Source organism: Miscanthus floridulus, chromosome 3 (genome assembly GCF_019320115.1).
Source record: "Miscanthus floridulus cultivar M001 chromosome 3, ASM1932011v1, whole genome shotgun sequence".
NCBI lineage: Eukaryota > Viridiplantae > Streptophyta > Magnoliopsida > Poales > Poaceae > Miscanthus > Miscanthus floridulus.
The window spans coordinates 56828504-56900592 of NC_089582.1; the positions used below are offsets into that span (position 1 = coordinate 56828504).

The 72089-nt window shown below is 43.1% G+C and overlaps 1 pseudogene; it reads right to left on the reverse strand.

Annotated features, from left to right (window-relative positions):
- Nucleotides 1-6199: 6199 nt before the first annotated feature.
- Nucleotides 6200-37172, reverse strand: LOC136541685 (myosin-6-like; annotated as a pseudogene).
- Nucleotides 37173-72089: the final 34917 nt, after the last annotated feature.

The window sequence follows — 72089 nt, forward strand, 5'->3', positions numbered from 1 at the left end:
TATGTCATCCAAACTTAAAGAGCTCAAATCTTCTAAGAAAGAGCTTAAAGATAAACATGATAAACTTGAGAGGATGCATAAAGAGCTCATCACTAGCCATAATATGCTAAAAGATGAATACACTATTCTTAAGATTAATCATGATAATCTAGTTATTGCTCAAGAATATTTATTCAATGAGCCACATGATGCTACTAACAATGTTGTTAAGATTGATATAGCTACATCATGTGATGATTTGATCATTGAGAGCATTGAGCAAAGTTCTAGTAGCAAGGGCAAGCAAGTGGTTGAGGCCAATGATTATGATGAGTTTGTCAAGCTCAAGAATGACAATGAAAAGCTCAAGAAAGATCTTGAAGAACTCAAAACCACCAAGTCCGTTGTGCTAGAAACTCTTGATCATGATGGTGAGTTGATGCTTGAGAATGAGAAGCTTAAAGAAGAAAATAAGAAGCTCAAGGAAGAGAAAAACAATGATGCTCTTAAGGAAGAAAATAAGAAGCTCAAGTTGGAGAAAGAGCATATCAAGATTGGATTGAGCAAGTTCACTAGAGGCAAGTACCTTCAAAGTGAGTTACTAATGAACACCGTTATGAAGATGGATAGAAGTGGCATTGGGTACATGGCAAACAAAGAGAAGAAGGCTCAAGCTAAACAACAACAAAAGCCAAAGCCAAAGAAGTGTTTTGAGTGTGGACAAGAAGGCCACTTTGCTCATGAGTGCCAAACTCCACCACCACAACCCTTGCCCAAGCATGCTAGACCTTTTGCCTTCAATGCTCACTACATGCTTAGAAATGACTCTAGTGGAAAGATGAAAGTCATATTCTTAGGACCTCCCAACAAGAATAGGCCTAAGAAAATTTGGGTTGCTAAGTCACTTGTTGAGAAGGTGAAGGGCCCTCAACAAGTTTGGGTTCCTAAAGCTTGATCTCTTGTGTGTAGGTGAACTACAAGACCGGTGGAAGTCATTGGGTTATTGATAGTGATTGCACACAACATATGACCGGTGATCCTCGTATGTTCACCTCACTAGATGAAGAAGTAGATGGACAAGAAAGAATCACATTTGGAGATAACTCAAAGGGTAAGGTTAAAGGATTGGGCAAAGTGGCAATATCAAATGATCATTCTATCTCAAATGTGCTATATGTTGCTTCATTGAGCTTCAACTTGCTATCCGTTGAACAATTGTGTGATCTTGATTTCCAATGCTTGTTCACCGAGAAGGAAGTTGTTGTATCTAAGAAGGATGATGATCAAGTGATATTTAAAGGATTTAGATACAACAACCTATATCTAGTGGACTTCACCTCCAAAGATACAAATTTAAAGACTTGCCTATTCACCAAAACAACACTTGGGTGGCTATGGCAAAGAAGACTTGCTCATGTTGGGATGAGCTCACTCAAGAAGGTAATGAAGAATGATTTGGTAAGAGGGTTGAAGGATGTGAAGTTTGAGAAGGACAAGCTTTGTAGTGCGTGTCAATCCGGCAAGCAAGTTGCAAATACTCATCCAACCAAAGCTTTCATGTCAACCACAAGAGTGTTAGAACTCCTTCATATGGACTTATTTGGGCCAACAACATACAAGAGTTTGGGAGGAAATCTTTATTGTCTTGTGATTGTTGATGACTATTTAAGATATACATGGGTATTCTTCCTTCATGACAAATCCGAAGTTGCATCTTGCTTTAAGAAGTTTGCCAAGAGAGCATAAAATAAGTTTGAAGTGAAGCTCAAGAAGATAAGAAGTGACAATGGGAAGAAATTTGACAACACAAACATAGAAGCATATTGTGATGAAGTTGGGATCAAGCATGAGGTCTCCGCAACATATACTCCTCAACAAAATGGTGTAGTTGAGAGAAAGAACCGGACATTGATCACTCTTGCAAGAACAATGCTTGATGAGTACAACACCCCCAAAGCTCTATGGGTGGAAGCTATCAACACCGCATGCTATGCATCCAACCACCTATTCCTTCAAAAGTTCCTTGGCAAGACACCTTATGAGTTGCTCAATGGGAAAAAGCCGGACGTCTCCTTCTTTACGGTGTTTGGTTGCAAATGCAACATCTACAAGAAGCGGCAACACCTAGGGAAATTTCAAAGACGTTGTGATATTGGTTTTCTTGAAGTACAAAGCATTTAGAGTATTTAATCATGCCACCGGCTTGGTTAATGAAACATATGATGTGGAATTTAATGAATCTAATGGCTCCCAAGGAGCACATGAGAATCTTGATGATGTAGGTGATGAACCATTGAGAGAGCCTATGAAGAACATTCCGGTTGGAGACATCAAGCCTAAAGATGATGAAGATGATGTACAAGTGATTAATCCACCTTCTTCATCAAGTGTGACACAAGATGATGATAAAGATGGGAGAGTAGAAAATGAAGACACCCATGTCTCCCATGATCAAATGGTGGCACAAGCACAAGATGTTGATGCTCCACAACATCCTCCTCAAGTGGTCAATAGAAGAAACACACCTCTACTACAAGATCATCCACAAGATCTCAACATAGGGAGTCCATCAAAAGGAGTAATGACTCGCTCACAAAAACTTGCTTCATTTATTGCTTATCACTCTTTTGTCTCTTGCTATGAGCCTACCAAGGTAGAAGAAGCTCTTCAAGATCCGGATTGGATAAATGCCATGCATGAAGAGTTGAACAATTTCACCCGCAATGAAGTTTGGACTCTTGAAGAGCGACCAAAAGGAGCAAGAGTTATTGGAACAAAGTGGGTATTCTGCAACAAGTAAGATGATCAAGGCGTAGTTGTGAGGAACAAGGTAAGACTAGTTGCAAAGGGGTTCTCTCAAGTTGAAGGATTGGATTTTGGAGAGACCTTTGCACTGGTTGCAAGACTAGAAGCCACTCGTATCCTCCTTACATATGCATCACATCATGAAATGAAACTACATCAAATGGATGTGAAAAGTGCATTTTTAAATGGCTTTATTGATGAACTAGTCTATGTTGATCAACCTACTAGGTTTAAAGACCCTAGATATCCTAATCATGTTTATAGGTTGTCCAAGCCATTATATGGGCTTAAGCAAGCCCCAAGGGCTTGGTATGAGCGTCTTCGGGACTTCCTCAATGAGAAGGGCTTCACCATCGGGAAGGTCGACACCACACTATTCACCAAGAAGCTTGATGGACATATCTTCATTTGTCAAGTGTATGTTGATGATATCATCTTTGAATCATCAAATGAAGATTCTTACAAAGAGCTTGGTGAATTGATGTCAAAGGAGTTTGAGATGTCAATGATTGGAGAGCTTACATTCTTTTTTAGTTTTTAAATCAAACAAATGAGAGAAGGGATTTTCCTCTCTCAAGAGAAATATACAAATAATCTTCTCAAGAGATTCAAGATGGACAAATGTAAGCCAATCAAGACACCAATGCCAACTAATAGACATCTCAATCTAGATGAAGGAGGTAACACGGTTGATCAAACTATCTATCGCTCTATGATTGGTAGCTTGTTATATTTAACCGCATCTAGGCCCGACATCATGTTTAGTGTGCGTATATGTGCAAGATTTCAAGCTAATCCTAAGGAAACTCATTTAATTACCGTAAAAAGAATCCTTAGGTATCTTAAGCACTAACCAAGCATTGGCCTTTGGTATCCTAAAGGAGCTATATTTGAGTTAGTTGGCTATTCCGATTCGGATTATGCCGGTTGCAAAGTTGATAGAAAAAGCACATCCGAAGGGTGCCATTTGCTTGGTAGATCACTTGTGTCTTGGTCCTCCAAAAAGCAAAATAGTGTGGCTTTGTCTACCGCCGAAGCGGAATACATTATCGCGGGTGCTTGTTGTGCACAAATACTTTACATGAAACAAACTTTGCTAGACTATGATGTAGTTCTAGATAAAGTACCTCTTTTGTGCGACAATGAAAGTGCGGTAAAACTTGCAAATAATCCAGTTCATCACTCTCGCGCCAAGCACATAGATATCTACCATCACTTTCTTAGAGATCATGTTGCTAAAAATGATATATCATTAGAAGGTGTAAGGACCGAGGATCAATTGGCGGATATCTTCACTAAACCGCTAGATGAGGCAACATTTTATAGATTGCGGAATGAGCTCAATGTTCTTGATTTTAGCACCTTTACAAAAAAATGAGCTTGCGTTGTCCCTTGCATTGCATTGTAATATACAACATGTTTAATTTTTGCTAATGCATATAGAGCTTGTCTAACATAGTTAAGATAACTGTCGTAAAACGTGTGAAGAAGCTTAACCTTGGATCAAACTTGACAAGCAACTAAATTTATCTTCAAGTATTGCATTGCATATGTATGAATGTTGTTTTATCGTTTATCTTCAATTGCTCTCTTATTGCCTATTTTCATAAAAAGAATAATAGCCTAAGGCAAAATATTTTTGAAAAACATGAGGGTTTGAGAGAGGTCACTCACATCAGTCTCAATTAGTGTTTATTTGGATCTTATTGGAGTTGGGACTTAATTGGGAACAGGCAGCATGAAACATTTTGAAGATTCGCTGAAAAAGGAGTGACCGGACGCTGCACCGGACTCTGATGTCCAGCGTCCAGTCAGTTCATAGGAGGTGAACTTGCTGTGAAGGAGTGACCGGACGCTAGAACAGTGTTCTCCCAGCATCCGGTCAGATGGTGGCTCTACGTCCGGTCGATCGAAGACGATGAAGACAGCTTGCACCGGACTCTGGCTGCGTCCGGTCGGTGTTCACCGGACGTGTCCGGTCGTGATTCCAGGGGTTTTGGACCATACTGGAATCGATCGGACGCTGGGTGGCAGCGTCCGGTTGCTGCCACTAGAGCGTCCGGTCAGTAGAAAACATGCGGGATTCAATCTCTTATCTCTGTTTACTTCTCTATCTCACGGGGGACCCCCATATAAGCCAGGTGCCGCTTGCCCTATTCCACTACCACGCACCGCCATCTCACCGCCGTATCTTGCTCCAGCGCCGCCGCTCGCGCTCGCCACTGCCGCCGCACGCCGTCGCGCCTCTGCACGCCACCGCCCGCACCGCTCGTGCCACCGTGCTCGCGTGGCCGACGCTTTCGCGCCGCACCTCCATGCGCCGCTGCCACCACCATGCACCGACACCGCTGAGCTGCCTAGCTCCACCGCCGAGCTCTTGTGGCTGAGCCGCCACGCTCTAGCGCCAGTGCCCCACGCCTCTGCTTCACAGTCGTTTTCTCACCGCATTGCAACCCAAATCCTAGCTGACCCGGTGGTTCCCCGCGTGTCGCTTCTTTTCTCTTCGGATCTCTAGTTCGTCAGGTAGCAAGCCCTTGATTCAATTTCGTACCTAATTGCTTGCTTTCTTAGGGTTTCGTATCTCTAGATGAATAATTAAGATTATCTATATATCCTCTTTTCTATCGTGCAGCGAGTCGGTGCCGTTGAGGTCCTATTTACAATTGTCAGTCAACTCGGGGCCAAGCTCGCGAGTACGGATCGAGGCAAAGCCTCGGAAGTGACAGTTGGCAGTTGTTTCTTGTCAGCGACAGTTGTTCTTTTTAGATCCAACCGATGGTTCGCGTCAAGAATGTTGGAGGTGGTCCCGGTGATGAGGATCCAAGGCGTCCGCCTCGCTTGCCTGTAGATCCAAAAGGCAAGGTGACAAAGAAGCTGACAATAAAAAAGCGCAAGTATCCAGATGCATATACAGCTAGAGCAGCTGCACTTGCAGAGGCTACAGAGCGTGCCAAGAGAGGAGGTGCTCGCAGTGGAGTCCGGATCATAGATCAGCTTTCACCAGAAGCGAGGGCTACACTTGAGCAGGTTGAGCACCTTCATGGTGGTCCACCTGGGACTCTCATGATTGGAGGACGGCGTGTTGCCATTGATGAGAGTCAGAGGAGCCACAGACAGCAGAGCACACTCAGGAGGGACAGCAGGCCCAGGAGACAGAGCAGGCACCTCAGCCATAGCTTTGCCGCTCTGGTCGTACCCGTGTTCTAGTCACACCAAGGGCAGACACACAGCGGAGGGGTTCTCATTTACCGCCCAGACCACAGGGTCCGCCTCCAGTGACTCATCTAGATCACAGGTTTCACAAATTAAAAAGGGGAAACCAAAAGGAAAGGACATGTAAAGAGGGCGAAGTAAAACAACACTCAAATGAAAAAAAAACTTTTTTTTTGAAAAACACAGAACAGACAATTCCAGAACACACATTTCCATATAATAATTTAACTATACAAGTTATTCACATTTCTCTGCAGAACCAAATCCAATCAAATTTGGATAAAAGAATGATTTTCAACGGATTTCTTGCTGCTACCGTTATACAACGAAAATACGAGGATTTCAGTCTAAGCGTGCTGCACACACGCGTCTCAGGAGGCAGAACAAAAAACCTATCCCAACCTCAACTAACAACTTACAACTTGCCTATTCCCAACCGAGCAAACTGAAACTTGAGACAACAAACCAACCTATAAGGACAAAAAATAATTACATAGCACAAGGAGAAGGGAAACCCGGTTGAATTTTACATCTGATGGAAGAATCTAGATGTATCTGCGTATGCCCGTGCAGCAACGTAGGCCTAGCCCTTCCAGGGCTCAGCTCTTCAAGAATTGAAAGGCAGGAATTGCAGTAAGCTCTTGTGGTGGGGCAACATTCTGAAATTCTTTGGCATCCATAGAATCTGCTATCCCTTCAAGTGATATGGGCATGCTACAGAAAGTAACATGTCAAGGATTAAGCACATCCTCGGAATCATGCAAGCAACATAATAATAAAAAAAGGCAGACCCAGTGCAGAGAGCTTCCGCTCCGTGTGGGGTCTGGGGAAGGGTGTTAGTGGCAAGCCTTACCCTCGCTTGTGCAATGCGAGGAGACCGCGACTCGAACCTGGGACCTTCCGGTCACAGGCGGTAAGACTCTACCGCTTGCACCAAGCCCGCCCTTCGCAAGCAACATAATAATGGCGCATTAAATCCTCTACACACCTAATTTCATCATCCAGTAGAAAGGTGTTCTCCAGAGTGTCCTGGCTTGATTCCTTGGTCATCAATGTTCGCATCTCCTCAAGGACCTACAGTCAAGTAGCAAATCAATCAGCACCCACTAGGCTGCTATTAGTTGGCTGCTCTATATGCTATGAATAGGAAAAATGTCAAATTCAAAGAGCAGAAACAAGGGTACAAGAGAAACGGTGAAATTTGGACGAAATAACATTTAACTGAACATAAGTGGTATGACTTATATTCGAAACTGTACTATTCCATATTACATGAACTTAGAATCCAAATAAATTTCCCATAAAACTGCTTGCAGAAATTGTGCTTATGGCATTCCATTTGCTTCCAGGGTGGAATGAAACTGACTATAACTATTAACTTTTAGCATAAGAAAATGATTTTCCCTTGTTACCTCTTCTGACACGCTCTCTGAATTATATTTGTCATCCCAGTACTGAGTGCATATTTTGTAAAGCTGCTGCACGCTTAGTACCTGCAAAATACCAGAATAGATTTAGTGTGAGTGAATAAGAACATGGGTTGTGTGTGTGACAGAGAGCACTTACTGGGCAGAGATCATTGACAATCTCATCATATGAAATCCTGAACTTTTTGAATATGACCTAGACAACATAAATATATCAGTATTGTTGTATTGAGAATTCATATATCAGTATTGCCATAATGAGAATTCAAATTGCCTATTCTTTAAGGAGACACAAAATATAACCATCAGCTGCAATAAATGCCTGTGTCAAATTTACCAAGCGGAAAATATTAATTAGGGACCGTCTTCTTTTTCTTGAACATGCGGGAGAAGTGCAGGCCATTATATGTTAGGGACTGACTTAAGGTTACTGTCAAGGGCAACATCCCAAAAGTGGTCTATGCTGCCCAATAGGAAGTGGTATGAGTTTGGTATGTACAGGTTCAAACTATTCGAGTAGCAATATAGATTTGGAAAGAACATGCTCTATTTACTGTAAATCAGCTCGCAGAGGAGCCTACCATTCCCCGCCCCCCCCTGCCCAAGAGGCAAGAGCAGATGATCAAGCATTGTTAGTAGGACTGCGAGAGCAGCTGGAGACCGCCCGTGCCGAGGCTTTCACAGCTACATGCCAGTGGATCCTAGCAAACAACCGTGCAGCTATGGCTGTAGGATGTCTCCGAGTGGGAAATCTGTCACCACGGTGATTTTGTGGCTTTCAAAATAGTGGTGGAGCTTGCGTGAAGTGATCAGGAGGGCGTAGAGTAGTGTTCTTTTTCCTGTTCCTCAAATGCCACCGTCTTTCCTCTTCCTTCTTGTCGTGAGCGTTCCTAAGAGCCGCGGTGGTTTTTAGGAAAGAAAGGGGGAGAGAGCGAGGGAGAAGAAGAACTCACCGATCCATCTGCGATTCCGGAGCGAAATGTCGGACTGGAAGTCGTCCACCATGAGGATGTCTCGCCTCCCGATACATGGTTCTGCTTGGGAAACCCGCCCCACTAGGAGTCGTGGGGGCATCACGAGGGTGTGTGGCTACAACTTCCCCCACCGTGGGAGTTGGACAGCCGCCCGAGAATTTGCGGCTAAAGCGTCTTTTTTCTTCACCTTTTTTGTACCCTTCTTATTCCTCTTTTCCCCATGGAGGCTTCATCCCCACCGTAAAGGTCATTGTTCTTGTATCGGCTGGCCCCACACCGGGGACATTTATCCAGTGACTTGAACGTGAGCGTGGTGCTCGGGTATATGGGGTCCTTCAGATGTGATGGTGCTCCATAGTTGGAGGGTAGGCGACAGGTGGTGACAGCTCTATAGGTCCCTTGTAATCCCCTCGAAACGGACCGAAACAAGCTTCTACTTGAGCCTCATCACCTAGGAGTACCATCGTGTGCGTCCAAAATGATTTCTGAGCCTATGGTATGTCTAACGCAAACCATGCACCTATCTTGCGCCCCAAGCGAGGGTTCGTTCGCCGTCACTGTCTTGCGACCTTCTTGCCACGCTCCTCCGGCGTAGCTGACCTTCGAGCGCGCCACCTGAACGCACAGATGAAATAAACCGATCAAGGACCAGTCTGCCTTAAACTGGTCACCCAAGACGCATCCGGACTCCGTTTTCGATGATCCACATATAGATGGAAAGATAATTTGATTAGGAAGCCAATCCAAGTGGTTTCACGTCAAAAGCTCTTCGGAATCAACGGGAATCGTCGAACGGCCTTTTTCTTTTATGTTGGTCCACTTTGGGAGCATTAGCGACCGAATCCAAGGACCTTTTCTATGACTGCGAGGATGTCCTTGATCTTGTTTTGGGCTGAGGTGGAGGAGAAGGATGACGACGAGAATTCTGTTTTCCCGACGATAAATCTTTGTTTTAGTTGCAGCTATAACTAACCCATTACAGCGACAGTGAATTAGCTGGGAAGAGTAGTGATGCTGAAGCAAGCAATGCAAGTTATATGAGCAACAACTGAATCGACCAGTACTTTGTACTTAGTCTTGTTGATGTAGTGAACATGTGGTTTGTTTGCGGTTTTGATGTGAAATTTTGGCAGCTTGATATGTGAACTCTATTAGTGGTTTGCTGCTGAGCTGAACTGCTGTTATTTGATTCAGGTTTAATATAATTATACATGTAGTCATGCATGCATGAGCCTGAGCCCTCTCCAGCCCTTTCTTTTTCCCTCTCTTTTTGTTAATATATGTATATATGCACTTGCTGCTAAAATGCTATGCCCGTGGGCTTGTGATCGCCAGCCTTTTAACAAATTCTCCAAGTGGATAGAGTACATGCCCCTGGTCAAGGCATCTTCAGAAAAGGCTGTCGCGTTCATCGACCAGGTCATCCACCGCTTCGGCATACCCAACAGCATCATCACTGATCTGGGTACTCAGTTCACCGGGAACGTTTTTTGGGACTTCTGCGATGAAAGGAGCATAGTAGTAAAATACGTCTCGGTGGCACACCCTAGAGCTAATGGACAGGTCGAGCGGGCAAACGGTATGATCCTGGACACACTCAAGAAGAGGATGTACAGGCACACCGAGCCACGTACCGCTCTACATCTCGCCTCATCCTTGGCCAAAAGAAGTGTGTGGACCCTCCCCCCCCCCCCAAAAAAAAGAAGCTGGTTACTCTTTTGTCATGTGGGGCCGACAGTACAGCCGCCGACCTCGGACAGGAGGTGCAGCCAGGGCAGCCCCCAAGGGTGCGCATGGCCTGGAAGAACCCAAGGAGGCTTAGGCGGCTGCAGTCTTTAAGGCAATTAAGTAGAAGTTGAGGAGATTAAGGAATTAATTAGCCAGCTAGCAGTTAATGGCTGGCGCAAGTAGCAGTGGAGCTGAGCTCCTATATGTACCCCCAGTACTCGTTGAATGAAGGGAAGAAAAGAAGTTATTCCCAAATCTCCCTCTCTATTATTCTTAATCTCACCCCCTGCTGTGATAGTCAGACAAAAACCCTGGCACCTCTATTACCTGGTTCGAGTTATGAACTAAGAAGCCAAGGGCCTCCAACTCTAGGCGCCCAGGTCCTTGACAACTTGGTATCGGCTAGTCGGTGCTCTTCTTTCACCTCCGCCCCGCACTCCAACCCTGCAGCCACCACGCCATCAGCTCCTGCTTCATCCACTGCCTCAGCAGCCTCCACTTCCTTGCCAATGGCTGAGCCGTCCACCGCCGACCTGGCCAAGACGATCTAGGCCTTCACCACCACCATGAACGCCTCCATCAGCGACCTTCAACAGCAGGTCGCTGCTCTTCAGTAGGCGCAGCCACCGGCATTCTCCAGCTCAGGATCGCGAGGCTCGGGCCACGGTGACCACCACGGGGACCGCCCACCTCGGTTCCAGAAGCTGGACTTCCCCAAGTTCGACGGGAAATCCAATCCGCTGGCCTTCCTTAACCGATGTGAGTCGTATTTTCATCAACAGCGTATTGCAGCCGAGGAGCAAGTTTGGATGGCGTCATACAACTTTGAAGACGGCGCCTAGATGTGGTTCCTCCAAGTGCAGCAGGACGAGGGTACGCCGTCTTGGCGCCGCTTCTCCGAGCTCCTCAACCTACGCTTTGGGCCGCCGATCCGCTCCAACCCCCTTGGTGAGCTGATGGCGTGCAAGCGGACAAGCTCGGTAGCGGAGTACCAGAACCGCTTCGAGGCGCTGCGTCGCGTCGGCACGCTCATGGAGGCGCAGCGCGTACAAGCGTTCACAGCAGGACTGCAGCCGCCGCTCAGCCTCAACGTGGAAGCCCACAACCCGCAGTCCCTCGTCATCGCCATGAGCCTTATGCACAAGCTGGAGCTGCGTGAGCAGTACTACCCCGCCGCTGTTCCAGCTCCGCCTGCGCCACGGCAGGCCACGCGCGGCCTCTTGACGGGGCCACCACCACAGCTGGCCCTGCCAGCCCCCACCTCGTGTAGCCGCCCCTTCTCTCACCGTCGAGGGCCGCCAGGTGAAGTGGCTGTCCCAATCAGAGATGGAGGAGCGGCGCCGCTTGGGCCTCTGTTTCAACTGCAACGAGAAATTTGGCACGGGTCACAACCGCGTCTGCCAGCACATCTTCCTCCTCGATCTGGCCGAGGCCGCCGACGCCGTCGATCCTGAGCAGACCGACGCTGCGATTGACAACCCGCTCATCTCACTACTCGCCATGGCAGGCGTCTGCTCCAGCGAGACCATGCAGGTCCGCATCCAGCTGGGCGGGGCGTCCTTACTGGCCCTGCTGGACTCGGGCTCCACCCACAACTTCGTGTCTAAGGCAGCAGCGGCACACACCTCCCTCAAGCTCCGACTTCGCGGCAACATGAAGGTCACGGTGGCGAATGGGGAACGGGTGCCGTGCCTCGGCGTCTACCGTGCTGTTTCCTTCTCCATCGCCGGCGAATCATTCTCCACCGACTTTTTCGCACTACCTCTAGCCGATTACGACGTCGTCCTCGGCACCGAGTGGCTGGCCTCCCTTGGGTCGATCCTCTAGGATTTTGGTGCACTCACCATGTCCTTCTGGCACCGAGATCACAAGGTGTGCTGGACAGGCATCGCCGGGGGCACCGGCCCTTCTCTACAGGCGTGCAGCGCGACTGATCTCCTGCCAGCCATGCTGGACGAGTTCGCCACGGTCTTCACCGAGCCAACCGGCATGCCTCCGCCTCGATCCCGGGATCACTGCATCAACCTTATCCCGGGGTCCTCACCGGTGGTGGTCCGGCCCTACCGCTACCCCGCTTCCCACAAAGACGAGCTGGAGCGCCAGTGCACCACTATGCTGGAACAGGGGATTATCCAGCGCAGCACATCGGTGTTCTCCTCCCCGGTCTTGCTGGTCAAGAAGGCCGATGGGACGTGGCGCTTCTGCGTCGACTACCGGGCCCTCAACGCTATTATAGTCAAGGACGCCTACCCCATTCCGGTGGTCGACGAGCTCTTGGATGAGCTGTACGGCGCCCGGTTCTTCACCAAGTTAGACCTCCGCTCTGGCTATCATCAGGTTCGCATGAACCCAGCCGACGTGGAGAAGATGGCGTTCAGAACCCACGATGGGCTCTATGAGTTCCTCGTCATGCCGTTTGGGCTATGCAACGCCCCAGCAACATTCCAAGCACTGATGAACGACGTTCTCCACCCCTTCCTGCACCGCTTCGTCCTCGTCTTCTTCGACGACATACTGATCTACAGCGCCTCCTTGGCTGAACACCTTCGCCATGTGCGCGCTGCCCTCACCGTGTTGCATCAACACCGGTTGTTCATCAAAAGGTCCAAGTGTGCCTTCGGCGTTGACTCCATCGCGTATCTAGGGCACATCATTTCAGCACAGGGGGTGGCCATGGACCCTGATAAAGTCTAGGTCGTCGCTGACTGGACACAGCCCCGCTCGGCGCGCGCGGTCCGAGGTTTCCTTGGGCTTGCGGGGTACTACCGCAAGTTCGTCAAGGATTTTGGCACCATCGCAGCCCCCCTGACGGCCCTACTAAGGAAGGAGGGGTTCACCTGGAATGAGGCAGCAGGCCCAGCCTTCGTCGCCCTCAAGACGGCCATCACCACGGCACCGGTACTGGCCCTGCCCGACTTCGCGCAGCCATTCATCGTTGAGTGCGACGCTTCGACGCATGGCTTTGGGGCCGTTCTCCTCCAAGACCAGCACCCCATCGCCTTCTTCAGTCGCCCTGCTGCCCCTCGACATCAATCCTTGGCGGCATATGAGCGGGAGCTGATTGGATTGGTGCTGGCCATCCGCCACTAGAGGCCGTATCTTTGGGGCCACCGCTTTCTGGTACGTACTGACCATTTCAGCCTCAAGTTTCTTTTGGATCAGCGGTTGGCCACCATTCCCCAGCACCATTGGGTGGGCAAGCTGCTGGGTTTCGACTTCTCCGTGGAATACAAGGCGGGCAACACCAATACGGTAGCCGACGCCCTGTCCCACCGTGACACGGAGGAGTCAGCGATCTTGGCGCTCTCGGGACCGCGCTTTGACTTCATCGAGCGCCTGCGACAAGATAATGTTCAGGACCCCGCGCTGGTCGCCATCAAGGAGATCACTTCCTCCCAGCGCGCGGCTCCCGGGTCCCTCGTCGATGGGTTGGTCGCGTTCCAGGGGCGCCTCTACATCCCGCCCGACGCCCCCCTCCTCCAGGGACTCCTCGCTGCCATTCACGATGACGGCCACGAAGGAGTCCAACGCACACTCCAGCGCCTCCGCCATGACTTCCACTCGCTGAACATGCGTGCCGTGGTCCAGGACTATGTGCGCGCGTGCGCCACCTGTCAGCGCTACAAGTCCGAGCACCTGCACCCAGCAGGCCTTCTTCCCCTGCCGGTGCCAACAGCAGTATGGGCGGACATCGGGATGGATTTCATCGAAGCTTTGCCGCGCGTGGGAGGCGAATCCGTCATCCTCACCATTGTTGATCGGTTCAGCAAATACTGCCACTTCATTTCGCTGGCCCATCCTTACTCAGCGGAGTCCGTGGCGCAGGCTTTCTTCTCCGACATCATGCGCCTGCATGGTATTCCGCAGTCCATCGTCTCGGACAGGGACCCGGTGTTCACATCCATTTTCTGGAAAGAGCTACTGCGCCTCGCCGGAGTCAAGCTCCACATGACGACGGCGTTCCACCTGCAATCTGATGGCCACACAAAGGTAGCCAACAAGGTGATCGTCATGTATTTGCGCTGCATGACTGGCGATCGCCCCCGTCAGTGGCTACGCTGGCTGCCATGGGCGGAATACATCTACAACACCGCCTTTCAGTCCGCGCTCAAGACCACGCCATTCCAGCTCGTCTACGGCCGTGAGCCACCCTCCATACGCTCCTATGAGCCTGGCGAAACCAGGGTGGCTGCGGTGGCCAAGACCATGGCGGAACGCGATGAGATGCTGGCTGATGCCCGGGCCCGGCTGGAACAAGCTCAGGACGTCTACAAGCGGTTCTACATCAAGCATCACCGCGACGTTCACTACAGCGTGGGTGATTGGGTCTAGCTTTGTCTCCGCCATCGTGCCCCGGCCTCCCTCCACGGCGTCAACAAAGGGAAGTTGCGGCCCTGGTAGTATGGGACGTACCGCATCTCTGCCATCATCAACGACGTCGCCTACCGCCTCGAGCTCCCTCCCCGCGCCCGGCTGCACGATGTCTTCCACGTCGGGCTCCTGAAGAAGTTCGTGGGCACTCCCCCGGCCACCCCCCCGGCTCTGCCTCCTATGCATCATGGTGTCACACAGCCGGTTCCAGAACACGCCTCACGCACCAGGCTAGCCCGAGGCGTCCGCCAAGTCCTGATACATTGGCAAGGCGAGCCCTCAGCCTCCGCTACCTGGGAGGAAATTGACAGCTTCACCAAGCGTTACCCAAGCTTCCAGCTCGATGAGCTGCTCGTCGAGGGGGGAGAGATGTCATGTGGGGCTGACAGTATAGCCGCCGGCCTCGGACACGAGGTGCAGCCAGGGCAGCCCCCAAGGGTGCGCATGGCCTGGAAGAATCCAAGGAGGCTTAGGCGGCTGGAGGGGCTACAGTCTTTAAGGCAATTAAGTAGAAGTTGAGGAGATTAAGGAATTAATTAGCCAGCTAGCAGTTAATGGCTGGCGCAAGTAGCAGTGGAGCTGAGCTCCTATATGTACCCCCTGTACTCGTTGAATGAAGGGAAGAAAAGAAGTTATTCCCAAATCTCCCTCTCTCTCTGTTATTCTTAATCTCACCCCCTGCTGTGGTAGTCAGGCAAAAACCCTGGCACCTCTATTACCTAGTTCGAGTTATGAACTGAGAAGCCAAGGGCCTCCAACTCTAGGCGCCCAAGTCCTTGACATCTTTGTTCGGGATCGGGACACAGTGGAAAGAAAGCAGTGGCTGAAGGGATTGAACCAAATCAGGAGATTGGATGCAAGGACCATCCCTCGAGGTAAATAAGTATTTTACACCTAATTAAATCAAACTAACAATCTATCCCTGACAACATCCAACTAATGTATCATGGATTCATGGTCGCCAGACCAGGTGTGATGCTCTGCTGCTAACAGCTACACACATACAGTCCCTGCAAACATGACCAGAAAAAACATCCACAACAGAACATTGGTGTCTTTCCTTTTTCTCCAATTAAAAAAAAAAAGATCCACTCTAGAAAACTATTATACTCACTTCCCTCTATTCAGGTATGATGTAAAAATGTGACACCTTCAACAATCTGGAAACACCAACCATGACTAAGTCAATACTATATCTTGCTACTTATTTAACAATTTCACAGTTCACACTATCTAACCATGTTTTATACGACTTGGACAATCTATAAGCATAGGTCTGAACAAACTGTTCAGGTGAGCTGTCCAAGATAGTAAAGACTGGAACTAAAATAAAAGTCACATACCAAGAAGTCGACAGCTTGCCTGATATGCTTGAGTTCATCCAACGCAGATCCTGCATACTGTTAGCATATAACAGTTAGGTGGGAGCAAAATAAACAAAATGCATATTTAATGTTTATATTTGCATTTCCATATTGAGCCACGAGAAATACAATGATATAATAGTCCTGTAAAATGATGGCAAGAACGCAATATTAGAGAGGGAAAATAGAGGGGTTTTACAAGATGAGCATATATCGCACCCAAGAGAAGCAAGTATAATGGACAACTTTGCTCCACCTCACAAGAGAACCCCCTCTATTGCTTTAAATTCTGCAAAGAAATATGTATCTAGGGTACATATGAATTCAAAACTCATTTTAACTTTTAACATTATGGCTTATGCAACTACGGAAAAAAAGATATCAACAACGTGCATCTGAGGAAATTGTTACAGAAAAGCTCAGGTTGCAGCAACTGCACATGTATGATTACCTCTGGCTTGACTTCTCCACACCACACCTCTAGTTGTGCCAATCCTTGTTTCACATATTCTCCATTACTGAAAGAGCAGCATTCATGACGTACAAGAAGGCTGCAGAACAGTGTTGTGACATAGTAAGCAATCTATGCATTGGAGAAAAATGGCAAAGCACTAGATGGCTGAAGTCAGCATATAACTTACTTACCTATTGAAAAGCTGTGCATTGATAAATGAGAAAACCTGGGTAAATATTTTCCGGATAAAAATAGATGGGACCTAGAAGTTCAGCAGATGTTTAGAACAATACCCAGAGTTATAGGGAAGATATGTCGAATAAGTTGAAGCTTACACAGTTGTCTTGCAAAATTTTCAGGAGTTCACTCAAATTGTCGACTATAGCCTGCCAATAACTACCTTGAGTCGAAAATGAACGTCCCCTTGGCAAACTTGATGACCCAAAAGAACGGCCTCTCACCATACTAGCTTTCACAGTTCTTGGGACCTGCACTCACAACGTGATCCAAAAGTTTAACTAATGAAGACACTAAAAACATAGTAACAGCTCATCCTCTGAAGGTATTGGAGGAAGGGCAGCTATGGCGTTTAGTGGGAACTTGAGGTTTGGTGCAGCTTGACGTAGCTGCCAATTTTGACTCGGTAGATCGGTAGATGTAGTTAATAGTCAAAGGAGTGCATGTAATGTAGGTGTGGGGTATTTTTTAACAGCTCTCCTATGTATGCGAGGAAAAAAAAAACTAAAAGCACAGCAAGTGCTTGCAGGTGAAGGCACTGAAAGTCTTTGTTTAAAAAAAAAGAAGAGCTGTTTTCATTGTATTAGAGAGGTGGGGTGGTCCCCAACAGGATCCTCACTCATACAGGAACCAAATATGAGTGAGGCTATTACACAGACTCAAGACTCTTGCACATAGCGAACAACACGACTTGACCTAGCCCAACTGTCCTAGGTTGCAAACTTAAGACCTAGCCCATGCAGTTAAGGCACTGAAAGTCAGAAACTGGAAAATAATTGGGAGCAGTAAATGTTAGCCTAGTCAAAAGGAAAGAAAGAAAATGGGACTCCCCCCCACCCCCCCTCAAATACGCAGGAGAGCTGTTTCATTCAAGAAGAAAATAAGAACCATGTACAAACCCAGCAATACACCACACCACTCAACCAATTATAACACGTGCGCAACTGCCTCAAACTACGACAACTCAACATCCCAACCTAAACAAACTCAGGACCTAGATAGAGGCCAAGAGTAGTTCAAATAGCCGTGCTTTGCTCCAGCAGCGAACCACAAAGCACCTTCCTATACAATAGCCCTTACAACTCTATGTATGTCAAGTGAGACCGAGTTGAAGATGCAATCGTTACAATGCTTCCAAATCTCCTTAGCAACAAGGATGATCAGAGAATTGGGGACTTTCCAAAACAAAGATGTACATCCTAAAGAACATTCTTATATTAGCCTAGAGGGAGTGTGCAATCTGTTAAGTGTATGAAGGCCAGAAAACCATTGCTCTTCAGTATGTGCCCTACTGCCCTCTGAGTTGCAGTTGGCCAACTTTTTCACTTAAGCACAGACTCGAGAGCAGCATCGGCTTCACTTGATCAAACTCAATGCTTCAGATCTTCCACTTCCATATTGAGTTGGGGGGGGGGGGGGGGGGGTGTTGCTAAGTGTATGAAGGCCTATCTACTATAGGCCCATATGGCCCATGAGGCTCTCTGTATATATAGCTATCTCCATTAATGGAGTGATCTTCTCAAATCCCCAAGGTTACTAACACAAACGATTGACACAAGGTTACCAATGAAGATCACATGGTAAGTAAGATACCTGAATAGCATATGCCAACAATGAAGAAAGATCTTTCTTCACATTGTCTCCTATCATACCGTATAAGCCTTCCACAAATGCTGTAAGTTGCTGCTTAAAAAGAAAAGCAGGATACTTCGCCTCGATTTGGCGCACAAGGTCCATATCGACTGCGATGTTTGAAGAGCGGAATACCTGTAAAAATGACATCAGCAGATGCGGTCATCAAGTGCCAACCTTATATAATGAGAATAACAAAACTATGGCATGTTCAGATTCAGAACACATCCTGTCCAGATGGCACTATGAAGAATTTGGATCATAAACAACAAAATATGCACCAGAGCGAAGTGTTCCAAATTATTGTACCTTGTACCCCACTTACTCCATGTTCAATGAAAACCTTTTATTTTTACGCAAAAATGTACTCAAAATTACAATATTGATTCTTGTCAAGAGGACAGGCATGCGTTTGAGAAAAGAGGTTCATGTTAGTCAACTCCAAGAGTAATTGATTAAACGTACCATCCTCCCAAGGAATGATGATTGAGTCTGTGGCCTTTTCTGTGGACTAGTTCCTGTTGAGCCAGCAGCTTTTAGGCTCTTTTGAAGCATGATCAATAAAGTTGATGAATTTGATAGCCAGTATGCAAGATCCTCATTGCTATCGTGTTTCTGAAATACAAACAACATCAATCGTTGAAGAATAAATTTACTGAGATATAACTTGGAAAAAATGTTTGTGGAACATGGATCCTTGTAAAAAACATATAGAACACAAAGCACAGGATACCTGCATCGCAGAACCAAAGATTTGAATAATTCGATCAAAAACACTTGTTTTCTCTGTTTCAAAGATCTTCCAATGAACAAGACACTTATATATGGTTATTGCAGCAATCGGCTTTCCTTCACTAAAGCCAATATTTTCACTAACACAGTTTATAAGTGCATCAACACTCTCCTGCAAAAAGTATATGGTTCAAGGGAGCTTCACATGTAATATCGTCCTATTAACACACTAAATGGTTTAAAACATACAGATATGAAAGTTTTAACATACATGGTGCCTCTCAAAAAAGGATGCTCTAGGCTGTCCAAAGCTCCCATAATCTTTGGGAGCAGGAGGAGTTCCATGAGGTGTCTGGAAAGAGTGATAAATTTTAGATTCAAACATAACAGAACTGGTAGTTGGCAATTGAATATATGATATGCTTCTGACCTTTTGTTCATCAATGCGTGGACTGCCATTAGTCAAATTCTGCAAAGGTAGAAGGACATTGAAACATTTCAACAATGAAAATGTGTAGTTTATAAATTATTAACAAGTAAAATATGCAGAAGTAGAAATACAAAAAGAAAACACCAACAGGTGAACATTTGTACTAAAATGTTTGTATGACTAAAGGAATGGAGAGACCACATACAGATTTCGGAGATGCGTTTTCAGGTATTGTTCTAACAGGAGTACGCAAAAGCGCCTGCTGCCGAAGTAGTTGATTTTCTGCTTCCATAGTAGTTACCTTTTCTTGAAAACTGCCACCATGCAGAACAGACAATTTTCAATGCAATCCGTAAAACATGTACATGATGCATCAGCATAAAAAAAGATTACATATGTAGACAACGCCAACCTTAGCATTGTGTTGGTCAGTTCATTTATCTTTGACTCGGCATCTGTAGCTTTCTTCAGCCACTCTTCCCTTGCTTTCTTCATGTCTTCAAACTTCTGTTCTGTTTCATCAATTTTGGTCTCAAGAGAGCCCACTAAAGCCTAAAAGTTTAAAACAACAGGGCCATGTCACCATCTTTTGTAGTAATATAAAGGAAAGATAGGAAAGAGGTAAATGAAAGGAAAAGAAATGAATTTATAGGCCAGATGATATCACAAGCTTCAGTGAAAGAACTAAGATACACCAAGAGGCACTTCCAATCAGCATTTGTTAGCTTTCCTGAAAGCAAGGGCTACAAGGAAAAGATGAGCATTTCACCATGACCATTTGCTAGAATTCACCAGGTAAGATTGGGAAGTTTCTCCAAGGTGATACGATGGTTGAATGGTGGTTGTTTTTATATTGGTGTCGAAACCATGTTGGGAAACCAAAAAAAAAAATAGTAGATTAATAAAAAAATCACAGATAAGCACCTGGAGATGACTATAGTGGATTCAAAATCCAAAAATACAATTTATCAATTTAATGGTCAACACAGACCATGCTTATGTTTTGAGTTACAGACAACTAAAGTTACTAGGCTAATTCGCATCAACAATATTTAAGCACAGGCTTTGGAGACCCACCGTTGGGTCTCAGACATTAAAGGTACACTCTCTGTCCCAGGCCTGAGTATCTCCTGCTATGGGATTGGGTTGATAGTATGTTGCTGCAAGAGGAGGTTGAAGATCAGCACCGATGGAAGTTCACCAGGTCTGGTATTTATTCTAGCAAATCAGCCTATAATGCTTACTTTTGTGGCTCCATTCGCTTTGCTCCATGGAAAAGAATTTGGAAGAGCTGGGCTCCTCAAAACTGCAAGTTCTTCATCTGGCTTGCAATCAACAACAGATGCTGGACTGGTGATCGTCTAGCAAAGAGAGGACTCCCTCATCCAGCGTCCTGTCGTCTTTGCGATCAGGCAGGAGAGGTCCATCCAGCATTTCTTGATATCTTGCGTCTTTGCTAGACAGGTCTGGTTTATTATTTTTCAGAGATTGGGGTTGAGCTCCATCAGCCCGGTTTCTACTAGCAAATTTTCAAGTTGGTGGTACCAGGCAATCAAGGTACCTAAGGGGATGTAAAAAGGGCTTAATACACTCATTTCCCTGGCGGCCTGGGAAATTTGGAAGCACAGAAATGGGTGTGTCTTTAATGGTGCAAGTCCAAGCATCACAATTTATTGCAGACAATGACAAATGAATGCATCCTATAGTGCTCTGCTGGTGCAAAAGGACTCCAGGAGCTATTGGCTGGGTCGCTTGTTGTGGGTTAAAATTTTCCCTAAGTTTTTGTTGGTACTCTTTGTCACTTTGCCTGTGCTACACTAGTTTCTTTGGTCTTGTGTCCCATAGTCACAGGTCTTGTTAGTTGTGGAAGGCTAGTTGCTCTGGTCTAGTGTTTCCCTTTGGGGAGGGGGATTCTTCTCCCTCTGTACTTTTTCTTCTTATTTTTCTCTCTTAATTAATGAAATGATGCGCAAATCTCTTGCATGTTCGAGAGAAAAATATTTAAGCACAATTCCACGACTTGTAGCAACATGGTTATGTTCAAACAATATGGTTTCATATGGTTCAAGCCTCCAACTCCGCCTATGGTGGGGCGCCTTTGGTGTCCCAGCATAGCAGGTCCCAAGCCCTGGTAAAGGAGGGTTGTGTTAGGCGTGGCGAGCCAATGTAAAAACTTAGCCACTTAAATGGAGATGAAACCCGAAAGAAAATCGTTGGGGCGTAACCCTCTTAGCGACGCGCCATATCGGAACCCGGGTATGGTGTTAAATGGGCAAGGGCCGGGTCGTCACCCCCGTGACGCGCCGTGTCTTGATCTGGGCATGGTGTCAAGTAACCAAGGATCGGGTCGTCGCTTCCTTAGTGGCGCGCTACATCGGCGCCCGGGTGTAGTGAAAAATGAGCAAGGGTCTTCGCATCAGAGTCGACGGGTGCGAAGGGTAAGGAAGCTAGTCGAACCAACTAGGATCCGTTTAGGTAGTTGGAATGTAGGATCACTTACAGGTAAGTTAAGAGAATTAGTCGATACCGCGACTAGGAGGCGTGTAAATATATTATGCGTTCAAGAGACTAAATGGAAGGGTCAGAAGGCGAAGGAGGTGGACAATACAGGTTTCAAGCTTTGGTACACAGGGACAGTCGCGAATAGAAATGGAGTAGGAGTTTTGATTGATAAGAGCCTCAAGAATGGTGTGGTGGGAGTGAGAAGGCAAGGAGATAGGATTATCTTAGTCAAGCTTGTCGTTGGTGATATGGTCTTGAACGTAATTAGTGCGTATGCCCCCCAAGTAGGCCTCGACGAGAGTGCTAAGAGACAGTTCTGGGAAGACTTAGATGGCCTGGTTAGAGCTATACCTAGTAGTGAGAAGCTTTTTATAGGAGGAGATCTTAATGGGCATGTAGGTACTACAAGCGCAGGTTTCGAGGCAGTTCATGGAGGTTTTGGGTATGGTAGTAGGAATCAGGAGGGGGAGGAAGTTCTGGACTTCGCGGTAGCTTTTGACCTGATGATAGCCAACACTTTCTTTAGAAAGAGAGAATCTCATCTAGTGACCTTCAGTAGCGGACAACACTGTAGCCAGATTGACTTTGTCCTCGCAAGAAGAAAGGACAAACGAGCATGTTTGGATTGCAAGGTGATACCAGGGGAGTGTGTTGTTTCTCAACATAAGCTTTTGGTGGCAGATTTTCGTTTTCAGGTGCGTGCCCGTAGGGATAAACAAGCTAAGATTGAAAGAACAAAATGGTGGAAACTGAAAGGGGAGACGTCAGAGGTGTTTAGGGAAAGGGTTATCAAAGAGGGCTCTTGGAAGGAAGAAGACGACATAAATAATATGTGGGATAAGATGGCAACCAACATTCGGAAGGTAGCCTCAGAGGTGTGTGGAGTAACCAAAGGAAGGGGACGCGAGGCTAAAGATACTTGGTGGTGGAACGAGGAAGTCCAAAGGGCTATTAAGGAGAAGAAAGAATGCTATAGACGCTTGTACCATGACAGGAGTGTGGACAACATAGAGAAGTATAAGGTGGCAAAGAAGACTGCAAAGCGAGCTGTAAGTGTGGCAAAGGGTAGAGCGTACGAGGATCTTTACCAACATTTGAGTACGAAGGAAGGAGAGAAGGACATTTATAGGATGGCTAGGGTTCGTGAGAGAAAGACACGGGACTTCAACCAAGTTAAGTGCATTAAGGATGAAAGGGAGCATCTCTTGGTAAAGGAGGATGAGATCCGACATCGATGGCAAGAGTATTTTGACAAATTGTTCAATGGTGAGAATATGGACACAACCTTTCAGTTAGATGACTCTTTTGATGACACCAATAGACGCTTTGTGCGGAGAATCCAAGAATCTGAGGTCAGAGAGGCGTTGAAAAGGATGAAAGGAGGCAAGGCGATGGGACCGGATGGTATCCCAATCGAGGTGTGGAGATGCCTCGGGGACATAGCTGTAGTATGGTTAACCAAGCTGTTCAACCATATTTTTCGATCGAACAAGATGCCTGGTGAGTGGAGGAGAAGTATATTGGTACCGATCTACAAGAATAAAGGGGATATTCAAAGTTGTACAAATTACCGGGGAATTAAGTTAATGAGCCATACTATGAAGCTATGGGAGAGAGTTATCGAGCATCGCTTGAGAGCAATAACGCGGGTCTCTATGAACCAATTTGGTTTCATGCCCGGAAGGTCAACCATGGAAGCCATTTTCTTAATAAGACAAGTTATGGAGCGGTATAGGGAGAAGAAGAAGGACCTACACATGGTTTTTATTGACTTGGAGAAGGCTTATGATAAAATACCAAAGAATGTTATGTGGTGGGCTTTGGACAAACATAAAGTCCCAACGAAGTACGTTGGGCTCATTAAGGACATGTACAGCAATGTTGTGACTAGAGTTCGAACAAGTGATGGAGACACGGATGACTTCCCGATTAGGATAGGACTACATCAAGGGTCAGCTTTGAGCCCTTATTTGTTTGCTTTAGTGATGGATGAGGTCACAAGGGACATACAAGGGGACATCCCTTGGTGTATGTTTTTTGCGGACGATGTAGTGCTAGTTGATGAAAGCCGGACAGGAGTGAATCAGAAACTGGAGTTATGGCGGGAGACTTTGGAGTCCAAAGGTTTTAGACTTAGAAGAACTAAAACTGAGTATATGAGATGTGACTTCGGCACTACTACTCGGGAGGAGGAAGATGTTAGTTTGGAAGGTCAAGTAGTGCCTAGGAAGGATACCTTTCGATATTTAGGATCAATGCTACAGAGGGACGGGGATATTGATGAAGATGTTAGCCATAGAATCAAAGCAGGGTGGATGAAGTGGCGGCAAGCGTCTGGTGTCCTATGTGACAAAAGGGTACCACAGAAGCTAAAAGGCAAGTTTTATAGGACGGCGATTAGACCTGCTATGTTGTATGGTGCAGAATGTTGGCCTACGAAAAGACGACATATTCAACAGCTAAGTGTCGCGGAAATGCGTATGTTGCGTTGGATTTGCGGTCATACAAGAAGGGATCGAGTTCGGAACGATGATATACGTGAGAGATTAGGGGTAGCGCCAATTGAAGAAAAGCTTGTCCAACACCGGTTGAGATGGTTTGGACATGTGCAACGGAGACCTCCAGATGCACCGGTGCGTAGTGGAATCCTAAGTCAGGATAGTAACGTGAAGAGAGGCAGAGGAAGACCGAAGTTGACTTGGGTAGAGGCAATAAAAGGAGACTTGAAAGGATGGAATATACCCAAAGACTTAGCCTTAGATAGGAGTGCTTGGAAGACAGCTATTCACGTGCCTGAACCTTGATTGTTTCTGTTGGGTTTCAACTCTAGCCTACCCCAACTTGTTTGGGACTTAAAGGCTTTGTTGTTGTTGTTGTTGATGGTTCAAGCCTCCATAAGCACCTGCAAAAATAAATTATTCCCATTCGAGACTAAAGTTTCCTGGTCTGCTCAAGGCAGCAGCACCATCAACCAGATGGAGGATTAGCATGCTTCGGAGCATAGCTCATTAGCATTTCTCATTGTAGGATACTAAATATTGCAGTCTACAAAGTGTACTTCAATTCTCATCAAATAAGTTTGCCTTTAACTCCTTAGCACAAATTTATGATGTAGCGTTATGCAATATGCATTTCACTCAATTTGAAGGTTCTCAATAGCAGATGAACAAATCTGATGCAATGAACAGCAAACTCATTCACCATACATACCTTAAGGTTCTCATTCTCAGCAGTGAGTTTACCAATAAGAGTTGTATCAACTTGGACCTCTGGTACTAACGAAGCTTTCTCCAGCGCTTCTTTTGCAATTTCCCGTTCCCTTTTCAACAGATCTTTGGTCTCCTTGGACTGTAATTGCAGTTCCTGCAATTGTTGTTGCAACTTCCGATTTTCTTGTGTCTTGGCTTCTTCCATGTCAGTCTGCAGGCAGGGAAAACGTACATAAGGTACTTACAGAGGCATTAGATGACTAGAGCTAATATGAATGTTTTTAGGGCGTGTTTGGTTTCCTGTATCTACACCAGCCAGGCTCCATGGACACAGGTGCGCTGTGTTTGGTTGCCTGGGCGATGGTTTGGGCCTGTCCAGCGGCGTGCAGAAGGGACCAGCGAGCCTGGCTCTCCAGGAACGAGAATGAGACCCATTTCTCCAGAGCCAGGCTCACGGGATGCAATGTATTAGCAGGTTAATGATGAATTAGCATAATTTAAGGCATATTAATGTATTTCAAAGTAAATTAAGGCTTAATATGTTGAAAATAAGTACTCCCTCCATTCCAAATTGTAAGCCGTTCTGGCTTTTCTAGATACATGACTTTTACTATGCATCTAGACATAATGTATATCTAGGTGCATGGCAAAAGCTATGTATCTAGAAAAGCCATAACGACTTACAATTTGGAACGGAGGGAGTACTACACAATCGATTCAAGCAAAATAAATATTATCTTAATACGCGCAATATAACATATATCGATGCAGCCAACCAAACAAGTGCTCTGCTCAGCCTGGTCTTCTAGATTCAGTGAACCAAACAACAGGTGGTTGCATGCCTTTGGCCTGTCCCTGCGCAGTCTGGCTGGTAGATACCAGCCAGGCTCTCCTCAGTGGTGAACCAAACAGGCCCTTATTGACCTAGGTTGTGCCAACAGTTACAGTCCATGTTACAAAGTTACATATCTGTTTTAAATTAACCTTGCTTAAATGGATAAAGTTTACCACAAAACTGGGAGGTACTACTATATTGTACTAGTAATACTGAAATTCAGACAATAGATAGCTAATTTGCAGTGAACAATTACAATAGGCATGTAAGATGATCGACCATCTCCATTAAATACCGTGCACTTCCTAACTCATATGATATATTGTTTATATATTCAGTAAACAAAATGGGCTAGGATGAGACAATTGGATCAAGCCAATCCAATCCAATCCACTTGCATCCTTAGATAACAATCAACTTCAAACTGGCTGGAACTGGAAAAGAACTAGTTGGCTTTAGAAGCTAACTGTATACAATAGAATGATAAATAATAAAAAATTTAAGATAACCACAGTTTGCAAAAAACCACTTAAGTGCATTCATGTGCTCTAGCGACTGCATATTTTGGACCCATTGAGAAAAGTTGGGTCTATAGGTCATAATACATATGTTGTGTGGTCAGCAGGGGTGGAGTTTCCTTGGTTGGTCAATTTTTTTTTAATGTCCCTTCCATGCAAATACAGAAAGCCAGAGCATCTGTCAAATAAAGTAAACTAAAACTTTACCCTCATGCGTTTCTCTAGTTGCAGCCGCCACGTGAGCTCCTCAACTTGCTTCTCTAATTTATTCTTGGCAGCTTGGAGAGCACCAGTTTCTTTAGCAGCCTGAAAATACAAAAAAGAAAGGTGAAGTTAGTAGATAATGTAGCTTAAACAATGATTAGTTTACATAACTCTAACTCAGTTCCCATTGTTGATCCAGACTCCAGAGTACCAGAAGTGTAATGGCTAGACTTATGGCCATTAGGTGCAATTGCAGATGAGTTGGCCCATAAGGACCATAAGCTTTTACTGACCATAACTCCATAAGGAGTTGGCCTATAAATCAAGTTTGGCCCATGAAGACATGGCCTCATTTTCATGTGTATATATACCCAGTTGTCAATCGATAACGTAATGATGTGTACACCTTTTTTGATAATTCATCAGACATCTCTTATGCATAGACATTGGAATTAAAAGAAATACTGCAGAAGCGCACCAATAACTAATAAAGTAAAATATAGTCAGGTCATTTACAACAGAGCTTCTTACCATTTTAAGTTTCCGAAGCTCTTTTCTGGCCACTCTTCCTCTCCAAGCACATTGGGTAGCAATGGCTGCCTTCTTCAAGCTTGTGAATCGAGAGCGTGCTACATAACTACGCCAGAAACTCTGTGGATGACAAATCAGTAAAAGTGAGGTTGATGTATTGGACCATAAATGAAGTAAAAGAGTGATTAGTAAAATATGGATACAGATGCACAGGCTTGAACAGGCGTCTGATTGAATAACAATACTTGAAGAAATAAAGCTACTGGAGATTAAAAAGAAAGTCATCTGGAATTCTTAACTTGGTAATTTCTTTGTGGCATAGAGGCAAGTAATAAAACATGTACTTAAAAATTATTATAATCATAATAAGTGTAAATACAAACTTATTCAGGAAATGGAGGCGCAGAAAAAAGATATAACAATCCCTAGGTAAACATGATAGACTTTTGTCAATAATTGAATATGGATATGAAAACATAAGCAAACATAATCATAGTTTGACTGCCCTAGTAGCATGATCCAAACCATTTATTTATACACAAAAAGATAAGACTTTGAATGGATGACTGAAAATTAGATGCTTTTAATTTAAAGAAACTAAAAAGAAGACCTGAGATCATACCTGAATGATCACCGCAGCATTTGTTTGCTGATGGAACTGGAGTTCCTTGCGAGCAGCCATACCACGTAGACCAGATTGGATAGTAGTTGATGCAGTACAGAGATTTCTGTAGTTCTTCCTTGCAAAGTGCATACGGTAGCAGGTTTGTATGGTCAATGAAGCAGCCTCCCTGTGGAGATCTTCGTAATAATGTCTTGCAATTTGTCCTTCAGTTATCACAGTTCAGCAATCATTATCTCCACTTCAAAATCAGATATATTACTAAAACATTTTTTATCATCAGTACTATTTAAGATGTACCTCTGCAAATAGCCTGGAGCTGAGTAGCAGATATTCGCAGTTGAATAAAATTTTTGCGAGCCAAGTATGACCGTACTTTTGCCTGGATTTTACTAGCAGAACGGCCCAAGACCTCAGTTCTCAGAGCATCTAATTCAGCCATTTGACCAGCACGCAAAAACAATTTAGTTTTCCCTATCTGTAAATTACAAAGAGTAATTCAAATTAGCATATTAAAGCTAGAACTACAGAAGCAGCAACTTGTCCAGATGAGGATGGAGATATTGCATTGCACTTAATGTTTCTCTTATTAACAATTCCCATGATGCAACGACAAAATATATACAAGGTTGTCCTCGACTTTATTTTTGAGGAATTGCAAATATTTTTCTCATGACATCAAGACAACATGTCCATTGTTTGGGTTGAAATTGACCCAATCTCCTAAGCCATCGAACCATAAAACTAAAGTAGAACTAACCTCCACACGGGATTTTTCTGGGAGCAACATAAAGGCTGAGGCAAGAAAGTATATACCATTCAACTAGAACTGCTTATTGGAGTGCCCTTTTAGGGCCTGTTTGGAACACATAAATTTTATAGGAATCATGAAGGAATTTCACATGAATCAGTTTAATTTCGCAGGAAAAACGCAGGAACAAGAAAAAAAATCCTATTCCAAACAGGGCCTTAGTATTTACAAGATTACGAGAATACAGGAAATATGTTGAAAAAAAACAATAAAGGGAAACAGTGGAGAAGCCAAAGAAAGACCAAAATAGTACTATTGGATAAAGTTGATTGATTTAAACACATCAAAACTACTAATTTCAGTCACTTGTACTTACCTGATAGCCTGTGAGATTGACTTTCTCAAGAAGCATGTTTGTAGCAGTAACTTCATCATAACTGCCAATGTAACAGTAAGTACAAGCTGTAAGATCAAAATGGAAACCAAAATGCAAAAGACCAGATCAAGGTATTAAGAATACCTTTCACCAAGAACTTCAGGTAGTAAAACACCAAAACGGTCAACAAATTCGTCAAATCTCCTCCTTGTTGGATATCCTAGACAGCTTATTCTTATTGCCTCTAATACTCCCTGTTTACAAGATTAGGTAATGTATCAGTTTAGCATCTCTATCTTCAACAGCTAGTTCATAAAAAAACTGAATTAAGAGCAAGATTTAAAAGCATAAAAATCCCTGGGCATACCGCTATCATGTGTACCGCAGAAAGTCGATATTTTATAATATACCCCCTCAGTCCCAGAAAGAGTGCACTTCTAGCTACAGCGCTAAGTCAAGACCATCTTCATTTGACCAGTTTTATACAAAAAAAAATACTAATATTTATTATATCAAATAAGTGTCATTAGATTCATCATGGAATGTATTTTTATAGTATACCTATTTGGAACCATGATTGCTGACACTACTTTCTATAAATTTAGTCAAACTTGAAATACTTTGACTTTGACAAATCTAATGTGCACTCTTTTTGGGACAGTAGTACCTGTATGCTGTATACTGTTTTGTCCACATGATTGTCTTTTGTCCTTAGATCAGTTCAAATGAACAAACGTTTAGCACCCTCCATATATGGTTAAATAGGGAAGAAGGGCAGATGGTTCAAAATAATTTTGATTTACAAGAATAAGCCTGTCCTTATTTTTCTATTCAACCATTCTATATCTGTCAAAACATGTATTTCCAGTGAAAATACTTGTGACAATGTCTTACCCCACATCGAAGTTGCTGGAGAACATTACTGTTCTCAAAAATCGCTGGCTTGAGAACATTATTGGGCTTTATGCAGCGGATGTAATGTGGCTCTGTTGCACTCAGAGTTTCCAGCAAAGCTTGTAATTGTTGCTGTAATATTATCAGAAACGATAAGTTTCCTGATAACAAAGCTATAAAAGATGGGACAAGCAACATTCTGTTTTACCTTAAAGCTTGAACCTATCGATGTAAATTTCGTAGATTTAGCTGATTCTTCAGAAGGTGGAAAAAGACTGGAAACAAACGAACATCTCGAAGCATGTAACAAAACTTGATGCTCATTCACAGCATAATCAATGTTCTTATCCAAGAACAGATCTGTTTGATACGTAACCTGCATAAGCAGAAAACGGTGTTTATAATATTGTGCCACATATTCAGATACTCCGTTCAATTATAGAAAGATATGATGGCACCACAGAACTAATTCATCTCCAGGTTAAATGTATGCATCATGTGCAGTAAGTGATTTTGTTGCCAGCGACAGGAACAAAGCATAAGCTGAAAAGTTGCTTATTGACGTGTTAGAAAAGGGGAATTATTCTAAACTTACATCCTTTATCTACATGTAAGTTGGGTTTATCATTTATGCACTAGTATACCTCAAAAATTCAGTGCATTTACATTACAAAACATGTATCTGCAAAAAATATCTCCATATGTGCAGTTGTGCACTATGTTTAAAAGAAAAAGAAAATACAGATATATAAGAACGCCAAGCTGAGGAAACAATTGATCACTTGCTCACTAGCTGTGTTTGCAAGGCAATTCTGGTTCTCCCTCCTAATTTGCTTTGGGCTGCAAAGCTCTAGCGCCGACGATCAATGATGCTTCTTTTGAGGACTAGTGGTATAGAGCTGACGAGATGGTCGATGGACAATTGCAACGAAGCATCAACTCCCTCATTATCCTAGAGGCTTGGACACTTTGGAAACATAGGAACAAATGTGAGGACGAGGCCCAACTTTGGGCATTGGCTGGAGCGCGAGGGATCTCTTTCTTGTCGGACCTTGTTCCTAGGGGCTAGGTCATTCCAGGTCATGTGTACTTATAGCAAAAAGATGCATATGAAATGTTGTGATCCTTTGGGTGCATGGGTGTTGGCGTAACCGGGGTTGTTTACCCTTTATCCTTCTTATTTAATAAATGATACGCAACTCTCATGCGTGTTCGAGGAAAAAAAATGTCTTGATAGTTTGTTTATTTGAACTTGTAGGTGTTAATATATTTTTCAACAAACTTGGTCAAATTTAGAGAAATTTGACTTAGGGCAAAGCTAAAGTGACCTATAATTTGGAACAGAGAATACAATCTAATATAATGTACGTAATCATATGTCACAGTCACAAAATCCACAATGAATGCATCTTACATTTTGTGAAGAATGTAAGAATTATTCTTTCAAAGGATAGTAGGGCAGACAGAACAAGTATGCTCCTTACATTTCCAGCATAGTGGTGAATAGTGAAATCAGACCGTGAGAACTTTGGCCTACTGAAGTGTGGGTTCCCCTTAAATTTTTGATACAGCTTTTCAGCAAATATTTCATGGGTTGAATTTCGCAACATGCTGAAGCACAAAACAAGACAATGTTAGAAAGGCTCAGAACTACAAACAAGATATTCATGGTTTACTTACCAAGTTTCATCCAGTAGAGCAATTATACCCCCTGGTTTCTGTAATGAAAGAAAGATGTCAAAAATGCAATCTCACAGTATAGCCAAACTACAATGGAAATTTTTAACTAACATCTCTAGATGGTTAAAAAATTTGCACATTGAACTCAGACCCGTCCAGTTTGTTCAATAATTATTGGTATCAGATAATTCCACATTCAATCCTAGGTTACATGAGTCTACAATAGTAATTAAGAAAGGCAATAACTAGCTGAAGGCAGGTCAAAGAAAATGTCACAGATTCACACTGGTGCAAAAACGATCATACCAATGCAGACAATAAATATATATGGATAATAAAAGAAAGCAATGCAAAGAACACTGTATGTTGTTCACCTTCTCAATAAGATCAAGAATCTCTTGGTTATCTACAAACTGGATATAACTCCAATCAATTTCTTCCCTTGTATATTCTTCTTGTTCCATCTTAAACACATGCTGCTCATGGAACAGATAAAAGAATGATTACACATAATGACACAAAACAAATTTTATTTGACAATGCTAAAACATAGAATGGAGAACATTCTCAAGAACTGAGACTTTCATTCTCTAACCTGATTAAAGTGTTGCTGCAGCTTCTCGTTAGTTAAGTTGATGCAAAACTGCTCGAAACTGAGGCATGTCATAATATCACCATATAACAATTGTTATGTTTCGTATCATCAAAAGATAACAAGATGGTTTCATGTCATACACACCATTCGCTAAGTAGAGTTATGGAAGATTTAAGGCTCTTAATAAGGAGAGTATATAACTTCGCTATTACTATGCATCACCGTAACCAGTGCAGCCATTAGCTGCAGAAACTACATGCTGCATCCTCTAAAAAGAAGAGCACATATTCCAGCCAAATTTTGAACCCAGAGTCCCCATACATGTCAACAACAACATGATGTTGGTTTCCCTTAAGGTTTTCTTTTGTGCGGCAAGTGTTGTGAGTCAAGACCATAGCTACATATCCCTTTTATTATTTTGAATCTTCACAATTACCAAACTTTCAATATGTGAATTTGATTTAGCATGTTGGGCCTGTAGTCACATATATGAATTACTCTTTGGTCAAATAAGCTATATTTTCCGCTTTACAAAAGAGCAACTTAAGCGATGAATCTTTTTAAAGCAACATGGAGGATCTTTTCCCCTGATAAAGCCTATTGCTATATAAAAAGTGAAATTCAACATGCATATTGAATGATTGTCACAATATGCACTCTGCTTTTTATTCATATATTTGGAGTTCCCTCAAAATGTTGCAACACCAAAGAGCCACTCCAAAAAAAAAAGTAGATTAGGAGAAAAGCTCCTAAGATATACTGATACTACTACACTTTTAGTTAAAAGGCAGAAAAAATATGTTACGTTCTAAGCACATGAAGGCCATTGTTTTAACTGGCATTGTATGACCTATATGTTACATAATCAACAATTTCCATTTTGAACTAATTCCAAAGACTTGAGATGTGTGATGAAACAAATAATCCAAATACAAGCCATTTGATTTAACTTCAAAATAGATGGAATGGCTTTGTATTGCAGCAAACATAGTTTGAACATGTCACCAATATCCACTATCCAATAAAAAAACTGCTGCTGTGACTGTATTACACTATATTAAGACATTGATAAAGATAAACAGAAGATTAAATGCAAAGGCATACCAGTTAAGCACCTGTTTGTCTTGAAACTCTCAAAACCATATATATCCAGTACACCAATCAGAAGCTTTGAACTTAGATCTTGTCCTATTGAAGTATTTATCTTATTTACAAGCCTGAAAGAAACAGCAACATAAGTGAATTATCTTTTTATGTTATGGAAGTAACATACTATAAAGCAACAATAATAAACTGTTTGACAATGTGAGAACTTACCAATCAAACAAACGAGAGTAAACAATTCTGGCCAATGCATCTCTACTGAGAGCTGCTGCTCGTGCATCTAAATTTTTCACAATACTTTCACCACGTGTTACCATAACTCGCTTACACAAAGATTCCTCAAGAGCCTTCTCATCACACCTGAAATGTTGTCAAATGCATGTCATGCATAAGATGACAAGCTAATATTACGGAGGGAGCACAAGAAAGGACTAATACATGAAAAGCTCTGCAGCTGTCCTAAGATGGAACTGGGACTTGTCATGTTTGGGTACAGAAGAATCTGCTTCACTCCCTTCTGAAAATTCCACATTGCCCAAATGAAGAATAGCAGCGACAACTCTAAATATTGCATCCTGCACGAAATGGCAATAGAAGTTATAAGCAAATATCTTCAGATAAAATAAATTAATTTCAACTGTACACATGTACATACCTGTCCATCAGAACTGATGCCCACAATGCCCATTGCCCTCCTAGTTATTATATATTCTGAAGCATCATCCATCCCATCAAGCTTAATGCAACTAGACTGGTTAAGATAGTGAAATGATGCGGCATCTGCCAGTTTATATCTCTCACGGTCCTGCAACAGCAACATTTTAACACAGATCAAAAGTTGAAGATACAGTTGATGGCAAAATCTACATCATCAAAAGAAAAGTAGTACTACAATGTAGTAGGCTGGGAACATAGTTGCCCCATATATTATATTGTTTACAAAGTTGTAGTTTAGAATTTGGTTTGTAGCCATGTTGAATTTTTTACCTCAGGTGGTGCAGCACATAGCATGTAAAAGCAGTGATAATTCCTTTCTGGATCAGATATTTGACAGACACGAGACCTTTCTAGGAGGTAAGTCCTTATGGCAGCTCCTGAGATCCTCCCATTCTTGTCAAACTGAATCTCAACAAATTTGCCAAAACGACTGCGTAATAAGATAAAAGAAAGCGAAAAAGTATGAGGAAAATATAAAAAAGATTGTGCTAAATGAGCAAATGCCAACTGTTGGAAACAGAAAAAAGCAAATAATAACCATGTTTTTTAAGTTCATTACCTTGAATTATTATTCCTGACTGTTTTTGCATTTCCAAATGCCTCAAGAACAGGATTGGACTGCATCAATCAAATAGATAGATTAGATAGTATAAGACACACGAATGACATTAAGACTGGTGAAATGTGAGTTTGATGCAATCCTGCAGAACGATCAGCTTGCTCCCTTACAAACATTCCAAGATGCCAGTTCATAATCCATACATCCACTATTTTGGGTTGCTAATATTCCCAAGAGCAAGAAGAGAAATTGGAGCCCTCACCTCCAGTACTTGTTGTTGCACTGACCTTCCCCCAGATTGAGCTTTACCACCCATAAATGCAAGATACTGCATAAGACTTTTAGTGCTTTCTGTCTTACCAGCTCCACTTTCACCACTCACTAATATGGCTTGGCTTTTACCATAATTCATCATAAGCCTGCATGGTTGATATGTCAGATACATGCAACACGATAAATGCATAAAATATTCGAGTTTTCCTTGGGGGGTTGAAACACACCTATATGCACGATCTGCAATGGCAAAAGGATGGGGGCTCAGCTCGCCAAATTCTGCGCCTTTATAGATTCCCATCATGTGATTGTTATAAAGGTGGGGAAGTCTTTGAAATGGATTAACAGCTATTAAAATGTTGCCAGTATAAGTCTGGAAAGGACAGGCATCTTTAAGCGGTTAAATCAGACCACAAGGTTGTTCGGTACACTAGAGCATATTATAAAATATAAACAGATGCAATGTTGCAGAATTCCAAACTCCTCTAATATAGAAACTAGAAACAGTAAACACCTTAACACCAAATAAAATAAGAACAGCAATGAAACATAAACACTATACAGGCAGGACCCAGGAGGTGTAATTTGAACGAGTAACTCTACTATCATCCTAGAGAGCATATAAGAACTGAAAAGTCAGATAACCAAGAACTCACAGTACTGGATCCAAGTATGCATCAGTAAAAAGAATAAAAGAAAAGTGCTGATATGTTGAACAACTCAACTTACATATATTTCATTCATTGCATATCTAGACTTTAAGTTCTGTAGAACTCCTGGTTCATTCAGATAAGCTAGCCTCGTCATATCCTCAACGCCACAGCGCTTCGCTTCTGCATCCTTAGGATACACACTTGAGACATTGGCAGTAACCTGTAGCCAAAATATGTTTATTTATTTTTATTTATCATTATCCATATACTTCAATAAATTAATTTACTATTAGAAGCTATAGCGGTATAGTCTGACACTCATGAATTAACAAATTCAGACTTAAAAAACAATTAACCTGAGGCATAAAAAAGAATTTTAGGAGAAAAGTGCTGCAACAGCCTCAGTAAAGCATGAATAGAAAGTGACAAACCATCAGGACGAGATAAACTAACAAAATGTCACTTTTGGCAGAAAATAAAAAGAGAAACCTATCATGGAACTAATAACTGACCTTCTTCGCAGAAGTGCAGTTTATAATTAATTCATCTCCTTGGACCTCCTCCACCAGCCCATCAATCCAAGCCACCTCAGCATCCTCAACCCAAACATGAGAACCCACTGTAAAGCGGACTTTGGATGCCTGCAACAGAATATGCACAAGAACACAACTAATGTCAGTTAACCAGTCATTACAGTAAACTAACAAGTACGAAGGACGATGAGTGAAGAAAGAATAGTAACAACTACAATATCTCAATCCAAAATTACAATGAGGGGACACATTTATTGACAAAATAATAGTTGAGAAGTTCCTGAATATCAGATCATTCCATTGTGTTTGAACTTACAACTGGCATATGAGGATCCACATCTGGGTGACAACAAAACACATAACCTAAGTTTCTTGCCCACATTTAAACTAAAAGCGTGAAAAGAAGTATATATAAAGCATCCATAGACATTGTCCCATGATTTAGGCGCCCATTTTTGCACACTGATTGAAGAAATAATGAACCAAACAGAGAATAAAGGTCCTAATTATTCTTAATTAATGCTAGCCCAGCAGTATCACAAAAACCTTGATCATGTTCCATGGGATGATCAGAGTGTCTCAGTGAGAAGAACAAGATAGAATCTACCATAAGACGGTATGAGGGGCTGAGGCAGAGACCCCAACCTCACCACATTGCACAATCACGGCCAGACGAAGGAAGGAACAACGAAAGGCTGCCCCGATTCATATCCTGGGTACACCATTTCCCGAAATTATGCCCGGTTCAATAAGACGTGTATATCTCAATGTCAATGATCGCACGATACAACTGCTTGAACTCTCCAAACGCCGTGGAAACACCCCGAACCGAGCCGGCATTTAGGCGCCCTCATCAAGCGGGACAGTCCCCAACACGCTACTACCCAAACAAAGCACAAGTAACAATAACAAGCACAGATAAATCCGATGAAAAGCAAATCGCAGTACGTACCATTCCGTCGGCGGCGCCGAGGGCGAAGAAGCGGCTCCGCTAGCGCGATCGCCGCTACCGCCCTCCCGCCGCCGCGAGGGGGGAGTTAGCGCCGGAGTGGCCGACGCGCGAGCCCACTGCGGGATCCGCGCTGCCGCCGCGGGGGCGGGTGGAGTCCGCGGGATCGCGACGTGAAGCGTGCTGCTAGATTTGGATTCGGACCTGCGTTTCGTGTTTGTTTGTTTTTTCTTCTTCCAGGGAGGAAGGCGACTAGCGCCTAGCGCCTAGCGACTAGCGAGCCGCGAGGAGGCGAGAGCGAGGACCGAGTCGACGGGGAGGGGGGAGGGAGAAGTTGGGGACGAGTGGGAACTCGAGTGGCCAGATTAAACAAAACACAAAAGCGAGGAGAGAGAGGGGGGAAACTCGCGCGCTGCTGCAGCTCGGCTTGGCTGTCAGTGTCAGCGCCGCCGCCGCGGCTGAAAGGTGGGGTCTCAACAGCCAGGATCGACGGAGGAGACGTGCGCGACGACCTGTTACGGCATTGTCAGGTCAGTCCGTTAATTTTTAATTTCCAATTCCTAATTTAAATCACTAGAGTATTGAAGCCTATTTTTTAATTTAGTAGTTGTAAAAAAAGTCATTAAAAAAGTTAAGTTCTTAGGTGACACTGCTATGAGCTCTTTTACCATCCACGTTATTAGGTCTGAATATATAATTAATTTTTTTAGCATCTTAACGATCTAAAATGAAAAAAATCAAAACTAGAAAGTTGTAGATCAATTATATAAAAATTACTACCTCCAGTCCATTTTATCTGGCACACACGTATATCAAGATTCAAATTTTAAAAACTTTAATAATTAAGCTAATAATTTTTAACTATTATAATGCAAACTTTATATGATTAGATTTGTAAGGAATTATACTATCTAATGATTATAAGTTTATAATCATAAATAATATAAAGCAAAATGAATGGTCAAAGTGTAATCTAGGAGACCGTGTCATTCTAACTTTTATAATCATAAATAATATAATATAAAGCAAAATGAATGGTCAAAGTGTAATCTAGGAGACCGTGTCATTCTAACTTGCGTCAGATAAAATAAACTAGAGGGAGTATCTTCATTTGATTCCGTTTAAAAAATGTGATTTTCTAAGACATATTAATCATATCAAATCATATATTTTTATATGAAATTAAATGAAGATAATTTTTATACAAAAAATGTAGATATTGTCGAGATCTACTACTTTCTAGTTTTGAGCTTTTCATTTAAGGTCGTTAAGATGCTAACAAAATTATTTGCATATTCAGACTGGAGGGTATTTTTGACTTTTTACACCCGTAGTTTGACACTGTTAAAGCTAAATCTGACGGAAGTGACGTGGAGGGCATAAGAGTTCAGAGCAGAAAGAGTTCAGAGCAGTGGCATGTGTGAAAACTCAACTTTTTAGTTGTTTGTGTGTAATTACCAACTTTTACAATAGTACACATGTAAAACCCTTTATAAAAAAACTAGCTTAAAGTGCTGTCTTAGTCCCATTTGGGTCTACGGGACTAAAGTTTAGCCTATCATATCAAATGTTTGAATGGTTTTTAGTATTAAACATAGATTAATTATAAAACTAATGACATAAATAAGGGCTATTTAGTGAAACAAATCTATTAAGTCTAATTAGTCCATAATTTGATAATATTATGCTACATTAAACATGTGCTAATGATGGATTGATTAGGCTTAATAGATTCGTTTTGTGAATTAGCCACGACTTCTGCAATTAGTTTTATAATTATTTCATACTTCATCCTCCTAATTAGCATCCACACATTCGATGTCACAAGGGCCTAAAATTTGCAGAGACGGCCCTATCTAGCCCCCATGTGTCAGGGGCATAATGCAAATATGCAAAAAAACATGACCTTCTTCCTCTCGACTAAATCGCACGCAGGAGGCCCGCAGCCACAATCGGAGCTCGCGACCTCGGCAGGCGTGGCCCTCATAGGCGGGGCTCAGCCATGGCGGGCGGGACTTTGATGAGCGCGACAACAGGGCTCGGTTGGCCGGGCACACGGCAACAGGGCGCACGGTAGTGGGCACGTAGCAGCCATGGTGGGTGAAGCGTAGCAGTCGAGGACGGAGCCCGCGGGATGGGCGTGACGGTGAAAGCCAGTTAATTGATGAAACCTATTGGACTAATCCTTGATCTAAGTGTGTAGACTAGATAGGATGGTCCAAGGCCAAGTGTTGGAGCAAGGTGAAGTCCATGGTGATGATGGTGGACATAAGATGATGATCAACCTCTAAACTTGGAAAAGAAGAAAGAGAAAAACAAAATAGGCTTATGGCAAAGGTATATTTGATAGGGCTATTTTGTTGTGTCACTCAAGACACCTAGTGGGTTTAGGATTGATAGTCGTACTATTAAGAGAGGTAGTCTCGACGCAAATACGGTTGTCTAAGTGCCACTAGGTGAATTAACACTTGCATTTGCATTAGGACCTAGTGAGTGCTAACATCCCTTGAAAAACATATTTGTGAAATGCTAACTCACGTGCACAAGTGATGAAACTTGGTGGAGTTAACACATTTGCACAAGGGATGACGTTGGAGAAGAGATAGAGGGTCACTACCGTGACCGAACGCTGTCCACGGGAGGACCGAGCACGTTCGGTAGAAAATAACCCTAGGCTTGGCTAGGGACGCTGGCTTGACCGAACTCTATGACCAGACACACTGGACGAGTCTGGTCAGTGGCTCTAGGCGCAACAGAGAGTGAAAGTGCAATCAAGCCTTGATTGTGGGTTTTGGTGATAATGACCACGCAATTAGAGAACTAATGAGATTTATCGAGATAACAAGCATGGAATTTATATTCGAGTATGCTACACGGAATGGAGGAGCCCCCAATTATAAATGTAGATGGCTTTAAACTCAAAAGAGGTTTAAGATTCTTTTATATCTTAAATTTGAGTATAGAGAAAGCCGTACTATAAAGGATGACATAATGCTTAAGCTAATATGTGCTACCAAGTGCTCAAACAACCACATGCATCCTCAGATTCATAGCCAAGATAGTCTACACTTCACTTTTACCCTTGCTGTCTTGCGTGGTGCGAGCTCCGACTTACCTGACCCCTTAGGTGCGAGCTCCAACTAGCTCAACCCTTTGGTCGTGGGCTTCAGTTCGCTCGACCCTTTGGTCGCAGGCTTCGTCTCGCCTGACCCCAAGGTCACGAGCTCCATCTCGCCCGATCCCAAGGTCGCGGGCTCTGGCTCGCCCGACCCTTTGGTTGCGGCCTTTTCTTGCCCGACCTCTTAGGTGCAGTGTCCATTTAGGGCTGGGGGTATATATATCTTTCCCTTTCTTTGCCAATGGCTATCTACGATTTAAAGTGACTATTGGGGGTTGGGGGTATATATAGCTTTCCCCTTCCTCCCCAACGGTAACTGAATGAACCAACCTGCTCTCTTCTTTCTCACTTTAGCATGTCCAAAATAGAGTAGGAGCTCTCTCTCACTCCATTGTTGACCTAAAGCTCCCAAGCAAATCCATTGATTTCCCCATCAATCCTTGTGGGAAAAGGGTCCACAACTTGATTAGAGAGCAACTCTATTGATTCCTAAACTCTAAAGAGCACTTGGTTCATGTTTTAGATGGTGGTTGTGTTTATTACTCTTGGAGCTTGGCTCCTAGCCGGCTAGAGCGTCATAAAAACGAGGATTCTATTATAAAAAGTAGACTATTCTTGCAATAGGACTTACAACCTCTACCTAATCTTATCCAAAATTCCCATATAAATGGGTTTAGGACTGGTACATCATATTAATAAGAGTGTAAAGGCTTTCATTCTATAAATTTTTATCAAAGCTCGCTCGGATTAGCAGGGGATCTGCTAAAGAAACATTATAGAATAGCACCCTTTGATGAGAGATATGAGCAAGAGGCTTCAAGAAAACTTGTGTTTTTGGAATTATATGAAGCCAGTAAACAAACAAAAAATCCATGGGTATTTGAACCCGAGTACCCGGGAAAAAGCAGAATATTTGATGGAAGAACAGGAGATCCCTTCGAACAGCCTGTTCTAATAGGGAAGTCCTATATCTTAAAATTAATTCATCAAGTTGATGAGAAAATTCATGCCCGCGGAGCATGCCAACTTTTGTGGCAGCCTTGAGAGGTTTGTAACCACCTCTTGCAGTAAGTAAAATCACCCCTCATCTCAAGAGTTCACTCTCTTGACTTGAGAACGAGGTAGGGTTGTAAATCCCTAAGCCTTAGTGGTATACCTCAACAACATGGACTTAGGCAAGCCTTGGTGGCGAGCTAAACCAAGGGATAAATCCTTGTGTCATCTTGTACTTGTGTTGCTACACTTGTGTTCTTATTGTTGTTGAGGTGATTTCTAGTATTGAGGCCGATCTACTTGTGTGTGGTGTTCCAACTACTTTCAGTTGTCGATCTGTGATCTACCACCCTACAGGAAGCTAAGAAATTTACCCTATCTAAATTTCGTTGGGTAAATTTTGAACTATGAACTAATCTCTCTTGTAGGTGCAGCAGTGATGAGGGAGAATTTGATTTCGGTTTAAGTTGAATTTTTATAGGCCTATTTACCCCTCCTCTAGGCATACCAGAGATCCTACAAGTGGTATCAGAGTAGGTTACCTCGTGTGCGCTTCACCGCGTGAGGTATGGAGCCCGAGGGAGGATCCGATGTTGTGAAGCCCATCAATGTCAATCTAGAGGACGTTGGGCTGCATGACACCGACAGCAGTGAGCTTAGCGCCTCTACAGCAAACAACTCCATGCTCCTGCAGCTAGAGGCAAACAATGCTAAAAAGCTCAAAATGAAGAAGAAAGAAGAAGAAAAAGAGTAACTAGAAAAGAGAAGAGAGAAGCAAGAGAGAAGAAGAAGAAGGAGCAGCAACGGTTAGAAGAGAAGAAAGCAAGAAAAGAAGAAAGAAGACTCAAGAGAGAAGATAGAAGAAAAAGAAGAGAAGCAAGAAAGAAGAAGGAACAAGAAGCAAAAGCCTCCAATGCATCTTCAAGTGAGCTATTTAGCAGCTCTGAAGATAGTGATGATGATGAGTCCTATCGAGTGCATAGCAGAAGGACAAGAAAGGAAAGGGCAAGAAGAATGACGCCAATAAATATGCCACCATATCCTTTAACTATTCTTCTATGTCTATGACTAACCATGATTGCAAGTCTTTCATCAATGTACCTGCGGGCAAGTTACCTCATTTCGATGGGACTAACTTTGCCAAGTGTGAAAGGATCAAGATGACCAAGAGAGGGGGTGAATTGGAATAATTCTAAATTCTTTGCAATAATTAAGTCCTACACTTAGCCCACTTTACCCCTTGTGCCTAGAATATGATTCTATTGATATACCGCACAAAAGTTTTTCACCCTAAGTTCCAATCCTACTCTAGCATGGCAATTCTAGGAATGTAAAGACATGAAATGAATTGCTCAAATGTAAATGCTTAAAGTAAAGAGAGGGAGAGGAACGCGGCGATGTTTTGCCAAGGTATCGGAGAGTCGCCACTCCCTACTAGTCCTCGTTGGAGCACTCGCGCAAGGGTGTAGCTCCCCCTTGATCTCATAAGGATCAAGTGCTTTCTATGGGCTGATTCTTCGACACTTCGTCGTGGTGAATCGCCCACGACCGCTCACAACTTGAGTTGGGTCATCCACAAGCTTCGACGGATGATCACCGAACTCCCAATCATCACCGAGCCATCTAGGTGATGGCGATCACCAAGAGTAACAAGCACAAACTCTCACTTGACCACAAGAAGCCTAATGAGAAGGGGTGGATACACACTTGCTACTCTCCTTGTACTAATGAGGCCTTAATCTTGGATTCTCAAATCTCAATCACCTCACTTGGCTCTTGCTCTCCTTTGCACTCTCAAGGGTGTTTCTCAGCTAAACAAATAGACAAGAGACATCCCTTGGATGAGTGGAGTAAGTATTTATACCTACTCATTCAAAACATAACATTTGGAGGCTGAGTCATCACTCTGCGGGGTGACCGGACGCTCCGATCAGGGTGACCGGACGCTCTGGTCAGTTATCCCCGTCACTATGTTAGAAAGAGCTGTTAAATTCTGACCGAACTCTGACCTACATCTGGTCAAGAAAAATGCTCTCTGGAACCTTACTGATGTTGACCGGACGCTGGCACCCAGAGTCTGGTCACTTTGCTGTTCAGCATCCGGTCAGTTACCGGATCTTGATCAGCGTCTGGTCAGCACTGACCGGACGCATCCGATCAGGAAACTCCCTCTCTGGAACCTCTCTAGAGTTGACCGGGCGCATGCACCCAGCGTCTGGTCACTTTTCACTCAGTGTCCGGTCGCAACCAGACAACTCTAGTTGATCAAATGAACTGACTGGACTCACTATTTAGCATCCGACCACTACTAGACCAGCGTTTGGTCAGTCATTTGACCCTCTATTCACTTCCAACTCAAAATCCTTTGTGAATGAACTTTGCTCCAATTGATTTTAGGGCTACTCCTGGGCTAGCTAGTGCTAGATTTGACAAGTGTGCACTACACCTAACCCACTAGACTCACCTAGGTCAAGCTACTAGTCTATACCCCCTTAATAGTATGGCCAGAGGAAAAACAAAGTCCTAAACTACTCAAAGTGTCTCTTCAACACCAAACGACACTTAGAACTAGTCCATCCTTAACCTTGTCATCCATCCTTTGAAAACCAAAATGATTTCCATCGACGAGTGCATGACAACCATGATTGCCCAATCGATTGCCATTACCATGACCTAACTTAAATTGCCTCTGCAAAACACACATTAGTCATAGTAATCTCGTGTCGTCATTAATCATCAAAACCCAACTAGGGGCCTAGATGCTTTCAATCTTCCCCTTTTTGCTAATTGATGACAACACAATCTCGAGTATGTAAAAGATATGAATGAGGTTTTCAACATGCTTGATTCATATAAGCTTTTGATAATAAGAACAAAAGGGTTAGACATGCTTATATGACTCAAGCCAACATGGTGTACTCAAAGGATATGAATTAAGCAAGAGTATATGAAGTAAAGCTCATTTGAATTGGAGTAAAATGCGGAAGCAAAGCAAATGAGCATAACCAAGTGACATGATATATATATAAATCAATGTAGAGAGCACACATGTCATATAAGTATCACAATCACAAGTATGTAATGCAATGCATGAAGGTAAACATGAATGCATAATGTATCACACATAAAGAGACAAGAAATGAATCATATTCTCCCCCTAGATGTAACGCTCCCCCTAGATCTAACATACTCAATCCCTCTCCCCCTTTGGTTTTAAGCACCAAAACCTAGGGGTCGGATGATGGGACAGGAGCAGTCGAGTCGGGCATTGAGGTGTGGTGAGAAATCTAGAACTGAGCAGCAGCATCCTCTAACCCTGAGCTCTGAGCGGTCTGACCCTCTATCGTTGGAAGTGAAGGTGAAACAGTCTGGGTCTGCTTAGGAACCAACATGGCCTATGACTCTAGAAGTATCACTATAGGAAGTGGAGCCACATCTACCACTGTTGTTGTCGCTAAAACTGGCTCGAATGATGCAACAGACGACGGGATTGTCTCTGTAGTACCGGTAACTAGAGCAACTATGGTAGTGATAGGGACTCGCAACTCTAACGGTGTCAGCTGCCCTATAAGCTCACTGAAAGTAGCACCGAGGCTCCTAGAGACTAGGGTGTCAGTCACTAGCATTGAGGAACTATGAGACGGAGTGAAACCCATAACAATGGGAGTGAAGTGAGGACTGTGGGGGGTACGACCTTGGATACCCATGATAGACCACATGGGCTGCGCCCTAGGGGTGGCCCAGCCCACAAGACAAAGCCTTGCAGAGCACCCCATATAAGCATCTAGGCCCCTAGTTGGGTTTCGGTGATTAATGACAATACGTGATTACTATGACTAATGTGTGTTTTGCAGAAATAATTAAGTTAGATCATGATAATGGAGATCGAATGGGCAATCAAGGTTGTCATGCCCCTACGATGGAAATCATTTTGATTTTCAAAGGATGAACTAGTTCTAAGTGTTGATTGGAGTTGGAGAGACACTTAGAGTAGTTTAGGACTTTGTTTTTCCTTTGGCCGTACTATTAAGGGAGGTATGAACGAGTAGCTTGACCTAGGTGAGTCTAGTAAGTTAGGTATGGTGCACACTTGTTAAAACTAGCACTAGGTAGCTCCACAACAGCCCTTTGACCCAATGGAGCAAACTTCATTCATGTATGATCGAGAGTTGGAAGTGAATGGAGGGTCAAATACTGACCGGACGCTAGCTCTGGTGTGACTGGACGCTAGCTCAGGGTCCGATCAGTTCATTTGACCAAGGTGAAAGCATCTAGAAGTGACCAGACGCTATGAGGTCATGTCACCAGACGCTGAGGGCCAGCGTCTAGTCAACTCCAGTAAGGTCCCAGAGAGGGAGAATCCTAATCGGATGCGTCCGGTCAATGCTGACTGGACGCTGATCAGGTTTCAGCTACTGATCGAACGCTGCTCAGCAAGTGACCGGACACTGGGAGTCCAGAGTTCGGTTGATATCAGTAAGGTTCTAGTGAAGGGAAAATGTGACCAGATGCGTCCGGTCAATACTTAACCACTAGAGTTCGGGGTGTACTGACCAGTGCGTCCGGTCAACATGATCGGAGCGTCCGGTCACCCCGCAGAGGCACATAACGGTTTGTTTTTTAGCCGGTGTTATAAATACAACCTCCACTCATATGTGGGGGTACTTTTGCTCATTCCAATAGTTAAGAAACACCTTAGAGAGTGCCAATAAGAGCAAGGTCCTAGTGAGGTGGTTGAGATTTGAGAATCTAAAAGAGAGCCCTCATTAGTGAAGATCAAGAGTAGCAAAGTGTGCATCCACCTTCTCATTAGGCTTGTCGTGGTCAAGTGAGAGTTCGTGCTTGTTACTCTTGGTGATCGCCATCACCTAGATGGCTTGGTGGTGATTGGGAGCTTGGTGATCACCTGACAGAGCTTGTGGGTGACCCAACTCAAGTTGTGAGCGGTTGTGGGTGATTTACCACGACGGAGTGTCGAAGAATCAATCCGTAGAGAGCATTTGATCCTTGTGCGGATCAAGGGTGAGCTACACCCTTGCATGGGTGCTCCAACGAGGACTAGTGGGGAGTGGTGACTCTCCGATACCTCGGCAAACATCGTCGCGTTCCTCCTTCTCAATTTACTTTGAGCATTTACTTTGAGCAATTCAATTCTTATCTTTATATTCATAGAATTGCCATGCTAGAGTAGGATTGGAACTTAGGTTGCAGGTTTTTTGTGTGGTAGAACAATTAGAAACACTTTCTAGGCACAAGGGGTTAATTGGGCTAACCATAGGATTTAATTATTGCAAAGAAATTTAGAATTAGCCCAATTCACCCCCCCCTCTTGGGCATCTTGATCCTTTCAATTGGTATCGAAGCCTTGTGCTCACATATTTAGGCTTAACCGCCTAGAGCAAGATGTCTCATGGGGATGGACCTCCTCCTATCTTTGAGGGAGATGATTTTCCTTATTGGAAAATTCACATGGAGGCGTATCTAGAAGCTCTAGATGTTGGTATACTTAGAGCCGCCTCACAAGGCTTCCTAAAACCTCAGGATGCTACTCACCTACAAGGCGATGAGGTGAATTATGAGAAGTGGAATGCAAAGGCTCGAAACACCATCTTTAGAGGCCTTTGTAAAGATGTGTTTAATCGGGTGAGGAACCACAAAGACGCCCATGCACTATGGTCGGACGTTTGTGCACTCCATGAGGGAACTAAGAGTGAGCGTAAGGAACGCTATCATCTTGTCATGAAAAAGCTCAACTCCTTTGAAATACTTTCTAAAGAATGTGCTAATGAAATATATTCACGTTTGAATGTTCTTATAGAGGAAGTCAATGGGCTTGGACTCACTCAAATGCAACCTTCCGATGTTATAAGAAAGATCTTGAGTGTCCTCCCCATTGACAAATATGGACATATTGTGACCATGCTACATCAAGGTGATCTTTCCACTGCTACACCGACACAAATCTTGGGAAAGATCAATGCTCATGAGATGTACATGCACATCACGCCACAAGATGGCTCATCCTCTACCAAGAAGAAAGATAAGGACTTAGCATTCAAAGCTAGTCAAGAGAAGGGTAAAGCAAGACTTGAGTATGAGAGCTCAAGTGATGATGAAGTTGATGATGAAAGTCTTGCTCTCATGGTGAAGAAGACCGCCAAGATGCTAAAGAAGCTCAACAAGAGTGGCATCAAGTTTGATGACAAGAAGAAGAAGTTCTTCACTAGCTCTAGAAGGAAGCCAATCTTCGAGATGGATTGCTTCAATTGTGGAGAACTTGGTCATCTAGCACACCAATACACTAAGCCTAAGAAAGACAAGTTCAAGAACAAATATAAGGGCAAGAAAGATGACTCAAGTAATGAAGAAGAAGAAGAACAAGCCATACAAGAAGAGAGATGGCAAGAAAAGGGACTTCCACAAGAAGAAGAAAAGTGGAAAGGCATACATTGTCGGTGATTGGCTCATGGACATTGATTCATCTAGTGCCTCATTTGATGATGATAGTGACAACGAGAAGGTGTCCGTAATTGTTATCAACTCTTCATCATCTTCATCACCACCACCGCCATCATCCTCTACACACCTATGTCTTATGGCCAAGGGTGACCGCAAGGTATCAAACAATGATGATAGTAGTGATGATGAGCATGCTAGTGATGATGATAGCGATAGTGATGATGATGAATATGAATCACCTTCTTATGATGATCTTACAAGATTGCTAAAACAATACACTAAGATCATTATAAAAACTAGAGCTAAAAATGAAAAGCTACAAGCTAAAAATGACTCTCTTTTAGCCAAATGTGATATAGTGGAAAGACTAGTGTTGAGCTTAAAGAAGCAAATGATACTATAACATCCAAACTCAAGGAGCTCAAATCTTCCAAGAAAGAGCTTAAAGAAAAATATGATAAACTTGAGAGGACACATAATGAGCTCATCACTAGCCACAACAAGCTAAGAGAAGAATATACTACTCTTAAGGTTAATCATGATAATCTTGTTATTGCTCAAGAATTCTTATCCAATGAGCCACATGATGCTACTAACGATGTTGTTAAGATTGATATAGCTACATCATATGATGACTTGATTATTGAGAGCATTAAGCAAAGTTCTAGTAGCAAGGGCAAGCAAGTGGTTGAGGCTGATGATTATGATGAGTTTGTCAAGCTCAAGAATGACAATGCAAAGCTCAAGAAAGATCTTGAAGAGATCAAAAGCCACAACACCATTGTGCTAAAAACCCTTGATCATGATGGTGAGTTGATGCTTGAAAATGAGAAGCTCAAAGAAGAAAACAAGAAGCTCAAGGAAGAGAAGAACAATGATGCTCTTAAGGAAGAAAGCAAGAAGCTTAAGTTGGAGAAAGAGCATCTTAATATAGGATTGAGCAAGTTCACTAGAGGCAAGCATCTTCAAAGTGAGCTACTTATGAACACTATCATGAAGATGGATAGAAGTGGCATTGGGTACTTGGCAAATCAAGAGAAGAAGGCTCAAGCTCAATAACAACATAAGTCCAAGCCAAAGCCAAAGAGATGTTTTGAGTGTGGACAAAAAGGCCACTTTGCTTATGAGTGCCAAACTCCACCACCACAACCCTTGCCCAAGCATGCTAGACCTTTTGCCTTCAATGCTCACTACATGCTTAGAAAAGATTCTAGTGGAAAGATGAAAGTGATGTTCTTAGGTCCTCCTAATAAAAATAGGTCTAAGAAAATTTAGGTTGCAAAGTCACTTGTTGATAAGGTGAAGGGCCCTCAATAAGTTTGGGTTCCTAAAGCTTGATCTCTTGTATGTAGGTGAACTATAAGACCGGTGGAAGTCATTGGGTTATTGATAGTGGTTGCACACAACATATGATCGGTGATCCTCGTATGTTCACCTCACTAGATGAAGAAGTGGATGGACAAGAAAGAATCACATTTGGAGATAACTCAAAGGGCAAGGTCAAAGGATTGGGCAAAGTGGCAATATCAAATGATCATTCCATCTCCAATGTGCTATATGTTGCTTCATTGAGTTTTAACTTGCTATCCATTGGACAATTGTGTGATCTTAGCTTCCAATGCTTATTTACCGAGAAGGAGGTTCTTGTATCCAAGAAGGATGATGATCATGTGATATTCAAAGGATTTAGATACAACAACCTATATCTAGTGGACTTTACCTCTGAAGATGCAAACTTGAAGACATGCCTATTCACCAAAACGACACTTGGGTGGCTATGGTATAGAAGACTTGCTCATGTTGGGATGAGCTCACTCAAGAAGCTAATGAAGAATGATTTGGTGAGAGGGTTGAAGGATGTGAAGTTTGAGAAGGACAAGCTTTGTAGTGCATGTCAAACCGGCAAGCAAGTTGCAAATACCCATCCAACAAAAGCTTTCATGTCAACCGCAAAAGTGCTAGAACTCCTTTATATGGATTTATTTGGACCAACAACATACAAGAGTTTGGGAGGAAATCTTTATTGTCTTGTGATTGTTGATGATTATTCAAGGTATACATGGGTATTCTTCCTTCATGATAAATCCAAAGTTGCGTCTTGCTTCAAGAAGTTTGCCAAGAGAGCACAAAATAAATTTGAAGTGAAGCTTAAGAAGATAAGAAGTGACAATGGGAAGGAGTTTGACAACACAAACATAGAAGCTTATTGTGATGAAGTTGGAATCAAACATGGGGTCTCTGCAACATATACTCCTCAATAAAATGGTGTAGTTAAGAGGAAGAACCGGACATTGATCACTCTTGCAAGAACAATGCTTGATGAGTACAACACCCCCAAAGCTCTATGGGTGGAAGCTATCAACACCGTATGCTATACATCCAACCGCCTATTCCTTTAAAAGTTCCTTGGCAAGACACCTTATGAGTTGCTCAATGGAAAGAAGACGAACGTCTCCTTCTTTAGGGTGTTTGGTTGCAAATGCTACATCTACAAGGAGCGGCAACACCTAGGGAAGTTTTAAAGATGTTGTGATATTAGTTTTCTTGTTGGTTACTCATCAAAATCCAAAGCATATAGAGTATTTAATCATACCACCGGCTTGGTTGAAGAAACATATGATATGGAATTTGATGAATCTAACGGCTCCCAAGGAGCACATGAGAATCTTGATAATGTAGGTGATGAACCATTTAGGGAGGCTATGAAGAATATTCTGGTTGGAGACATCAAGCCTAAAGATGATGAAGATGTACAAGTGATTGATCCACCTTCTTCATCAAGTGTGCCACAAGATGGTGAAAAGATGGGAGAGTAGAAAATGAAGACACTCATGTCTCCCATAAACAAATAGTGGTATAAGCACAAGATGTTGATGCTCCACAACCTCCCTCTCAAGTGGTCAATAGAAGAAATACACCTCTACTTCAAGATCATCCACAAGATCTCATCATAGCACAAAAACTTGCTTCATTTATTGCTCATCACTCTTTTGTCTCTTGCTTTGAGCCTACTAAGGTAGAAGAAGCTCTTTAACATCCAGATTGGATAAATGCAATGCATGAAGAGTTGAACAACTTCACCCGCAATGAAGTTTCGACTCTTAAAGAGCGGCCAAAAGGTGCAAGAGTCATTGGAACAAAGTGGGTGTTCCAAAACAAGCAAGATGATCAAGGCGTTGTTGTAAGGAACAAGGCAAGACTAGTGGCAAAGGGGTTCTCTCAAGTTGAAGGTTTGGATTTTGGAGAGACCTTTGCCCCGGTTGCAAGATTAGAAGCCATCCGTATCCTTCTTGCATATGCATCACATCATGAAATAAAAATTTATCAAATGGATGTGAAAAGTGCATTTTTAAATGGCTTTATTAATGAACTAGTCTATGTTGATCAACCTCTCGGGTTTGAAGACCCTAGATATCCTAATTATGTTTATAGGTTGTCCAAGGCATTATATGGGCTTAAGCAAGTCCCAAGAGCTTGGTATGAGCACCTTCGGGACTTCCTCATTGAGAAGGGCTTCACCATTGGAAAGGTCGACACCACACTATTCACCAAGAAGCTAGATGGGCATATCTTCATTTGTCAAGTGTATGTTGATGATATCATCTTTGGATCATCAAATGAAGATTCATGCAAAGAGTTTGGTGAATTGATGTCGAAGGAGTTTGAGATATCAATGATTGGAGAGCTTACATTCTTTCTTGGTTTTCAAGTCAAGCAAATGAGAGAAGGAATTTTCATCTCTCAAGAGAAATATACTAATGATCTTCTCAAGAGATTCAAGATGGATGAATGTAAGCCAATCAAGACACCAATGCCAACTAATAGACATCTCGACCTAGATGAGGGAGATAACCCGGTTTATCAAACTCTCTACCGCTCTATGATTGGTAGCTTGTTATATTTGACCACATCTAGGCCTAACATCATGTTTAGTGTGTGTATGTGTGCTAGGTTTCAAGCTAATCCTAAGGAAACTCATTTAATTGCCGTAAAAAGAATCCTTATGTATCTTAAGCACACACCAAGCATTAGCCTTTGGTATCCCAAAGGAGCTATATTTGAATTAGTTAGCTATTCCGATTCGAATTATACCGGTTGCAAAGTTGATAGAAAGATCACATCTGGAGGGTGCCATTTGCTTGGTAGATCACTTGTGTCTTGGTCCTCCAAGAAATAAAATTGTGTGGCATTGTCCACCGCCGAAGCGGAATACATTACCATGGGTGCTTGTTGTGCACAAATACTTTACATGAAATAAACTTTGCTAGACTATGGTGTAGTTCTAGATAAAGTATCTCTATTGTGCGACAATGAAAGTGCGGTAAAACTTGCAAATAATCTGGTTCAACACTCTCGCACCAAGCACATAGATATCCGCCATCACTTTCTTAGAGATCATGTTGCTAAAAATGATATATCACTAGAAGGTGTGAGGACCGAGGATCAATTGACGGATATCTTCACTAAACCGCTAGATGAGGCCACATTTTGTAGATTGCAGAATGAGCTCAATGTGCTTGATTTTAGTAACTTTACTAAAAAATGAGCTTGTGTTGTCCCTTGCATTGCATTGTAATATACAACATGTTTAATGTTTTGTAATGCATATAGGGCTTGTCTAACATGGTTAAGATAACCGCCAAAAAGCGTGTGAAGAAGCTTAACCTTGGATCAAACTTGACAAACAACTAGATTTGCTTACAAGTATTGCATTGCATATGCATGAATGTTGTTTTATCGTTTGTCTTCAAATTGCCCTCTTATTGCCTATTTTCTTAAAAAGAATTATAGCCTAAGGCAAAATATTTTGAAAAAACTTGAGGGTTTGAGAGAGGTCACTCATATCAGTCCCAATTGGTGTTTATTTGGATCTTATTCAAGTTGGGACTTGATTGGGAATAGGCAGCACGAAGGACTTTGAAGATTTGATGAAGAAAGAGTGACCGGACACTGCACCGGACTCTAGAGTCCAGCGTCCGGTCAGTTCATAGGAGGTGAACTTGCTGCGAAGGTGTGACCGGACTCTGCGTTTCAGTGTCCAGTCAGAAGGCGTTCAGCGTTCGGTCGTGTGGAGAAGATGAAGACTGCATTGATCGGACTCTGGCTGCGTCTGGTCGGTGTCCACCGAACACGTCTGGTCGTGATTCCAGAGGAATTGGACCTCTCTAGAATCGACCGAACGCTGGGTGGTAACGTCTGGTCGCTGCCACTGGAGCGTCCGGTCAGTAGGAAGCGTGTGGTTTTAGGATTCTTTTTCATTTCCTATTTTGTCCTACGGGGGACCCCTTTATATATCGAGCGTCGACGTGACCCTTACCCGTATTCGCACCGCAGCCAAGCCCTAAGCCACCGACTTCACCGTACTCCCCGCGCCACCACAGCTTCTTGCGCCGCTGCAGCCACCCACGCGCCCGCGCGTCGCCCCACGCCCTACGCCGTGCTTCTCTACGCTGCTCCTACATGCACTGTAGCACTGCCACCTTTGCCCTAGCTACCGTAGCACCGCCCCCATCTGCCGCCGTACTCCTTATGCCGCTGTAGCACCTCCTCGTGCTCTCGAGCCACCGCCTATCTGTGCTGTCGCGTGCCGGAGCAGCTCCCCACACCATCCAAGCTCTAGCACCGTCTACCGCCTTCTAGCGCCTCGACCACCGCCGATCGCATTGAGTCCCCATGCTGGGCCATCCAAGCTCCATCATCGATCATTGATCTTTGTCGAGCCAAAACCCTAACCCTGCCTCATGATTCGGTGGCTCCCCACACGTCGTTCCTCTTCTCGTTGTTTTGCCGGTTCACCAGGTAGCAAGCCTGCATTTCAATTTTGTACCTAATTGCTTGCTCTATTAGGGTTTTGTATCTCTAGATGCATAATCTAAATTATTTGTATATCCTATCTATCCCATCGTGCAGTGTAACACCCCGGGTGTTTAAATATTAAAAATGTGACATGTCATCATATGCATTGCAAGGCATTTGGTCATATTGCAAACTTTGATATGCATTCACTAAAACAAGTTTACATTTATGTTACGATTGTTGAATTGAATTGTTTGAATCGAGTCAAAAATTTGGTTTGGATTTGAATTTTCCAGAAAACCCTGATTTTTAGTATTTAAATCCTACCCTGAGAACTCATTTCAAAATCTAAGCATATTTTGGGGTTGAGCCCAAAAACAAAAGTGTAGAGCTTGTCTAGTTATACAAAGTTTGTTTTTGAAGTTTTCAAAGTTGTTATGAAAAATTTGGAGTAATTCGAAAAGGCGTAATTCGTTAAAATTCCTCTATTTGAATTCAAAAGTTCATTTCAAAATGTAGGCCGAATTAGGGGCTAGTCATAAAAGCAAAGTTGTAGAACTTTTGATTTTGAACAACTTTTATTTTTGGAGATTTTTGAGTTGTTATACAAATTTGGGAGTAATTTGAATTTGAAAACGAATGGCAAATCTGTAATTACCGTGAACAGTGTTCACCGCCTAAGCTACATGGCCGGCGACCTTCTTCGGCGTTCCAGGCGCGTGCGTGGATGTCCTCGGCTTCGTGCTGGCGCGGTGAAGGCCACAACACAGCTTCCTTGCGCTTCTGAGCCGCTCTATTTAGCCTTGGCCGTCGTCGTTTGCCCCGCTCCCTTGCTCTGTTTTTCCAGTCGCCGATGCCATAGCTCCGGCGAGCTCGCATCGCCTCCCCAACATCGTTGCTGTCTCAGTAAAGGCCGTCCCAGCTCTGTCTCTTCCTTGCGAATCTAGCTAGCTAACCTTGGTCGCCTAAAATTACCAAGAATCCACTGTCCACGTCTTTCTTCCTCGCGGTCGGCAACCTCATCATCGCGGGCGTGTCATCATGGCCAGAGCCCTTCGGTGAGCCATTGCCCATGATCTATGTACCTATGGCTTTGTCTCGATGCTGTGGTACTTAATCCATTGTTGCTTGGTTGTTTTGCCCACTGCAGTCGCTGGTTCGCCGCCGTCAACGATCTCTGCTTCGCCGTGACCACCGTGAACGTCGACCCGTCTCTCTGTTGTTCCTCCAACTTGTCCATCGCCTTCAACGTGATCAGGGTGAGCTCCTGGTTCTTCCTGTGCCTTTTGTTTCACAATTTTCGGTTTCGTTTTGCCAGCGTAGCACCACCGAGTCGCCGTGTCCGCCATGGCCGGTGTCGTGCTCATCTTATGCCGCAATCGATGCAACTAAGGACGTTAGTTGATGCGCATAGTCATGGGGAGCATGTTGGTGCAGTTGCCTTCGCCGTTGGTCTCACCGGTGGCGAGTTATCGCCGGTCAGCACGTCGTCGTCGTGGTCAAACACGGGAGGTTGAAGATGACAGGTGAGGTCAGGATGTCAGTGATTGTGTAGTTCAAAATGAATTTTCTGTTTTTCAGTTTTGAATGAATAGTGTTTGTTATTTTTGTGTAGATTAATTTAGAGCTCCAAAAATTATGAAAATTTTGTGTGACCTCTCTGTGATGTATATTATTTAAGAAAAATATGAAATGTTATTTTTCAACACTTTTTGAATGTGATGAAAATTGCTCAATTTATTAAAAAATGGATTTCCATAAATTTTCTAGGCTTATTTAATTGTCCAAAAACTATGAAATTTGTTTTGCCACTTACTTATCATGTAATGAACATTTACAAAAATTTGGAGGTCAATTGGAACAAGTTGATTTATTTCATAATTCTTAATTAATTAATTAATTCATAAAAGCAAATAGTAACCTTTAGTGATTTAGGTTTTGTTTGAATTTTTGATTGAGTGATGTCCTTGGGTCATTAGTTGGTAATGATCTTTGGCAATTGATGTTAGTATTCTGGAAAGGTTTAGTTAGTTTGACTTGTAACTGTACCGCGAAGGAAAGTTGTATTCCCGTTATTAACTTTTGCATCCATCATCAAGCATCATATTTCGTATTCCGCATCATGTTAAACATGGTATTGTTACTACATGTAGTGAACGAAGGTGAACACGTGATAGTTAATCAAGTTGCTAAGGAAGTTAGTCCATCTGTTGAGGTCGGATCGAATACTTGTGGAACGTCGCAAGAATCGAACTTTTCCGTCAACGAAGGCAAGCCCCGGATGCATACAACCCTACCTTGTGTTTTACAAATTAATTTCGCTTTTGCTTTTCTATACTGCATTAAGCGATTAGGAGTTAAGTAAAAGCCTAATTGGTGCATTACCAACATTGTTTATCTGTACCTACCTTGTTACCCGTTTTATGTCATAAATGTCTAGTTATGCTTAGCCATGCTTAGATAGGTCAAAGTCGGGTGATTACCTGCCACCTGCAGGTTTTAAATGGATCTTTGGTTACTTATGTTATCATGTGATATGAGCATAGGAAGTAATAAATCTAGATCGGACAGACTCGGTGTGTGTGAGCCACAAGACATGGAGGTCTTGTTAGCGGATTCTTTCTGTCTGTGTCGGTTAAGGTTCGTACCGTTGTTGAATTGTGTGCGGTGAGACTTTGTAGTACTAACCACATACTCCGGTAAGCCTTAACTTGGCGATTCGATTACGAGAATGGCTACTCGTGCACAGGGAGTGGAGAGATGGCGAGAATAGTGTGTACCCACGTGGCAATGGGCTGGATTGGTGGAGTACTGTATTCTCGGGGGACGCAGACCCATTCTTGTTTTAGGGGACCTGAGGGTAGGTTGGTATATGTAGGTCGGGGACATGCATATGTCGTGTGGTCTAGAATCCCCAGCTGGGTTTAATCGGTTCGAATCGTCATTGCTCCTCGATTATGGAGACTCACTTCTCTATTCATCATCGTAGTTTAATAACTAAAACTTGAGTAAGGTTTGAGAAAGAGATTGATATGAAGTTCATGATCTCATTGCGGATCATGGTAGATTCATATGTGGTACTTATAAAGTTTTACCTTTGAAGTAAAGAATTTTGTTAAAGAGCTTTTATGCAAAAGAACTTTGATTATTGCTAAAACCATACCTTGAATCCCTGAGCCTGCATTCCTGAGTCTTCTCAGTTTTATTTTGGGTAAGTCTTGTTGAGTACTTTTGTACTTAGGGTTCGTTGACCCTTGTTGCTGGTGAAGCTCATGAGTAGATCTGTTTTGGATCATGCTGCATGACGGTTGTTCCTTATGATGATAATGAGAAGTAAATGTGTGGCCCTTGGGTAGGGCAGTTTCATTGTGTGTTTTGTATTATATTATAATGTCACTGCACTATTTTATTTTGTAATAATCATTGAACTTAGTTGTGAGGTTTGAAACTAATATTTTGTAAATTATGTTATTATAAGACTTCTGCTGTTTTTACTCTGGTGTAGATATTTGAATAAATGTTGTAATACTGCAATGACTCTGTAATGTGATCCTGCTCAGAAATCGTGGATGATTCGGGGTTCCCCGAGGACACCTGACAGTCTTTTTAAGTTAATGGAAACATATGCATAGATATCAAAGGTCGTCGGACAGTGACATGTGCATGTGGGCCCTATAATTTAGGAGATTCTACCATAGTGATAGGTTTTTGTAGTATTGTTTTACAAAAACTTCAAAATGATTTGGGATGACTAAACTTAACTTGTTAATTTGGTCCAAATTGCTTCTGACTTATCTTATTTCTTTCTCACCATTCCTTATTTGATTAAAAAGGTTTTGTGTGGTGGAGTAGTAATCTTACTATGCCCTATATAAAAACAAATGTTGTTTATGTGTATTATAAACTTTGATGATTTTGTTCGTAAGAACGATTCATGCATCATGATTAATTCACTAGTTACTTCCTTCACCTCTAGGTCTGGAGTTGAGTAGTGAGTCTGGTTTGAGTAATGTAATCCATCATAGCTGCTCTTTGGACTTTGATCAAATGGTCTTACTTGGATTAAATTGGTTTCCTACAGTATGGCTCGTACCAAGATGACGCCCCATAAGTCCACTGAACCCAAAGGAGTTCCTCATCACCAACTTGCTCCTAGGAATGATGGTGCTAGTAGTAGCAGCTTTAGGCCTGATCCCTAGGTAGAGATACAGAGGATTTCTATAGAGTTAGCACAAGCTACTAGAGATAGGGCTTTGGATGCTATATAGGTAGGAGAATTACAGGATCAATTGAGGCGTCTCACCACCGCGCACAGGAACTGCAAAAGCATGTTAGTTCGTACGGTGGAGGGAAGTAATGAAGCTTGGCATAGGGAAAATGTAGCTAGAGCTAGAACTCATGAGCTAGAATTCTATGTAGAAGATTTAGAAGAACATAATACCTATCTGCATGAGGAAGTTCATAGGCTTAGCAATCTACTAAATCCAAATCATGAACCCCAAGCTAATGCCATGGACCCTGGTGTCATCCTTGCCGATGATGATGAATCAGAAGAAGAAGAAGATGAAGATCCTGAAGAATTAGTAATGATTGATGAAAGTGATAATGAAGGCGGTAATATTTCTGGAATGGATACCGAGCCAGAAGTTTGAAGTGATCAAGGAAAGGAGTAGAGTTGTATAATAGTTAGTTCTAGTTAAGTTATGTAGTCTTGTTTTGGTACTTATAGGTTTTGGTGTTTATATTAGTAAACTCTATGTAATGTGTCTGAAGTAAGCTTTTGTGCAATTCAATAAAGACTTGTGAATAAAGTTTGGTTTGTTATGAGCAGATGCGTCGTACGTGGGGTTCATATATTCCAGAAACTTCACAAGATGAGGACGGTATTCCAGATCTGCCACCAATTCCAACAAATCTGGCTGATGCTATAACCACACTTGTCAATGTGACGGCTGAAAATTCTCGTTTGCTTCATGAGATAGCTCAGAGTAATCAGAAACAGATGCAAGGAAACCGTGGTCGCCACCATAACAGACATGAGGCTACATATGTTGATTTTACCAACACAAGACCACCGGTGTTCACCAAGGCAGATGAACCATTAGAGGCTGATGACTGGCTTCAAACCATGGAGCAGAAATTTGATCTTATTCCATGTACGGAGTATCAGAAACCTATGTTTGCCGCCCAGCAACTTTGAGGAGCAGCAAGTGCTTGGTGGGCAAACTTAGTGGCTATGCAACCAGCTGGCATTCCAATAACTTGGGCTGAGTTCCATACTGCCTTCAGAGCCCATTATATCCCTGAAGGAGTTATGGCTATGAAGCTGGATGAATTCCTTGCTTTGAAGCAAGGGGATCAAACCGTGATGCAGTATGTGGGAAGATTCAATCACCTGTCACAATATGCATCTGAACATGTCAATACTGATGCTAAGAAGAAGAGGTGGTTTATGGGAGGCCTAAATACCAAATTGCAGACTATGATGACCACTTGTACCAATGTCATTTACCATGAGGTAGTAAATATTGCAATTGCTTCAGAGGCAAAGTATCGGCAGCATAAGGAGCTCAAGAAGAAAAAGAGCATGCCGTCTAGATCCTTTGGGGGAAATCAAAAGAGGCAGAGGGTGATTTATCATCTAGTATATCATAATCGTCCTCCTTATCATCCACCACAGTCTCAAATCGGGCAACAGTCAAATGTCCATCCTGCTATAACCTACCCAAATTCTCAATAGACCAATGCTCCTGGTGGTAATGCTCCAATGTCCTAGGGTCACAATTATCTGTGTTACAATTGTGGAAGGACTAGTCATTTCTCCAGGGAATGTTCGTATCCTAGGCAGGCTAATCAAAATTATCAGAAGGCCCCTGCTAATCAACAACAGGGTCAGGCACCAAACAAGAACCTCAATCAGAATGCTCAGAAGGGCAAAGATGAGAGGAAGATAGGACGGGTGATCTATATTCAAGCTGGAGAAATTCCGGAAGGGGAGCCAGTGATGATGGGTATGTTTCCTGTTGCCAATCACCCTACAGTTATACTTTTTGATTCAGGTGCATCTCATTCATTCATAAATAGAACATTTGTGGTAAAGCATAAAATTTTAATTGGGGTAACAAAGGAAAGTTTCTTTATACAGTCACCCGGGGGACGTCTGTGTACTAAGAAAATGGTATACCAGGTACTCGTAAACCTGGGTGGGCATATTTTTCCCACTACCATGATTATCCTTAAGGATCAGGATATAGATGTAATCTTGGGAATGAATTGGATGTATTAGCATAAGGCTGTTATAGATGCTTTGAATAGGACATGAAGGGTGAGTTTGCCTGATAGTAATTCTCAACTTCTCATCCAACTTCCAACTTTAAGAAGATCAGTGGGCAAGGTTTGTGCAACTACTGTCAAAGAGATTAGAGATATCCCGATAGTGTGTGAATTTTCGGATGTGTTTCCTGAAGATTTACCTGGTCTACCACCTGATAGAGATGTCCAGTTTAACATAGAATTGCAACCTGGAACAGCTCTGATTTCTCGAAGAGCTTATAGGATGCCACCTAAGGAATTGGCCAAATTGAAGACTCAGTTACAAGAATTGATTGAGAAGGGGTTTATCCAACCTAGTTCCTCACCTTGGGGATGTCCGGCAATTTTTGTGAAAAAGAAAGATGAGACTTTAGGTTATGTGTTGACTATCGTCCGTTGAATGAAGTGACCATCAGGAATAAGTATCCCTTACCTCGGATAGATTTGCTTTTTGATCAATTGGACAAAGCCAAAGTTTTCTCCAAGATAGATTTGAGGTCAGGATATCACCAAATCAAGATAAAGCCTAAAGATATTCCCAAAACGGCATTTACCACAAGATATAGATTATATAAATACTTGGTAATGTCTTTTGGTTTGACAAATGCTCCATCTCATTTCATGTATCTGATGAATTCAGTGTTCATGCCTGAGCTAGACAAGTTTGTAGTAGTGTTTATTGATGACATTCTAGTATATTTCAAGAATAAGAAATAACATGCGGGACATCTCAGAATTGTTCTGACCCGCTTGAGAGAACATCAACTATATGCCAAGTTCAATAAGTGTGATTTCTGGCTTAAGGAGGTACAATTTCTTGGACATGTCTTGTCAGCTGAAGGCGTTGCAGTTGATCCAAGCAAAGTGAAGGATGTGCTTGATTGGAAACCACCAACCACAGTTCATCAAGTTCGGAGTTTTCAGGATTGGCAGGGTATTACCATCGGTTTATCCCAGATTTCTCTAAAATATCAAAGTCCATAACTGAATTGTTGAAGAACCAAGTAAGGTTTGTCTGGTCATCTGATTGTGAGGAGGCTTTCTAGACCTTGAAGAGACTGTTGACCACTGCACCAGTATTAGCTGAACCTAATATCGAGAAGCCATTTGATGTTTATTGTGATGCTTCAGGTATTGGTATTGGATGTGTGTTGATGCAAGAAGGCCGAGTCATTACCTATGCATCTAGGCAACTTAAGCAACATGAAGAACACTACCCGACTCATGATCTGGAGTTAGCAGCTATGGTCCATGCTCTAAAGATTTGGCGGCATTACCTGCTTGGTAATACATGCCATATTTATACAGATCACAAGAGCTTAAAGTATATCTTTACTCAGTCAGAGTTGAACATGCGACAAAGAAGATGGTTAGAACTGATTAAAGATTATGACTTGGAAGTACATTATCACCCCGGTAAAGCAAATGTGGTTGCAGATGCTCTCAGTCGCAAAAGTTATTGCAATTGTCTGGCAGTGAGAACAATGGGTTTGACTTTATGTCAAGAAATGGAGAAATTGATTGTAGAAGTAATTCAACAAGGTAGCTTGACCAACATAATTGTTGAAGCCACTATTCGAGATCAAGTTATTGCTGCTTAGAAGGAAAACAAGGGTATAGCCCATATCAAAGAAAGGGTTAGGAATGGAAAAGCATAATGCTTTAGCATAGATGATGAAGGTGTGTTATGGTTCAAGGATCGCCTGGTGGTACCAAAGGTTTCTAAGTTGCGACAGTCAATTCTGGAAGAAGCACATGCTACTAGGTTATCTATCCATCCGGGAAGCAACAAGATGTACCATGACTTGAAGCAAAGTTTTTGGTGGACTAAAATGAAAATAGAGATTGCTAGATATATAGCAAAGTGTGATACTTGTCAAAAGGTGAAAGCAATACATTTGAGGTCTACTGGTGAATTACAACCATTACCTATTCCATCTTGGAAGTGGGAGGACATAAGTATGGATTTTATTGTTGGTCTACCCAAGACATCAAAGGGATTTAACTCAATATGGGTTATTGTTGATCGACTAACCAAATCAGCACATTTTCTTCCAGTTCAGAATACATATCCCACTCTACGGTATGCCAAGATGCATTTAGAACGAATTGTGAGTCTCCATGGAGTACCCAAGACTATTGTGTCAGATAGGGGTACACAGTTTGTCTCTAGCTTTTGGAAACACTTGCATTCTTCATTGGGTACCAAGCTCCTATATAGTACAGCTTATCATCCACAGACTGATGGACAAACTGAAAGAGTCAATCAAGTGCTTGAAGATATGTTAAGGTGTTGTGTCCTTAACTATTCCAATAAATGGGACAAATGCTTACCTTTGGCAGAATTCTCATATAACAATAGTTATCAGGAAAGCATTAGAATGACTCCATTTGAAGCGCTCTATGGTCGTAGACGCAGAACATCGCTGAGTTGGTCTGATCCTGGAGAAAGAAGATTCTTTGGAGTTGACCTTGTGAAAGAAACAGAAGACAAGGTTAGGCAAATACAGAGTAATTTGAAGATAGCTCAGTCCTGCCAAAAGAGTTATACGGATAGAAGACGGAGACCATTGGTATTTAACAAAGGAGATTTTATATATCTGAAAGTGTCACCAATGAAGGGAGTTACCCGTTTTGGTGTTAAAGTAAAGTTGGCGCCTCAATATATTGGACCATTTCAAATTTTGGAGAGGTATGGAAAGGTGGCATATCACTTGAAATTACCAGAACATCTCACAGCTGTGCATGATGTATTCCATGTTTCTCAACTGAAGAAATGTCTCCGAGTGCCTGAGCAGAATGTTGAGGTTGAAGGAGTGGAACTTGAACCAGATTTGACTTATTCCGAATATCCTATCCGAGTTTTAGATCAGAAAGATCATGTTACTCGAAGGAGGACAATAAAGTTCTATAAGATATAATGGAATCAACATTCAGAAGAGGAAGCTACTTGGGAATCAGAAGATTACTTGTTAGAAAAGTTTCTAGAGTTTCTAGCATCAATATAGAATAGAGTAATGTTAGTTGAGCTCGGTTGTACAAGTGAAGTTTTGTAAAGGGACCTCAACTATTTATTGGATAGATTTTGTATGTGTTCTTGCGACACATTTCCTTTTCCATTACTTACCCTATGGCTTTGAATCTCGGGGCGAGATTTCTTTTAGGAGGAAGGATTGTAACACCCCGGATGTTTAAATATTAAAAACAGGACATGTCATCATATGCATTGCAAGGCATTTGGTCATATTGCAAACTTTGATATGCATTCACTAAAACAAGTTTACATTTACGTTATGAGTGTTGAATTGAATTGTTTGAATCGAGTCAAAAATTTGGTTTGGATTTGAATTTTCCAGAAAACCCTGATTTTCAGTATTTAAATCCTACCCTGAGAACTCATTTCAAAATCTAAGCATATTTTGGGGTTGAGCCCAAAAGCAAAAGTGTAGAGCTTGTCTAGTTATACAAAGTTTGTTTTTGGAGTTTTCAAAGTTGTTATGAAAAATTTGGAGTAATTCGAAAAGGCGTAATTCGTTAAAATTCCCCTATTTGAATTCAAAAGTTCATTTCAAAATGTAGGCTGAATTAGGGGTTGGTCATAAAAGCAAAGTTGTAGAACTTTTGATTTTGAACAACTTTTATATTTGAAGATTTTTGAGTTGTTATACAAATTTGGGAGTAATTTGAATTTGAAAATGAATGGCAAATCTGTAATTACTGTGAACAGTGTTCACCGCCTAAGCTACATGGCCGGCGACCTTCTTCGGCATTCCAGGCGTGCGCGTGGACGTCCTCGGCTTTGCGCTGGTGTGGTGAAGGCCACAGGGCAGCTTCCTTGTGCTTCTGAGCTGCTCTATTTAGCCTTGGCCGTCGCCGTTTGCCCCGCTCCCTTGCTCTGTTTTTCCAGTCGCCGACGCCATAGCTCCGGCGAGCTCGCATCACCTCCCCAGCGCTGTTACCATCTCGGTAAAGGCCGTCCCAGCTCTGTCTCTTCCTTGCGAATCCAGCTAGCTAACCTTGGTTGCCTAAAACTGCCAAGAATCCGCTGTCCACATCTTTCTTCGTCGCGGCCGGCAACCTCACCACCGCGGGCGTGTCATCGTGGCCAGAGCCCTCCGGTGAGCCGTTGCCCATGATCTGTGTACCTACGGCTTCATCTCAATGCTGTGGTACTTAATCCATTGTTGCTTGGTCATTTTGCCCACTGCAGTCGTCGGTTCGCCGCCGTCAACGATCTCTGCTTCGCCGTGACCACCGTGAACGTTGACCCGTCTCTCTGTTGTTCCTCCGGCTTGTCCATCGCCTTCAACATGATCGGGGTGAGCTCCTGGTTCTTCCTGTGCCTTTTGTTTCACCATTTTCGGTTTCGTTTCACCGACATAGCACCACCGAGCCACCGTGTCCGCCATGGCCGGTGCCGTGCTCATCTTATGCCGTAATCGATGCAACTAAGGACGTTAGTTGATGCGCATAGTCATGGGGAGCATGTTGGTGCAGTTGCCTTCACCGTTGGTCTCACCGACAACGAGTTATCGCCGGTCAGCATGTTGTCATCGTGGTCAAACATGGGAGGTTGAAGATGACAGGTGGGGTCGGGATGTCAGTGACTGTGTAGTTCAAAATAAATTTTCTGTTTTTCAGATTTGAATGAATAGTGTCTGTTTTTGTTATTTTTGTGTAGATTGATTTAGAGCTCCAAAAATTATGAAAATTTTGTGTGACCTCTCTGTGATGTATATTATTTAAGAAAAATATGAAATGTTATTTTTCAGCACTTTTTGAATGTGATAAAAATTGCTCAATTTATTAATAAATGGATTTCCATAAATTTTCTAGGCTTATTTAATTGTCCAAAAACTATGAAATTTGTTTTGCCACTTACTTATCATGTAATGAACATTTACAAAAATTTGGAGGTCAATTGTAACAAGTTGATTTATTTCATAATTCTTAATTAATTAATTAATTCATAAAAGCAAATAGTAACCTTTAGTGATTTAGGTTTTGTTTGAATTTTTGATTGAGTGATGTCCTTGGGTCATTAGTTGGTAATGATCTTTGGCAATTGATGTTAGTATTCTAGAAAGGTTTAGTTAGTTTGACTTGTAACTGTACCGCGAAGGAAAGTTGTATTCCCGTTATTAACTTTTGCATCCATCATCAAGCATCATATTTCGTATTCCGCATCATGTTAAACATGGTATTGTTACTACGTGTAGTGAACGAAGGTGAACACGTGATAGTTAATCAAGTTGCTAAGGAAGTTAGTCCATCTGTTGAGGTCAGATCGAATACTTGTGGAACGTCGCAGGAATCGGACTTTTCCGTCAACGAAGGCAAGCCCCGGATGCATACAACCCTACCTTCTGTTTTACAAATTAATTTCGCTTTTGCTTTTCTGTACTGCATTAAGTGATTAGGAGTTAAGTAAAAGCCTAATTGGTGCATTACCAACATTGTTTATCCGTACCTACCTTGTTACCCATTTTATGTCATAAATGTCTAGTTATGCTTAGCCATGCTTTGATTGGTCAAAGTTGGGTGATTACCTGCCACCTACAGGTTTTAAATGGATCTTTGGTTACTTATGTTATCATGCGATATGAGCATAGGAAGTAATAAATCTAGACTAGATGAACTCGGTGTGTGTGAGCCACAAGACATGGAGGTCTTGTGAGCGGATTCTTTCCTTCTGTGTCGGTTAAGGTCCGTACCATTGTTGAACTATGTGTGGTGAGACTTTCTAGTACTAACCACATACTCCAGTAAGCCTTAACTTGGCGATTCTATTACGAGAATGGCTACTTGTGCACTAGGAGTGGAGAGATGGTGAGAATAGTGTGTACCCACGTGGCAATGGGCTAGATTGGTGGAGTACTATATTCTTAGGGGGGCACGAACCCGTTCTTATTTTAGAGGACCTAAGGGTAGGTTGGTATATATAGGTTGGGGACCTACATATGTCGTGTGGTCTAGAATCTCCAGCTGGGTTTAATTGGTTCGAATCGTTGTTGCTCCTCGATTATGGAGACTCACTTCTCTATTCATCATTGTAGTTTAATAACTAAAACTTGAGTAAGGTTTGAGAAAGAGATTGATATGAAGTTCATGATCTCATTGTGGATCATGGCAGATTCATATGTGGTACTTATAAAGTTTTACCTTTGAAGTAAAGAAATTTGATAAAGAGCTTTTACGCAAAAGAACTTTGATTATTGCTAAAACCATACCTTGAATCCCTGAGCCTGCATTCCTAAGTCTTCTCAGTTTTATTTCGGGTAAGTCTTGCTGAGTACTTTTGTACTCAGGGTTCGTTGACCCTTGTTGCAGGTGAGGCTCATGAGCAGATCTATTTTGGATCATGCTGCATGATGGTTGTTCCTTATGATGATGATGAGAAGTAAATGTGTGGCCCTTGGGCAGGGCAGTTTCATTGTGTGTTTTGTATTATATTATAATGCCACTCCACTATTTCGTTTTGTAATAATCATCGAACTTAGTTGTGAGGTTTGAAACTACTATTTTGTAAATTATGTTATTGTAAGACTTCTCCTATTTTTACTCTGGTATAGATATTTGATTAAATGTTGTAATACTACAATGACTCTGTAATGTGATCCTGCTCGGAAATCGTGGATCATTCGGGGTTCCCTGAGGACACCCGACAGTCTTCTTAAGTTAACGGAAACATATGCCTAGATGTCAAAGGTCATCGGACAGTGACATGTGCATGTGGGCCCTATAATTTAGGAGGTTTTGCCACATGCAGCGAGTCAGTTTTATTGAGGTGTCAGTGGCAGTTGTCAGTCAACTTGGGGCCAAGCTCGCGAGTACGGAACAATGCCAAGCCTCAAAAGTGACAGTTGATCTTTGTCAGCGGCAGTTGATTTTTCTTAGATCCTTCAGATGGCTTGTACGAAGAATGTCGAAGGTGGTCCCGATGATGAGGATCCGAGCCCCCTGCCTCGCTAGCCTACCGAACTAAAAGGCAAGGCGACAAAGAAGTTGGCAGTAAGGAAGCAGAAGTATCTAGATGCAGATACAGCGAGAGCCGCTGCAGTTGTAGAGGCCGCAGAGTGTGCCGAGAGAGGAGGTGCTTGCAGTGGAGTCTAGATTGCTGATCAGCTTTCACCAGAAGCCAGGGCTTCACTTGAGCGAGTTGAGCGCCTTCATGGTGGTCCAGCTGGGACTCTCATGATTGGCGAATGGCGTGTTGCCATTGATGAGGTTCAGCCTCAGGGGGAGCCATAGCAGCAGCCACAGGCAGCAAAGCAGACTTAGGAGCCATAGCCAGCACAAGAGACTCAAGAGGGTGATCAGGCCGAGCAGGCTGAGGAGACAGAGCTAGCACCACAACCACAGTTATGCCACTTAAATCGTACTCATGTTCCAGTCATGCTGAGGGCAGACACTTAGTGGAGGGGTTCTTGTCCACCGCCTCGACCACAGGGTCCGCCTCTAGTGTCCCATATTGACCTGTGGGCCGCCATGGCCAAGCAGGTGTAGCAGCTAAGGTTCATGGACTTTGAGGCATGGTTTCCACCCAGGAGGGATGAGAGAGCATCAGAGGGATTCTATACACCCTTGCAGGAGGATTTCTATAATGCCTATCTCAACAGTGGAGCAGTTTTCAGATCATAGAGGGTGTGCAACATAGAGTCTATAGTAGTAGTAGCTAGAAAGCACATTCGCCCATATCTATCCTATTTGCCAGGGCTAACAGATCTGATCGGATAGATAGGCCTATATGTTCTATCTTGGGTTTGATAGTTCTATGCTACTCTCTAGATTGACCCGCACCACAGGTTTATACACTTTACATTCGGAGGTAGAGACTATCGGCTAATGAGCACTAGGGTCAGGGAGATTCTTAGGCTTTAGGAGCAGCTAGTCAGGCTCCATGAGGTGTGCTATGGATAGACCATACCCCTAGATGCCCTCATGGTGGTATGGTACCATCTATGGACTTGGTTCGTCACTATTTCATAGAGCCTTTTGACGAGGGGTCGTGAAGGAACCCTAGTGATCTCACTCCCACTGCTCACGTGATTGAGGCTATCATGAGGAGGACTTTACTTCTGAGGATGGGATATAGAGAGGGATTGACTTGGATTCAGCTATGGCTTCTCAACTCTTTGATGCAGCAGATAGTTTTTGATATTTGGGATCTTCTTCTGTTAGAGATGGAGGACACTATAGCTGAGGGCTTCAGAGGTCATAGGTAGCTACCCTATGCTCACTAGATCACATTCCTTATCCATAGAGCCGTTACAGTTAGGTCGCCTAAGATGATTGCTGAGTACAGTGGTGCCACTATAGAGTTTCTTGCTTATAACCTGACTCAGATGATCTGCCATAGTACACCACAGGCACCTAGCCAGCCGTGCCGTCGTCCAGAGGTGCCAGAGACTATAGCCTAGTAGGATGATATTATCTAGGGTATTACATCCATAGAGGAGGAGCAGCTTGCTCAGCAGGAGGGGTTGGTCACTAGCGAGCCTAGTAATAGTTCTGATGATGACTATCAGCCCATTCCTTAGATGCCTCCATGATGACATGATGCTAAGGCTGGTAGCTCCAGTTCAGCGCCACCTGCCGCATAGATAGACCCCGCTCTTCTTGCTATACTTGAGTGGATGAGGCAGGATCAGGCACAACAGGCTTAGGAGACAACTGCTACATTTGCTCAGTTCCAGACTCGGCAGGACAAGTTCCAACGACAGTAGCTAGTTATTCAGCAGCAGACACAGGCTCTATAGCAGCAGCAGTAGGCCATGCATTAGCAGCAGATCCTCATGTAGTAGCAGCTTCTCGGATTCATGTAGCATGTAGTGACAGCGATTGGGGCCCCACCGCCACAGGCTTCGCCCTAGCTTGGTCAGCCTACCACCACTTCGATGACTCCAGCGTTACAGCCTAGTGGGCTTTAGAGTTAGGGACAGCCACCAGCACAGTATGCTTCAACTATAGAGCAGGTGTCCTAGTGGTTCGCTTTGCTAGTGGTAGCCCCATAGTTCACACCACTTCAGACGGACTTCACACCGGCACAGACGTTGTCACTGCTAGTGCCTGACACTTCAGTCTCCAAGAGTCTTGGAGCCTCCTTTAGTGAGTTGATAGGGCAGCCCACTCCTCCATACCTACATGTTCTAGGTCCTTCTATGGCTACACCTATCACAGCAACTACAGAGACGCTCCCCTCCTTAGTGGCATCATCAGAGCCGGCTGCTTCAGTTATACCAACATAGCCTACAGCAGCACCAGTTCTTGATCTGACCTAGACTGCTTCAGCATCAATTCTAGCTACAGAGGATTAGACAGCTCAGAGCTTAGGATCATATGATAATGGCACCCAGTTCCACCTCACTCCTCGTACCTCAGCGCCTGGCTCGTCCGCTACAGCCCTGCCAACCGACCCTTAGGTTTTAGTGTTTGACACCAAAGGGGGAGAGGGTTCGAGTATCTTAGGCTTAGGGGGAGCTATTTATCTAGGGGGAGCTTAGTTATTATATTAGCTTATCTATTTCATTTGGAGTTTTTATATGTGAGATACACTATTATGCATTTGTGTGTGTGATACATTATGCATTCATGTTTACTACTATTTATGTGATAGTAATATCTATGTGATCGTGATACGTGATATGTGTGCTCTCTACTTTGATTTTTTTATATGTCATATCACTTGTGCTATGCTCATTTTCCTTTGCTTCCATGTTTTACTCCGATGCAAATGAGCTTCATTACTTGTACTCATGCTTATTTCATATCTTTTGAGTACATCATGTTGGCTTGGGTCATATAAGCTTATCTAACACTCTTGTTCTTATTGCCAAAAGCTTATATGAACCAAGCATATTAAAAACCTCATCTCTTTCATATACTCTAGATAGTATTGTCATCAATCACCAAAAAGGGGGAGATTGAAAGCATCTAGGCCTCTAGTTGGGTTTCGGTGATTAATGACAATATGTGATTACTGTGACTAACGTGTGTTTTGTAGAAACAATTAAGTTAGGTCACGGTAATGGAAATCGAATGGGCAATCAAGGTTGTCATGCCCCTATGATGTAAATCGTTTCAGTTTTTAAAGGATGGATGACAAGGTTAAGGATGGACTAGTTCTAAGTGTCGATTGGAGTTGGAGAGACACTTAGAGTAGTTTAGGACTTTGTTTTTCCTTTGGCCATACTATTAAGGGGGGTATGAACGGGTATCTTGGCCTAGGTGAGTCTAGTAAGTTAGTTGTGGTGCACACTTGTTAAAACTAGCACTAGGTAGCTCCACAACAGCCCTTTGATCTAATGGAGCAAACTTCATTCACATATGATCAAGAGTTGGAAGTGAATGGAGGGTCAAATACTGACCGAATGCTGGCTCCGGTGTGACTGGATGCTGGCTTAGGGTTCGATCAGTTCATTTGACCAAGGTGAAAGCGTCTAGAAGTGACCGGACGCTTGAGGTCATGTCACTGAACGCTGAGGGCCAGCGTTTGGTCGACTCCAGTAAGGTCCCAGAGAGAGAGAATCTTGATCAGACACGTCCAATCAATGCTGACTGGACGCTGATTAGGTTCCGACTACTGACCGAACGCTGCTCAGCAAGTGATCGAATGTTGGGGGTCCAGAGTCCGATCAACATCAGTAAGGTTCTAGTGAAGGGAAAACATGATCGAACGCGTCCAGTCAACACTTAACCACTAGAGTTCGGGGTGTATTGACTGGTGCATTCGGTCCACATGACCGGAGCGTCCGGTCACACCGTAGAGGCACATAACAGTTCATTTTTTAGTCGGTGTTATAAATACAACCTCCACTCGTGTATGGGGGTACTTTTGCTTATTCCAACAGCTGAGAAACACCTTAGAGAGTGCCAAGAAGAGCAAGGTCCTAGTGAGGTGATTGAGATTTGAGAATCCAAAAGAGAGCCCTCATTAGTGAAGATCAAGAGTACCAAAGTGTGCATCCACCTTCTCATTAGGCTTGTCGTGATCAAGTGAGAGTTTATGCTTGTTACTCTTGGTGATTGCCATCACCTAGATGGCTTGGTGGTGATTGGGAGCTTGGTGATCACCCGGCAGAGCTTGTGGGTGACCCAACTCAAGTTGTGAGCGGTTATGGGTGATTCGCCATGATGGAGTGTCGAAGAATCAATCTGTAGAGAGCACTTGATCCTTGCATGGATTAAGGGGGAGCTACACCCTTACATGGGTGCTCCAACGAGGACTAGTGGGGAGTGGCGACTCTCTGATACCTCGGTAAAACATCGCTGCGTTCCTCCTTCTCAATTTACTTTGAGCATTTACTTTGAGCAATTCAATTCTTGTCTTTACATTCATAGAATTGCCATGCTAGAGTAGGATTGGAACTTAGGTTGCAAGTCTTTTGTGTGGTAGAACAATTAGAAATACTTTCTAGGCACATGGGGTTAATTGGGCTAACCATAGGATTTAATTATTGCAAAGAAATTTAGAAATAGCCCAATTCACCCTCCCTCTTGGGCATCTTGATCCTTTCACACGACTCTACTCGGCGCTTCCCGCAAGACCTCAGGAAGATATCCTGAAGATACTATGAGATCTGTTAGGATACGTATGATTCCAAGATTCCTATAATCTGTTATTACTTTCTGGTTATCTCTCAAATCTAACTGACTTGTAACCCTGCCCCCAGACTATATAAGGCGGGCAGGGACCCCCTCCAAACTCATGCAATATCATACGATAGCTAATACAAACCAATAGACCATAGGAGTAGGGTATTACTAACAGCCTGAACCTGTCTAACTCGTGTATCTCTATTGCCTTCTTGTTCTTGATCACGCGCTTCTCTACCGATAAATCTACCTTCGCGGGATACCCCTCAGAGGAATGCCAATGATATTCTATCGATAGTTGGCGCGCCAAGTAGGGGATTGCATGTTGTTTCCTTATCGAACAAGATGACTTTTTTCATAGGCTCTTTGTCCCTCTTGGAGCTTGGCTAGATCTTCACGGTCGGATTGATCTCGTGGATCATCAACGCTGACGGAGTCAGAGAGCTCCTCAAGCCGATGCAGATTGATTCTACGCCGATCACCCCCACACCTACGACTACAGATCTGATCTTGGAATCACCTTCGAGGTCACCTTCATCAACAACTCACCGCCTGCTTCCTCGCTACTAGAGGAGGCAGATAAACAATGACGATCTAATCGCATCAATCGATCAGGTTGGTCAGAAGGTCACCGATTGCCTCTCCATCACTGAATCGGCTTTGGACACTCTAGTCTAGTGCTGACCACCCTCTGATCTAGATCTACCAGAGGCTGCTCAGAAAACTCTAGGAGTTGCGGCTCTGCCCTTTGGGCTCGCCAATGTCACCGCCACCTTCCAAGATGCCCTAAGGGGCAAATTCACCGACCAGGTAGGAGATGTCCATCCTCTCGCCGACCAGCTTTTGCCAGCTATCAACATGCTACACTCAGTCAGTGCCTTGGTGCGTCCCTCTAGACCATCCTGGAAGAAAATTTGGACTCTGAGTCTCAAGGCTCTATGGAAACCCTCGCCAAAACATTCACC